The following is a 72,089-nucleotide window of genomic DNA, read 5'->3' as shown; positions in this document are numbered from 1 at the left end:
AGAAAAGCATCAAGTTAAATATGCTACAGCACTCAAACATGACAAAAAAATACATGGCAGGGATCCACTCATTATGCTTGACAAAAGATGAACACTGAGCTACGGCTAGTTTATCCACTAACAGGTTCAAACAAGTATGGCAAAAGTGCAAATGATAACAGGTTTCAGACTTAGTGAAATTAACACAAGTCTGGAATTTAACATCAGGAACCACACTTTGGAACATGAAAACTATATGCTACAGGAACTTAACATGGCAAAACAAGGCATGGCATGGAGCTACTCAAAGCACTTAACAAAAGTCCCTTAGTGACCTTGAGCCAAAAGGGATCAGGAAATACGATTGCAAGCATGCGAACATGGCAAAAACATAATCAGGTTATACACTTAGTGAAAAACTGGAGCATGCAAATCTGTTAACGAGTAGGCATGTTCACGAGCTCGATGCACTCACTACAGAGCATGGCATGACCAACTAAGCATACACCCATCCAGAATACATGGCATAGAAGCTAGACAGGGCAATAACAACAACATAGCATGCACGGATCAATAACAGCATCCTCGGCAAAATCGCTAACAAGTCAACAATCTGCCAGGATTCACGAAATAGCAAAAGTAGAGCTCGATTGACTCAAGCTAGGGTGCTTCATAAATGCAAACAAAGACATGGATGGATAAAGCACCACAATGTTAACAAAACATCCTTACTGATCATCCTCAAAAGAGGCATGGATCACTAGGAAACAACATGAACATATGGCATAATGACAAAATCAGGACAAGGACTTAGAGAAATTCTAAGTCCCTGAAATCAGCATTAACACATGCACTACTTTGCAAGCTTGTGCTAGTCAATACACATATCACAAAAATACATGGTAAGCACCTCTGTAAATATGGCATGGCACATAACAAAACACATGTAGAGCTCAGGGGCATATCATGCACGCATTAATCATGGCAAAAAAGACAAATATCTATTTGATGAAACAGATCTGGCAATTATATCACATAGCCCTCTTCCAACAGCATTTCGGGCATCAAGATGAGCTCAAATAAAAATGATGCAATGCGATGAAATGATGTACTCTCTGAGACGAACATTTTGATATGCTAGACGTGCAAATCGGAGCTACGGATGCGGATTTACGATGCGATGAACAATGCTAAAAAATAATGCAGACTTAGGAAAAAAACAAGGTCAACCCCTAGGGTTTCACTGTAGCACTGGATCCAGATCGGGCATGGACTTCGAGGCGGCGACGGGTCTCGCCGGATCTCCGCCGGAGAAGTGACCGGAGGAGGCCGGGGTGGGTGGAGCCGGCCGGCGCCGGCGAGAGGAGGCGGCGGGGCGACGAGGGGAACTCCAGGCGGCGCGCGGCAGTCGGCGGTACGGCGAGTCGGCGGCCGCCGGCGTCAAGGCGGAGCGGGGCGGCGCGGCAAACAGCGCGGCGGCAGGGCGGAGTCGGCTGGGCGGCGCGCAGGCGAGCCGGGGAAGCGGCCGGTGGCGGGCGCGAAGCGGGCTGCGGGGGCCGGCGCTGGGCCTGGCGGGCCGGCGCGGTCGGGCGGCGATGTGGGGCTCCCGCGGGACACGTGGCAAGCGGTGGTTGGATGGGGGAAGCGGGAGGACGTGTCCGGCCTGGCGGACGTGTCCGGCCTGGTCGGACGCGTCCGGCGGCTGGAGGTGGAAGGAGACTAGGTTTAGGGTTGAAATGACCCGGGATTTGGAGTGGGAGGACCTATTTATACATAAGAGGAGCTAGGAGGCTCCAAATTGAGCACGGTTTGGGGCCACACGATCGTGATCGAACGACCGAGACTATGGAGAGGGTTTAGGTGGGTTTTGGGCCACTTTGGAGAGGTGTTGGGCTGCAACACACACGAGGCCTTTTCTGTTCCTTGGTTAACCGTTGGAGTATCAAATGAAGTCCAAATGGTACGAAACTTGACAGGCGGTGTACCGGTAGTAAACCAATGCCGCATGACAAGTCTCGGTCCAATCCGGAAATGTTTAACCCCCACACACGAAACCCGAACCCGAGGAAATAAAATAACTTAGCGCCAGAAACGGCAAGAGTTGGGATACATATGAGGTAAATTACATCCGGGGTGTTACATATTCTGTTGGACAATGGAGGCTATAACCAATTACTTTTACGGGAACAATAGCACCCAGGAAATTTGAAGGGTAGGTATGAACAAAATTGGAACTGCACATGTACTGCTAAGTGATTTAATACACACATTACCAATCGAAGAGGAGAACGATGGTCGCGGTGGCCTTTGTGAGTCATGGTCGGCAACGGGAGTCAGTTCATTGTCCACGACGGTGGTACTTCTGCGCTTGGCGTCGGCTTCCGGGAAGCAGATACGAGACCATGGAAGACGATGCTGGGGAAGAGGCTCTGTGTACGACGACGACGGTGGACCAGCTCCAGTGCGGCGTACGAGGTCGTCGATTAGGCAGATGCGCTGCGGTGGATGAGTGCGCCGATGTAAAGGGGAGGAGCACGAAGGCTGCGGTGCCGTGGAGAAGTCTATTTTGTGGTGGGGATAGAAATTGGGGAGTATTCAGGTGTACTACTTTGGGTGCCGGGGTGGGGTTGGCTGGGTAGGGTGAACCTGAAGTTACGAAAACAACCCCCTACCAAGCGTCGTCCGTAGGCCTGTTCCAAAGGCTATGATGGTAACTGCCCACTGCTCGAATTAGGGTCATGGGAGATTTTCCCGTCGACCTCAAAATTTTGTGACACTCGACTCCCCGTGTGGCATGTTGAGTGATTCGGCTAAGCAACTAGCGAGTAGTAGTAGTAAACTCTGCATATTAGGTTTGACCGAAGTCAAACTTCCTAAAGTTTGACCAAGTTTACAGAAAAATATAAACATTTAGCATAACAAATATGTATGATGTGAAAGTACATTCAATAATGAATCTAATGGTATTTATTTGTTATTGTATATGTTAATATTTTTTGTTATAAGCTTTCTGAGAGTTTACAAAACTTGACTTTGACCAATGCTAATACGCGGACTTAAATAAAAACGGAGGGAGTACACATTTGTTTTCTTAGTTTGTAGTGAACTAATCATTTGTTGAAATTGTGAAATAAATATATTAGGTTATTGACTTCGAATGTAATGCTCTATACAATTCAATAGTTACAATCATTGTCGAATCCCAAGATGTATACAAGGTCTATAGTACTTCACAACATGCTCAAACTCACATAATCCCAGTCAAATGAGAATCTAAATGCATTTCATAGTTATTACTTTGTAGGATGCAACAAGAACAACCATAACTCTACATCAGCCATTATAGAAGCAACATTTTGACATATCCCAATGTGTGAATGAAACGTGCAGAGAGAGCTTTTGAAGATGGAGCAGATAGGGCGGGAAAGATTGTATGTATGTGGACGAGAGAGTAGGAGACAAACCTAACGAAACAGAGAGAGAGCGAGAGAGAGAGAGAGAAAGAGAGGAAGAAGTTAGGTCCGTGAGAAAGATGCATACATGTAATATACATGAGATGCGTGTGCATCTGGATTCTGTATACATGGAAGGAGAAGAGACAACATGTTTGATGAGAGAGCAGGAAAAACATGGACGAGAGGGGAATGATCTCGTGGGTTGAGGGATTGACAATTTTGTGCGGGGGAGAGAGGGATTGGTAATTTTGTGCTAGAGAGAGAGGGTGGGGGGAGGAGTCAGTCAGTCGTCGTCAAATCACCCTGCTTCCAAATGACCCCGCATTCTCTAGCGCGGTGTGGTCGCCGTCTTCGATTTGCTCGTTGCCCTCTTTGAAGATTGAGGTGTTGTGCATGTTGGGGTGCAAAGAAGCACAAGCGAGAGTGGTCGCCGTATAACCTTGGATGGGGATGAATTGTGTGCTCGGGGGAGTGTGTGTGTGTGTTGTGCTGCGTCTCTCTGTGTGTGTGTGTGTGCGTGCGTGTGTGTGTGTGTCAGATATTGAGAGAAAACAAACCTAAGGAGAGAAATGGGTATTCACGAAGAGATTGTGCGGGCCTTGAGGTGGGCAGGGGCCGGGTGAGGGTGTCAAAATGTGCGCGTTGATGCATGTGTTGCATGCAACCGTGCGAGGGACGGACGAATCGAGAGAGATGGTTGTTGAGTTACGGATGCTCCTCTCGCTGTCTCTCTCTCTCCCTCTCTCTCTCACACACACAAGTAAACTAGAAGACCGTTCTCTCATGTACACACAACATATCGGCATCTGTCTATGTCTCACTCATGCATGATCATTTGCACATGCACACCTCTCTATGTCTGTATCACACACACACCGTCTCCACATTGCCCTTCCGCCACAACACACATATGGACACATACACACGTTCTCTCTCAGTCACACACACAAAATCAGTATTAAAAATACTAGGGCGCACCTAAAATGTCCAAATCCAAATAAACATGAATTGGAGCTAAATTCAAATATATGGAAATATTGCAGCGTCAAGAACTTTCACAGGAAAAAAAAAGTTGAGTAATATTCGAGGATTGTTTTCACACACACAAAAAGGTTCGGTGGATGTCCTTCGAGCGCGACACGGTGACGCACCATTCGACCGACCGCGCGGCCGCGGTTCACGCGCTTGCACAGGATTCCGTATCGTGGCCGTGGTACTAAGGCTGGTCACAATGGGCAAGAACATAAGCTAGTAAGTAATAAAAGCGCTGCCTAAGTCTAATGTTTACGTGTACTAGTACGGTTTTCTTTTAAGTTTGACCAACCTTATATATAAAACTAAAGTAAGCTCCCACACGCGCACTCATCAATACGCCGCCGCCGCCGTTGCGCATGCCGGCGCCCGCCTGCTCCGGCCAACAATTTCTCGCCCATCACCGCCGTGTCGCCGCCATCCCTGTGCTATGAAGCCGAAGGCTCGCCCGCTCACGTCGTCTGCAGTCCCTCCTCGCGATGCCGCCGCACTGCCAAGCATGCGAGCAGCTGGTGGAGCCGCGTCTATGCACGCCGCGTACGAAGAGGAGGACGAACGCGTGCTCCAGCACGCCGGCGAGGAGGAACTAGCGTGTCATTGTCGTCTCCGCCCGCGCGGAGGAGGCGCGCATGGTGGCTGTCGCGGCGGAAGCCGGTCGCGCGCGTGTCGAGCCCGTAAACCGGGTGCGGACGCGGAATCTACCTTCGAGACCTTGAATGCCACGTGGATCCTGCAATTTGAAGGAGCAATTTGGGTCAGTGGACTCATGTGAGCCGTTTGATGCAACATGGATGGCTAGAAGGGCTTCTTCCACCTCTTCTGCCGTCTTCTTCCTTCACTCCGTCGAACTTCTTTCACAAATTGACTGACCCAAATTATACTACTAGTACGAACGTATTAAGTACAGTAGGAACACAAAGATACGAGCAGTAGTACCAACTGCAAGAAGAACAGTAGTAAGACATAGTACTAGTACTACTGTACGTACTAAAGAGTTCAAATAACGAGAAAGAACATAAACATAGGGGCTGTTTGGTTCCTAGCCACACATTGCCACACTTTGCCACACCTAACCTTAGACAAGTTTGACCAAGTTAGGTAGGTGTTTGGTTCTAGCCACACTTGAGACAAGGAATTTTTTATGAGCAGTGAACCCCACATGTCATAGACACAAAAAGTGTGGCAAGATTCCCTTAGGCAAGCCAAAGTATGGCTAACAATTTGAGCAACTCAAGTAAGGCAAGTGTGACAAATGTGGCAAAAATCATGTGGCAACATATGGCAAAGATAGTCACAATCCAAAAAGCCCCATAGTTCTGTTGGGGCCTCAGCACAACACACCCTTGAAAATAAACTAATAAGCAACTAGTCCGCTTGACACTGCATTAGAACCAACATGAGCGACGACACTGCCACCTACTTGGAGACCGAGTCCACGTCCTCGACTTCGTCCTCGTCCCTCTTCCTCTTCCTCTTCGTCGACGCTTCTTTGCTTGAACCGGACACTGGGCTCAGCTTCTTCATCCAACCCTTGTAGATATTTAAACAAAGATAGGCATCCATTGCTACGTACAAGATGTGATCTTCATCTAATGTCTTCGACTCCCATGCATGATGAAACTCGTGATGATGTTTCTTCAGTTTAGCGTACGAAGGATCAATCATGGGCTGCCAGGGTCAGCATTGAAGGTTGAGAGGAGGACACCAGGCTTGCCTTCTGGAGATCGAAGGGCTGGCCTACAACGAGACCTATCCGACGCAGGACGTCATTGTCGTTCTTAAAGCCTAGAGTAACGAATTTTACTCTTTTGTCCTTGAGGAAGTTCTTAAAATCCTGGCACTCAACGTCGGCATGGCATATGTGGTAGACCAAGCAAACATTATGTACGCAAACCTGGATCATGGCAGGCTTCTTCCTCTCTTCTTCCTTTCGATCCTTCTCTCGTCCCAGGACTGTGGTGTACTCAACATCTAGCCCAGCGACCCACTCATCCGTTGAACTGTTGAACAAGCGTAGGAAGCGAGCAAGCCATGCTTTCACCGTCTCGGATCCACGTGTGTAGATGATGATGAACTGATCGCCGGTGATGGCTCTAACCTGGTACTCAGCGGTGACCATGGAGATTTGGGAGGCCATGGATTTTGGAGGAGGGTTAGGAGAAGTTGAACTGTTGTACCCTGCAAAAAAAACTGGGAGCGAACTAATGTGAAAGGATGGGACGACTGGGAGCGAACTGCTGTAAGGTAGAAGACGGGGACGAGTAGGGCGTGCGAACGGCGTGGGGTTGCTGGCTTGCCCGGTGGATAAACGGATGCAAGCCCCCAAAGAGTTCTCGAGAACTATGCGGGACCCACTAGATGTCATGTCTACTAGACCCATATCGTAGGCCTGACGGTATAGCTTCTGCCTGTTCGCACGCCATGCCGGCGCGTGGATGTAACTTCACTTAATTCCGTCAAACGTCGCGCCTCCCACGACCTTCGCCTCCCTCGCGCGGTCGCGCCCTTTGAGACTTCGACCGGCTATAAATGTGACACCCCAAAAATTTGGCCTTGTTTTAATGGATTAAATTTTTTTTGCCAGGAATTAAAACTTTGAATTTCTGAGCTCCATTTTGATTTTTAAATCATTTCTTTCCCTGTTATGATGAGTTTTTCCCAAAGAGAAAACTTTTCAAATATGTTATTGGACTTATTTAACCTCTCAAGAAAAACTTTTCTTTTATCAGTATAACTAATTACCTAATTAAATTGCTTGATCTTTATTTTCTTGAAAAATGATTTTTCAAGGTTATATGGCCATATTTGAACTACAACCATTTGATAAATTCACTTAAAATTCCAACCAAAATTTGGAGATGTCATGTGATGTTTTTAAATCACTTTTATACAAATATATCTCTTTTTCATGAAATATTTTGAGCTCTACACTCAATTTTTTTCTCTGGTCCAGAGTGCAATTTGCACTACAACCCTTTTAAATAATTCTTTCTAGCCTCCACCAAAATTATGGGATATTGGTAGTAGCATATGATTCAACTTTATGCAAAAACCCAGTAATGTTATTTGCAAATTTTGAGTGAATCAACCTCATCTTCATTCTGGTACAACATGATGGTTTGTACAGCAACCATATTCTTGCTTGCTCTTTAGCTCTTGATTCTTTTTCCTACTTGTAGACAGCCCTACCAAACCCCTAAATCCAGGAGCATGCACCCATTGGCATATTTTTGGTTCATGAAATAATGTCATTTAATTCCTGTCCAGAATTGAAGTTTTGCCAAACTTGCACTAACAAGTTTCTGCTTTTTGCAAACCAACCTTACCACCCTCTTGTACATCTAAAGAGACCACCATCTGGAAGTTTTGGCCACCCCAAGAGATGCCTAGGTGCCTGTGGCATTTTGTCGAACACCTGGAGAGCATGACTAGTTTTAACATGAGTTTTGGCATTGCACTGTGGGCTTGCACCTCTGATCAAACAAGCATGTCCACTAGGCTCCCAGTTGCTTCTAACCTGGGTCTGTTAATTGCCAGCCTCGACTGCGACCTCTAGCGTGCTCTGGCATAGTGTCGAACACGTCCCGTGCACGCCCGGAGCGCGAGCAGAGCGCGCGTATTGCACGACCCACGCCCGAGCCGACACGCTGGCCCCACGGCTTTGGCCCGCTCTGCAGCACCTCGCCACGCGCTCCCCTTCTCACCGCAACGCGCCAAGCAGCCCCCGCCGCGCCCGACAGGCCAAGAGCTAGCCGCCGCCACCGCCCGACAGCTCCTGCGCTGGTTGGCGCCACCGAACCTTCCCCCGCTCGCCACCTGGCCCCTGGAGCAGTGCCCCACTCGTCCGTTAGTTCCTGCCGTCATCCCCAGCCACGCCACGTTGCCCTGCAAGCTACAGAGAGGCGGTTCGCCGGCATCCTCATCCGCCGCCGCGGAACCGACCTCGACGAGCTATAAAGGGAGGCCCCCGAGCTTCCCCGAGCACGCAGGCAACCTCAGGCCACCCCATTGGCGCTCCCCTAGCTCGCATTCGACCCGGGGAGGTCTCCTTCCTCGTCTCCGGCAACTGCTGCCGCCGCCACCGCCCCGGTCAATTCGGCACCACCAGGGCCTCCCACTCTCCGTTCTCTTCGCCAGGAACCTCCACATCCTCCCGTGAACACATTCCCCTACTCGATTTTGATCGGAATCCACCGTTGCCCCAAAACCACTCCGCTCCCGAAGCTCTCCGTCCACCGCGAAGCTCGCCGCCGGCAGCTCCCTCCGTCCCCACCGGCCTGGGAACCACCGGGAGGACCGCACTGGAGTGGCGGATCCATCCCCGCCCTCGGGGCCCCGCGAAGAGCTGCCAGTCGCCGGCGACGATCGCCTGAGCTCCGCCTCCGCTCGGAACAGGGGAAGGAGGGGGAGAAAGACTAGTCAAACCTGACTAGTGGGCCCCTTGGACCCACTGTCAGTGACCCTGCGCCTATCCCCGTGGGTTAAGTGAAGGCGTAATCCGCCCAGTATGTTTTCCCCGCTCCGAAAGCGTATTCCCCTCCGAAACGTTTTCTTTTCTGTTTTAATTTAAATAACAGATTTGACCAGAACTTTGACTGGCTATAACTTTTTAAATATAACTCCAAATGAATTGATTCTTTTTCCTACATCTCTCAAATAATGTCTAGTTTATTTTAAGATTTATTTGAAATTTTTCCAAACAACTTTTTTGTACTGTTTTTGAAATGTGTGTTAATTCAAATATATTTAAAATAGGATTTTGGAGAGAGAGAAGAAACTTTCAAAAGTTTTGGAGAGCACCTCACCCCTCCACAACTTAAAGGCAAGCATTCTGAACCCTGGCATAATGTTTTTGGTGTGTTATTTGACACGTTTATAACACCACCTTATTTCGAAGGACTTGTTATTTCATGTGACATGATCATTTGCATGGAAGCATGTTAGTAATTTCCTTGCTGTTGGGAATGAATATTATTGTGATGGTAATCATCCTCATGTGCCTTGCATGCATGCCGGAAAGGAATCCGGGAAAGCCTCGGCCTTGGGTAGGCGTGAGCTTGTCGCCGGTCCCCGTCGGGACGGTTATGTCCGGTATGGCATGGTAAGGTATATTGAGTGGTGATTTTGTTGATTGAAATATATTTGTTACAGGTCATGCAAGGAATTTATAAACCTCCTGAGTCGACCGTAGACCGAGTCTTGTTTCCAGTAACCCCCATACTTGCTATGTACTACCACTTGTCCCTGCCGCAGGTAGGGTATGGTTCAGTAAGTCGTCAACCCCTTTCAAGCACACACCGTACATAGAGGCCATGGTGGAAGATATCGGTTGTAGCCGGTAGGCATGCCACCTGGTCCGGGGGCATGGGTGTTTTCCGGTTGGGACCGAGAGGGGAGGCCACCCCTTAGAGCGCGCGATATAAATTTGATCCCATGCTACGCGAGGTTGTAGCCTCCCCACTTAGAGTTTTGCTTAACAAGTGTCGTGGGTGATTCCAGACACCGATGAGTTAAGCTGGTGTGTGCAAGCTAGGCGTGTTTTCAACTAAAAGACCGTAGACGGAATTAGTCCCGATGGACTAAAGGAATCCGTTACTCGTGGGTAAAGAGTACACCCTCTGCAGAGATTAAACCTATTCGAATAGCCGTGTCCATGAGTAAGGATTACAGTCTGGGATGGGTCAAGTGTTGGTCTTAGTGTCGGTCTTCGGAGGAGATATTGTTAAACCAAACTTGGATATCGACTGGTGACTTGTGAGAACCATGATTATTATTATTTTATGATGGACTAACCCGTTGCATTAATTGTATTATCGAGTATCCCTGGGATGGTTCTACCTCCTGGATATTCATTGTGATCATTTCTTTTAAAGCCCTTTATGTGGTGTCGCTCAGACGCCCGACTGTGGCATTTCTTTTAAAGCCCTTTATGTGGTGTCGCTCAGACGGCCGACTGTGGCATTTCTTTTAAAGCCCTTTATGTGGTGTCGCTCAGACGCCCGACTGTGGCACTTATTTTAAAGCCCTTTATGTGGTGTCGCTCAGACGCCCGACTGTGGCATTTCTTTTAAAGCCCTTTATGTGGTGTCGCTCAGACGCCCGACTGTGGCATCTCTTTTAAAGCCCTTTATGTGGTGTCGCTCAGACGCCCGACTGCGACATTTTATTTCCCACTCTATTACTGTTTATTCAGGTTGCATGATAATAACCTGCTTGCATGCATAAAAGATATTTTATTTATGACTGACGATGTGATCATAAAATTTTCTGTGCATGATTATCAATTATATTATACCCGTGTTCTTAATGTTTGCGAGTACATTCAAAGTACTCACTGGCTTGTCCCTGGCTATTGTCTTGGCCAGATTGCTTGCTTGGAGAGGAGCGTGGCGATTGACAGCCTCGAGACCTAAGCAATGGTGATAGCAGCCTCGCGAAGATAGGAGTTAACCTGGTCAGCTGTTCCTGTGGGAAATGGAGTCCCATAGACACTGATGTCTCACAAACCGCTTCCGCCATGAACCACTAGAAACCCAATTGTTGTACTCACAGGCCAGAAGGGTCTTGTACTACATATTTTGTATTTTTGCTTGAGATTTCTGTATCAAGTTTGGAGCCTCATCAGCTAACAGTAATCCTGGGGCTGATGAGCACGACGGTCTTTTCTGGAAATTTATGTCTGGAAAACCCGGTCGTGACAGACTTGGTATCAGAGCCAGGCTGACCATTGGCTAATCCTATTTTAGCCGGGCCTATAAACTTAGGCAAACCAACCCACCAGACCATAACCAAACCCCAGCCAAGCTTCTTGTACAAGATAGCCATACATTGACCCAACACCTTTTTGGCAGTCGGTGCCCAACCTATCAACCTAAGTTGTCACTCATGCGCCAGTGACCGGCCCCTAAATAGTCCTTTCTCGCAAGCGTACGAAGGAAGACTCCGTCCCCTTTTTCCTATAAAAAGGGGCACGCTAGCCCCAACACAGCACAGCACAGCCTCTACCCCAAACCGAGCCATAATGCCTGGACCCATCGTGCACAATGAGACCACAGCAACCAACCTTGGAGGCTTTGTGACCGTACTTGCAAACCTCACCTGTCGTGCCTATGCGTTAGAAGAGCCCCCAGAATATGTTGTGTACTAAGGACCCATGAGCGGTGAGAGCCGTCAATTCTGGGCCACTGTACACATCTATGGTAGGGGTCTAGAGCCCGAGCGCCCCTACAGGTTCACCGGAAGAACAACTTCCTTTGAGCTTCAAGCCATCCAACTAGCTGCTCGAGAGGCTATAGTTCATCTCCGGCACTTGTCGCCCAGAGTTAACTGTCGCTCGTTCCACTACTACCCCAGACGTGAAGGGTATGGTAGACCACCCCAAGTTGCCAACGGAGATCACGAGACGGATCCTGCATTGTTGCACCTAGTGCGCTATGTAAGTGCACTAGAGGAACTGTGTGATCAAATCACTATTGATCTAATCGCAGCTCGAGGAGAGCTGGTTCATCGAGCCCCGGCAAGAGAAGAAAACGAGCCCAGCACCGACAACCCAGTCGTGCTGTTTGGACACCCGATCGAGTCCCGGATGCCTGCCCCAGCCATCGGCCAAGGTGCTGCGATAACCCCAGAAGTGCTTCGTCGCATATTGGGAGCACACTCCAACGGGGTTGTGGCCAACAATCCCCGAGATGGTCATCATCGCTACCCCGAGCCTGCAGCCCCTCAGACCACTCCAGCTAATTCCAACGACGAGACCCGTGGAGGAGCCTCAAGGCACGCCCGCTTGGATGTAAACGAGGTAGACTAAGTCACCCGAGTTGTATCGAGTTCCAGTGTACCCTCGCCTTGTAATCGTGTGGCCTTGTAAGTAAGCGCCGCCTGTTGTCGTGCCTCTGTTTTAATGGTAGCCTTGCCTGGATACGCCAGTATGCGGTAAAAGATTCCTATCCCGGACACAGTTACCAAAGATCACCCCGTCAACCCCACAGTAACACATCACTATAGTGAAATGTGTGAATCTGTGACTTGACCCCGACCCTTGGAACAGAGCTGAAAATTTTCTTTACCATTCACCACGGTAAAAATGACCCAACTCCAGTGCTATAAAAAGGCCACCGCGTGACCTTGCCAAGCACCCCTCACCTTGTGCATCACCCTCACAACCATTTCCTAGCCATGCCGAGCCCTAGCATTTATCTGAGAACCCCAGATGCAACCCCAGGTAGTTTTGTCAAGATATTGCGGGATTTTACCTGCAGTACCATGGGCGCTACCCAGCCACCCCAGTACGAGCTGTTCAAATCGAGGATTACCCCTTCCACCTCAAGATATTGGGCAGCAGTACACATCCCTCCCGTAAACTCAAACCAAGATCCAACGGAAGTCTCCTTCGTGGGGAAATCTATGCCAACCCCACAGATGGCCGTAGAAGCTACTGCATATGAAGCGCTTGCTCGCCTTCGATTCGCAGTGCCCTATGCCAGCGAACGAGGATACTATTACTTTCTGAGCCGTGCAGAACCCAGAGGACTGACATCTTTTCCTGGTGGACGAATTGAGAGAGACCCAGTCCTGGCCAACCTTGTCCAGTACGTCATCGCTCAAGAGCATTTAACCCAACGTGTGATGGGTTATCTTCAGAGCCTCGCAGATTTAAATCCTTAGATTGCCATCGGCAGAGCACTAAGGCCCGACCAGGAGAGACACGTGCATCGACTGGTCAATCCTCTTTCTCCGATAGAAGAGGAGTGTATCCCAGTACCAGAGACGTTTTCCAGGGACCCCGTCCAATTACCGTTTCCATTTTAGACGATGCTACGGTGTTCATTATTGCCACATTTATTTATGTGTGTGACCTATGCGTGATACCCTGAGTTTGTACGACGAGTCAATTATTTGGCTTCTACTAATGTGTGTAGTTTTTGTTGTGGTTTTTGCTCTTTTAAAATTAACTGTTTTTCTCTCGCAAAATCCCGGAGTGAGATTTCTTTTCCCTGAGTTGCTACATCTACACTTTCTCGCGGCGTGGATTTATTAATTTCACACAGCACCACGGCAGCAGACTTACAACCATTGTCATTCGGACACATACACTGTTTGCAAAACTTTGCAACAGTGTTGCATCTAGCTAATCACCCCCTAACAACGGTTAGCACCCGGCACACCTCACCTACTCCTCGTGATCACCACCATCGCGGAGAGCCAACCCCCGAGCAGCAGCGTCGCGACGCTCATCGAGGATCATCGCGCACAGGAGCACGGAGAGCCCCAGCAGTGTCGCCAGCCCTACGTATATCAGGACCGCAAACCAGTCCGGCATCGCCTCCGCCATTAGAGCCTCACCCGAGCTTCTGTAAGCAGTAATGGAGAAAGAAGGAGAAGGAGAAGTGAGGCCAGGTGTGAGGAAGAAGAGGAGAACACCCCAGCCGTTTTATAGCTCGAGCTCGGTGTACGGTGGGCGAAGTCCACCAACACCGCTCGTCGCCGATCGCCAGTGTTCGGAGTCGAATCCGCGAGCAGTGCCGACAGCGCGCTGGCCCGCGAGGTGAGTGCACGCTGCACCGGCAGCTAGCACGCCGCGCACTACCGCGGTACGGCCTAGATGCCCTACGCACTAGGCGTCGCCGGCGGGGAAGCACGCGAGAGAGAGGAAGAAGAGAGAACCAGAGGGAGAAGAAGAGACTGACAGTGGACCCCGGGTCCACCTGTCAGCCAGAGAGAGCACTATGCTCTCGGGTACGACCAGCGTATATTTAAATTTAGAAATTATTCTAAATTTATATCCAGCGTAGAAATCTCGCGTTTTTGTCCCGGACCGTAGACTTTTCCACGCAACACCAGTTTTCACACTGTGGTTTTTCACCACTTATTGCCCTCTCATTGTAGCCACATTTTTATTGCGTATAGTTTTTCTTAAAACAGCTTTTGACAAATCTCGAGGACGAGATTTTTCGTAAGGGGGGTAGTGTTGTGACACCCCAAAAATTTGGCCTTGTTTTAATGGATTAAATTTTTTTTGCCAGGAATTAAAACTTTGAATTTCTGAGCTCCATTTTGATTTTTAAATCATTTCTTTCCCGGTTATGATGAGTTTTTCCCAAAGAGAAAACTTTTCAAATATGTTATTGGACTTATTTAACCTCTCAAGAAAAACTTTTCTTTTATCAGTATAACTAATTACCTAATTAAATTGCTTGATCTTTATTTTCTTGAAAAATGATTTTTCAAGGTTATATGGCCATATTTGAACTACAACCATTTGATAAATTCACTTAAAATTCCAACCAAAATTTGGAGATGTCATGTGATGTTTTTAAATCACTTTTATACAAAAATATCTCTTTTTCATGAAATATTTTGAGCTCTACACTCAATTTTTTTTCTCTGGTCCAGAGTGCAATTTGCACTACAACCCTTTTAAATAATTCTTTCTAGCCTCCACCAAAATTATGGGATATTGGTAGTAGCATATGATTCAACTTTATGCAAAAACCCAGTAATGTTATTTGCAAATTTTGAGTGAATCAACCTCATCTTCATTCTGGTCCAACATGATGGTTTGTACAGCAACCATATTCTTGCTTGCTCTTTAGCTCTTGATTCTTTTTCCTACTTGTAGACAGCCCTACCAAACCCCTAAATCCAGGAGCATGCACCCATTGGCATATTTTTGGTTCATGAAATAATGTCATTTAATTCCTGTCCAGAATTGAAGTTTTGCAAAACTTGCACTAACAAGTTTCTGCATTTTGCAAACCAACCTTACCACCCTCTTGTACATCTAAAGAGACCACCATCTGGAAGTTTTGGCCACCCCAAGAGATGCCTAGGTGCCTGTGGCATTTTGTCGAACACCTGGAGAGCATGACTAGTTTTAACATGAGTTTTGGCATTGCACTGTGGGCTTGCACCTCTGATCAAACAAGCATGTCCACTAGGCTCCCAGTTGCTCCTAACCTGGGTCTGTTAATTGCCAGCCTCGACCACGACCTCTAGCGTGCTCTGGCATAGTGTCGAACACGTCCCGTGCACGCCCGGAGCGCGAGCAGAGCGCGCGTATTGCACGACCTGCGCCCGAGCCGACACGCTGGCCCCACGGCTTTGGCCCGCTCTGCAGCACCTCGCCACGCGCTCCCCTTCTCACCGCAACGCGCCAAGCAGCCCCCGCCGCGCCCGACAGGCCAAGAGCTAGCTGCCGCCGCCGCCCGACAGCTCCTGCGCTGGTCGGCGCCGCCGAACCTTCCCCCGCTCGCCACCTGGCCCCTGGAGCAGTGCCCCACTCATCTGTTAGTTCCTGCCGTCATCCCCAGCCACGCCACGTTGCCCTGCAAGCTACAGAGAGGCGGTTCGCCGGCATCCTCATCCGCCGCCGCGGAACCGACCTCGACGAGCTATAAAGGAAGGCCCCCGAGCTTCCCCGAGCACGCAGGCAACCTCAGGCCACCCCATTGGCGCTCCCCTAGCTCGCATTCGACCCGAGGAGGTCTCCTTCCTCGTCTCGGCAACTGCTGCCGCCGCCACCGCCCCGGTCAATTCGGCACCACCAGGGCCTCCCACTCTCCGTTCTCTTCGCCAGGAACCTCCACATCCTCCCGTGAACACATTCCCCTACTCGATTTTGATCGGAATCCACCGTTGCCCCAAAACCACTCCGCTCCCGAAGCTCTCCGTCCGCCGCGAAGCTCGCCGCCGGCAGCTCCCTCCGTCCCCACCGGCCTGGCAACCACCGGGAGGACCGCACTGGAGTGGCGGATCCATCCCCGCCCTCGGGGCCCCGCGAAGAGCTGCCAGTCGCCAGCGACGATCGCCTGAGCTCCGCCTCCGCTCGGAACAGGGGAAGGAGGGGGAGAAAGACTAGTCAAACCTGACTAGTGGGCCCCTTGGACCCACTGTCAGTGACCCTGCGCCTATCCCCGTGGGTTAAGTGAAGGCGTAATCCGCCCAGTATGTTTTCCCCGCTCCGAAAGCGTATTCCCCTCCGAAACGTTTTCTTTTCTGTTTTAATTTAAATAACAGATTTGACCAGAACTTTGACTGGCTATAACTTTTTAAATATAACTCCAAATGAATTGATTCTTTTTCCTACATCTCTCAAATAATGTCTAGTTTATTTTAAGATTTATTTGAAAATTTTCCAAACAACTTTTTTGTACTGTTTTTGAAATGTGTGTTAATTCAAATATATTTAAAATAGGATTTTGGAGAGAGAGAAGAAACTTTCAAAAGTTTTGGAGAGCACCTCACCCCTCCACAACTTAAAGGCAAGCATTCTGAACCCTGGCATAATGTTTTTGGTGTGTTATTTGACACGTTTATAACACCACCTTATTTCGAAGGACTTGTTATTTCATGTGACATGATCATTTGCATGGAAGCATGTTAGTAATTTCCTTGCTGTTGGGAATGAATATTATTGTGATGGTAATCATCCTCATGTGCCTTGCATGCATGCCGGAAAGGAATCCGGGAAAGCCTCGGCCTTGGGTAGGCGTGAGCTTGTCCCCGGTCCCCGTCGGGACGGTTATGTCCGGTATGGCATGGTAAGGTATATTGAGTGGTGATTTTGTTGATTGAAATATATTTGTTACAGGTCATGCAAGGAATTTATAAACCTCCTGAGTCGACCGTAGACCGAGTCTTGTTTCCAGTAACCCCCATACTTGCTATGTACTACCACTTGTCCCTGCCGCAGGTAGGGTATGGTTCAGTAAGTCGTCAACCCCTTTCAAGCACACACTGTACAGAGAGGCCATGGTGGAAGATATCGGTTGTAGCCGGTAGGCATGCCACCTGGTCCGGGGGCATGGGTGTTTTCCGGTTGGGACCGAGAGGGGAGGCCACCCCTTAGAGCGCGCGATATAAATTTGATCCCATGCTACGCAAGGTTGTAGCCTCCCCACTTAGAGTTTTGCTTAACAAGTGTCGTGGGTGATTCCAGACACCGATGAGTTAAGCTGGTGTGTGCAAGCTAGGCGTGTTTTCAACTAAAAGACCGTAGACGGAATTAGTCCCGATGTACTAAAGGAATCCATTACTCGTGGGTTAAGAGTACACCCTCTGCAGAGATTAAACCTATTCGAATAGCCGTGTCCATGAGTAAGGATTACAGTCTGGGATGGGTCAAGTGTTGGTCTTAGTGTCAGTCTTGGGAGGAGATATTGTTAAACCAAACTTGGATATCGACTGGTGACTTGTGAGAACCATGATTATTATTATTTTATGATGGACTAACCCGTTGCATTAATTGTATTATCGAGTATCCCTGGGATGGTTCTACCTCCTGGATATTCATTGTGATCATTTATTTTAAAGCCCTTTATGTGGTGTCGCTCAGACGCCCGACTGTGGCATTTCTTTTAAAGCCCTTTATGTGGTGTCGCTCAGACGCCCGACTGTGGCATTTCTTTTAAAGCGCTTTATGTGGTGTCGCTCAGACGCCCGACTGTGGCATTTCTTTTAAAGCCCTTTATGTGGTGTCGCTCAGACGCCCGACTGTGGCATTTCTTTTAAAGCCCTTTATGTGGTGTCGCTCAGACGCCCGACTATGGCATTTCTTTTAAAGCCCTTTATGTGGTGTCGCTCAGACGCCCGACTGCGGCATTTTATTTCCCACTCTATTACTGTTTATTCAGGTTGCATGATAATAACCTGCTTGCATGCATAAAAGATATTTTATTTATGACTGACGATGTGATCATAAAATTTTCCGTGCATGATTATCAATTATATTATACCTGTGTTCTTAATGTTTGCGAGTACATTCAAAGTACTCACTGGCTTGTCCCTGGCTATTGTCTTGGCCAGATTGCTTGCTTGGAGAGGAGCGTGGCGATTGACAGCCTCGAGACCTAAGCAATGGTGATAGCAGCCTCGCGAAGATAGGAGTTAACCTGGTCAGCTGTTCCTGTGGGAAATGGAGTCCCATAGACACTGATGTCTCACAAACCGCTTCCGCCATCAACCACTAGAAACCCAATTGTTGTACTCACAGGCCAGAAGGGTCTTGTACTACATATTTTGTATTTTTGCTTGAGATTTCTGTATCAAGTTTGGAGCCTCATCAGCTAACAGTAATCCTGGGGCTGATGAGCACGACGGTCTTTTCTGGAAATTTATGTCTGGAAAACCCGGTCGTGACAATAAATGAGCAATTTTTTTTGCCTTTTTTTAGACAAGAAATTTTTTGCCTACTCCGCATGCATGATACTCCCTCTGGTCCTTTTTACTCCCGTCAACCATTTGCAAAGTGTTTGACCAAATTTATACTTTTTTTGAACACCACCTTATATTAATTAACCAGACACACCAGTACACTCATTCGATACAATATTCACCACACAAGGCGGTACGTTATTTATAAGAATACCATCTAATCTATTGTCAAAGCTATACTTAGCGATTAAGTGTGCCACCTTATTAGCCGAATGGCTAATCTTTGATAATTGAAGATTGTTGATCAACTTTGAGATGCTCAATGCTTTCATCTTCAGGTCACGCATAGCAGACCTGTCAACGCTTTGACAGGCGTCAATGAAATCCGACGACCAAATTTATACTAAAAATATCAATATCTACAATACTCCCAAAACACTTAGGCGCGGTGCATTAACTTCTAACTTGTTTCTTGTTTCTTGACATATCAACCAATAGGAGATGTGGGTGTGCATGCTTTTAATGACTTGAGACTACCAAACATGACATGCAGTGATTAGTTCATTGCATGCAATGCTATTAATTAGCAAATAAACATTAAGATCTCTCGTTTTCCCCTCCTCCTTGGTCACAGTGCACAATCTAAGATGACTTGCTCACCTAGACGGAGGGAGTACTGATTATAATGAGTACTCCCTCCTTCCATCTATATAGGGCCTAATGCGTTTTTCAAGACCGCCTTTGACTATTGATAAAATTAATACTACATGACATGCATAATTTGAAAATTATATCATTGAAAGCTCCTTTAACATACGAATTTGATGATGTGCTTTGTGTAAGTTGCATGTCATATATTATTGCTCTAACATTTGGTCAAAGTTAGCCTCGAAAAACGCATTAGGCCCTATATAGATGGAAGGAAGGAGTATAAGAACTACGCTTTATAATGAGTGTAAAAATATTGATTTGACATTGTGAATGTTGACACATTGTGGAATAGTTTTTGAAGTCTGCAAAAGTACTCAACTAGTGCTGTTGTTCTCCACAAAAAAATGTGTTTACCAATGCATGCATGAACTCTAGTTACTCTAACCCCCCTCTCTTCTTTAATTCTTTGCCACATCAGCATGTCTGCTATTCCCGTGTGCATGATACCAGCTAAGATACCACCATTATGGCCAGCCTTAATCATCACATGCAATAATTTAGTGCACCTTGAAATATGAACATGTGTGGGGCGTGTTTGTTTTTAATGACTTGAGACTATACCTAGCCCGGCATGCAAGATGACTTATTATGCACTGTTCCCCATACCTGCAGGAAGCCCTTTCGTCTCCAATTTTTTTCCTCTCCATGTGTGGAAACAATATGCCTACCAAACTCTCCTTCTCCCTCCGGTGGTCCCACCACTCCACCCCGTGTGAAAAAATCTGCATGCATGACTCTCCTCCCCCCACGCTCCCCCGTAATTTACTCCAACAAATATGCCCACATAGCTGTTACTTAACTGCAGGTGCATTCGGTCACTGACATATGGGCTCAACAGGGGTCTGGCCCACATGTCAGTGACGCAACTGGACCGCTTAAGTCAGTGTAGCTCAGTCCATATCTTACGTAGGTGTGCCATTGCTCGGTATAAATACTGCGCCTCCCACGACATCGCTATCTCCTCCCCCTCACGTTCACGTTCATCGCTATATACTCCCCCTCCCTCTCACGTCGACCACCATGGCATCGCCCCTCCCAAGCCCTAGGAGCCCCTCGCTGCATCGCACGGACGGTCACGCGTCGCCGTTCCGTTCCTCGCCGCCACTAGTCGAGGAGGACACATTAGTGTTCCGCTCCTCGCCGCTACGCGATGCGTCGCCATTCCGTTCCTCGTCGCCACTAGTCGAGGAGGACGCATCGGTGTTCCGCTCCTCGCCACGACGCGTCGAGGTGGACGCGTCGGCGTTCCCAATCTCGCCAGCACGCGTGCCGGAGGACGCGTCGGCTCCCCGCTACGAGGAGAATGCCGCGCCGCCCGCCGAGCCCCCCATCCTTGAGGAGCTTTGGAAAGAAATGGATGTCGCCTTGTGGGAGGCTTTGCCTCCAGCAGAGCGCGCCAAAATAGAGGCGGAGAAGAAGGTCGAGGAAGAGAAGCGCACCGCGGAACAAGCTCCTGGGAGGCCTATGTCGCGTCCGAGAGTCAGGCAATTGGCTCTTTGGCAGAAGGCTCGTGCGAGGGCCGTGAGGGTGGTGGAGGACGCCCGTGCCGACGCCCTGAGTGCAGTCGGGCCCAAGCGCCTCATCTACGCTTGGCGGTACGTGGACCGGGTGCACGCTTCCAGCGAGGAGGAGTACCTATTGGCGCCGGATCACCACACATGTGAGATCGCGCTCGCCCGCCGGCAAGCCGCCAATCAGCACCTCGCGAGTTGCGAGGCTGAGGAAGAGGCGTTGTGTCGGCACGCTGGGAAACGGCCGCGCACCAGGGCACTCGTGGCGCGCCGCAAGCGCTCCTGCGAGCGCCGTGGCTTTTAGGAGGAGTATAATTTTTGTTTCGTAAGGCGATCTCATTAGTTTTGGGACGCAAATGATAAATCCCGAATGTTCAGGAATTTTTAGCATCCTTAATTAAGTATGTAAAAGGGAAAGTTTGGAAACCTTGTGTATTCATACGCATTTTGCAAGTACGTGCATATAGCACAAACTTTACTATATACTATCGCAGGAAAAGAATTCTATGAGACCAGGTCTCACGCGAGACCCATCCTGATGGATGACACGTGGCATTCACAAATCACAAAGCATCCCCCACCCCCAACTTAAAAGCTACGTGTCATCCATCAGGACGGGTCTCACCTGCTAACCATGAGACCTGGTCTCATATACGAGTAATTTTTTCCACTATCGCACTACACATCTCTCTCGATATATGCTTGCAGACTGTACTACTCCCTCCGTCCAGGTCAATAAGTCATCTTCGTTTGTGCACCGTGACCAAGAAGGAGGGAAGACTTATACACCTAGACGGAGGGAGTACTACTATTACTTATGTACGTGCAAATGCACGTTTTAACATTACGATGCGGTTTTTGTAAAAGTAGAAAAACAACACTAGTCAAGCTTGTGAAACAATTCAATGCAAAACAAATGCAAAAATGCTTGTTTGTTTGTTTACTTTTAGCTTCCTTCTCTGTGGTTATTTCTCTGTCGTACTTTGTACGGAGTATCTCACTGGTTGGAAAGGCATGCAAATTCCCAAACCGCTTCCTACACCTTGTATCTCACTGGTTGCCAGCGTTGACGTTGTCGCCCATGTCGTCGAAGATGAGGTTGCCGAGGTCGGGGAAGAAGTCGTCGTTCGCAAATCATGTGGACTAGCATAGTAGTAGGACACATAGTAGAAACATGAATTTTGCCACGATTTTGAACATGAAGGACAGAAACACATACAGTGCAACGGGAGCTGCACCGTTGGCGTTGAGGTTGTCGCCCATGTCCAAACACCGCGTAGACACGGTCTTTGAGAACGGTTCGTAGTCGTTCCACGCTCGGGCATTGAAGTTTGTAACTATTTTAGATTAGAATATACTACTTGAGGGAGTCCTGGATTAGGGGGTCTCCGGACAGCCGGATTATATCCTTTGGCCGGACTGCTGGACTATGAAGATACAAGATTGAAGACTTCGTCTCGTGTCCGGATGGGACTCTACTTGGCGTGGAAGGCAAGCTAGGCAATACGGATATGTATATCTCATCCTTTGTAACCGACCTTGTGTAACCCTAGCCCCCTCCGGTGTCTATATAAACCGGAGGGTTTTAGTCCGTAGGACAACATACAATCATACCACAGGCTAGCTTCTAGGGTTTAGCCTCTCTGATCTCGTGGTAGATCTACTCTTGTACTACCCATATCATCAATATTAATCAAGCAGGACATAGGGTTTTACCTCCATCAAGAGGGCCCGAACCTGGGTAAAACTTCGTGTCCCCTGCCTCCTGTTACCATCCGCCTAGACGCCGGTTTTGACACTGACATTGGTGCTTTCACTGAGAGCTCCTCTATGCCGTCGCCAGAAGGAAGGATGTCTCGTCTTGTCTTTAAAGACGGTACTACTGTCGGGGGAGCTTTGTCTGTCGGCCAAACTCTCCGGCTAGGCAGTTTCATCATGACCACCTATTTGGCCGCCGCGCCGACGATGACTTCTCGGGTCATCGAAAATAGCCTCCACGTCAAATCGGCACTCGCCAAACAGATGGATCCAATGGAGCTCGCCTCCTTAAACGAGCTCTTAGATCGCATCGCCTCCTTGGGAGTCGCTACGGACTATGATTGGATTTGGCTTAAACCCGATCAAAGGGAGATTAACTCTCCACCGGTCACCCATCATATTGCAGTGGTGGAGGAACAATGCGGCGACCTTTCCTCCATCTTGAGGACAAACTATGTCCGGATTCCCGAGCTCTCTGAGCCGGACGCCCGTTCGCGGGAGGACAACATCCAATCCCTGAACTTAGAGTCAGGCAGCGGGCCAGGATTATCGGGTCACACCCCGGAACCGGAACTTCCAAAATTGGAAATTCCTCGGCCCCTGGATCCCAGATCAGGTGAGGGTTCGGATTCAATTCCACCCACCCACCCAAACATAAGAGATCTTTCCCACATCAGGCAAGAGCCCCAGGAAATAGTACATCACTATTGGGCCAGATTCCTCCTTGCGATGAACAAGGTTAAGGACTATCGTGAGGAAGACGCAATCCTATTTTTCTGCAATAATTACACGGACAAGGGAATCCTTAACGCCATAAATCGCCGTGAGATAACACGCTTCGCTGACTTGGCATCCATAGTATGAAAGTACTGTGTGATGGAAAGTGCCTGGAAAACCGAAATAAACTTCTGGGATCATTCGGCCCTGAATACAAACCCAGTCCGAAACAAAAGGGTGCATTATCACAATACACCGGGTCAGCTACCAAAAAGCAAAAACCCTCTACAGGGTATGGAACCGTACTGGAGGGATGGCTCAACGGACCCTGCAAAATTCATAGTACAGCGGATACAATACCAACGCACAACCTTAGAGCATGTTGGATACTCCGGCAGGTGGCCAAAAGTGGTGAGGATCTACTTCTCCCAAATACCACAGAGCACCATCCCGTGGATAACAATACGGTGTTAACGGTCTTTGAGACCTTCTCAAATAATAAACGCAAGCGAACACTCCGCAGCATGGCCGAAATCTGCCACGTAGCAGCAATAAATCCATGGAGTGACACGGCTATTATCTTCAATGCCAGTGACGAGCCTAAATTCCGAACAGCCCGAGCACCAGCCACACTGGTCCTCAGTCCAATCATGGACGGCTTTCGACTCACCAAAGTACTCATGGACGGCGGCGGCGGATTAAACCTCATCTATGAGGAAACTCTTCAAAAGATGGAAATAGACTGGAACCGCATTGAGCAAAGTAGCACAACCTTTAGAGGAATCATCCCCAGTCGGGAAGCACACTGTGCTAGGAAAATCACACTAGATGTGGTATTTGGCACGCCGGATAATTACAGGTCCGAAGAAATTACATTCCAAGTGGCCCCATTCAGCAGTGGTTATCACGCTCTTTTAGGACGGGAGGCATTCACAATCTTCCAAGTCGTACCTCATTACGGGTACATGAAGCTCAAAATGCCCGGGCCCAACGGAATCATCACTCTCGCCAGCGATCCGGACACAGCACTCCGTGCCGAAAACGAAACAGCCGCATTGGCCCTCGAGGCACTAGCCGAAGCTCTCTCGGCCGAGGAATTAACCACGCTATGCTCCATAGTGGACAGGGCCAACATGATACTCGACAAGAGATCCAAGTCCACCTCTTTTAAACCAGCGGATGAAATAGTCAAATTCCAAGTCCACCCAACAGACCCTACAAAAACAGCCTCCATCGGGGCACAGTTAAGCCCCGTTGTGGACGCCGCAGTACGAGAGTTCCTGCGCAAGAACTGGGACATATTCGCCTGGCATCCCTCAGACATGCCAGGAATCCCACGCAGGCTGGCCGAGCATAGCCTCAATATCCTAAAGGGATTCAAGCCGGTCAAGCAAGCTCTTCGGCGTTTCTCCGAACCTAAGAGACAAGCCATGGGAGAGGAACTAGCCAAGTTATTGGAGGCCAGATTCATCAAAGAAATAAAACACCCGGACTGGCTAGCAAACCTGGTGATGGTACCAAAGAAGGACAAATCCTGGCACCTTTGTGTTGATTTCAAAGACCTCAATAAAGCTTGCCCAAAGGATCCCTTTCCCCTCCCACGCATCGATCAAATCATTGATGCTACCGCAGGACACGAGTCATTGTGTTTCCTCGACGCATACTCCGGTTACCACCAAATCAAGATGGCGGAGTCCGACCAAGCCGCAATGGCATTCATCACAGCATACGGTCCCTTCTGTTTTAACACAATGCCTTTTGGGCTCAAGAACGCCGGCGCAACATATCAGCGCATGATTCAGACATGTCTGGTGAAACAAATTGGCAAACCAGTAGAGGCATACGTAGACGATGTGGTTGTTAAAACCAAACACGTCGACTCTTTGATAGACGACTTGAGGCTCACATTTGACAAGCTCCGAACATACGACATCAAGCTCAATCCAGAAAAATGCGTTATTGGCGTATCAGCCGGAAAGCTCCTGCGTTTCATTGTCTCCAGTAGAGGTATTGAAGCTAATCCGGCCAAAATCCGAGCTTTGTCACAGTTGGCTACACCAACAGACCTCAAACAAATCCAGAAGTTAACTGGATGCGTGGCGGCTCTAAGCCGCTTTATCTCCCTCTTAGGAGAAAAAGCTTTACCCCTTTATCGCCTTCTTCGGCGCACCGAACACTTCGAGTGGACGGACGCTGCCACAGCCGGATTGGAAGAAATAAAAGCCATTTTGGCAACCAACCCAATCCGGGCCGCGCCTAACATTGGCGAACCAATGCTATTGTACATTGCGGCAACTCATCAAGTTGTAAGCACAGTGCTCGTCGTCGAACAAGAAGCTGCCGGACATAAATTCCCTCTTCAAAAGCTGGTATACTATGTATCCACTATCCTCACTCCATGAAAATCACGGTACCCACATTATCAAAAGATAGCCTATGCGGTATTCATGGCGTCCCGGAAGCTACGCCACTACTTTCAAGAGTGTTCCATTACGGTAGCCTCGGAAGTGCCACTTAATGATATTATAAACAACCGCGACGCTACGTGCCGGATTGCTAAATGGGCCATTGAGCTCCCCCCGTTCGATATAACATACAAACCCCGACGAGCGATTAAATCGCAAGTATTGACCGACTTCGTCGCCGAATGGACGGAGGCCGAACTCCCTAAAGAGTACGACGCATACTCCAACTGGATCATGCACTTCGACGGTTCCAAAATGCTGGCCGGTCTAGGGGCTGGCGTCGTCCTGACATCCCCAACCGGGGATACCGTTCAGTACGTAGTGCAAATATTGTATACAGACTCCAACAATGCAGCCGAATATGAAGCTCTGTTGCATGGTCTTCGGATGGCAGTCTCCATGGGAATTCAACGCCTGGAGGTGCGTGGGGATTCAAACCTCGCAATATCCCAAATAAATGGAGACTTTGACGCCAATGATCCGAAAATGGCGGCCTATCAAAACGCCGTCCTAAAAATGTCAGCTCGGTTCGAGGGGCTCGAATTTCACCATGTGGCTCGGGAAAACAATCAGGCGGCGGATGTCCTCGCCCGCATCGGCGCAAAACGCGATACGGCCCCCCAACATATTTCTGGAAAGGCTGTTCAAGCCATCCGTAGTATGGGAAGGAGACACCGGTAACAATAGTCTGGACCCGGCCAAAATGCCCGATACCGAATACTCTGACACAATCGGAGGCTCTGCCACCGAAAGAACACCTTCAGTCCACGTAATAATGGCCATTATTGCCCCGTGGACAGAACCATTCCTGGCCTACCTAACTAGATAGGAACTTCTGGAGGACCAAAATGAGGCACGCTGCATAGTGCGGCGATCCAAGGCCTACAGGGTCCATGAGGGAGAATTGTACAAAAAAAGCACTACCGGAGTCCTTCAAAGGTGCATCTCCGAAGAGGAAGGGCGGAATCTTTTGGCAGAAATTCACGCCAGACTCGGCGGTCATCACTCTGCAGCCCGGGCCCTTGTAAGCAAGGCCTTCCGCACATGATTCTATTGGCCAACAGCCCGGGCAGACGCACAGGACTTGGTCCAACGTTGCGCCGGTTGCCAGCTCTTTGCAAATCAAAGCCACATGCCACCCACCGCCCTCCAAACAATCCCCATTACATGGCCCTTTGCGGTCTGGGGGCTTGACATGGTTGGATCCCTTAAAGGGGGAACACACAAGAAAAAATACTTACTGGTCATGGTGGATAAATTCACCAAATGGATAGAGGCCAAACTTGTTAAAACAGCCGAATCCGGACCAGTGATAGACTTCATATCCGGGGTTGTACACCGTTATGGCGTTCCCCACAGCATCATCACTGACAATGGCACGAACTTGACGGCCGACGAGGTAAAACTCTAGTGCAGCAAAATGGGCATCAAGCTCGATTATGCTTCAGTCTATCACCCACAAACCAACAGTCAAGTCGAGCGAGCAAACGGTCTTATAATGAGCGGCATTAAACCCAGATTAGTGCGTTCCTTAACGGAGTCTGACACGCACTGGGTAGAGGAGCTCGACTCCGTACTCTGGGGGCTGCGGACCACGCCGAATCATAGTACCAGATATACACTGTTCTTTATGGTGTACGGCGCAGAGGCAGTCTTGCCCTGTGATATAATTCATGACTCACCTCGAGTGCGCATGTACGAAGAAAGAGAAGCCGAGCTCGATCGACAGGACAGTCTGGACACCTTGGAGGAGGAGCACGACGTAGCCAAAGGCCGTTCCGCATTTTATCAGCAACAGGCTCGCAGATACCAAAGCAGAGAAGTACGGGCCAAAACTTATAACGTTGGCGAACTAGTTCTACGCCTGCTGGATAAGAAAAAGAACAAGCTCGACCCAAATGGGAAGGTCCCTTCATTATTGACCAAGTTCTGACCGGTGGAGCATACCGACTGCAGGATGCATCGACTAGTCGACTCGAGCCCAACCCATGGAGCGCGGCCAGGCTCCGAAGATTCTACGCCTAGCACCGGACTCTATGTTAGTCCCCTCCCTTTGTCCATTTTCTGCATATACATCATCTGTCTTGTTTCCCTTTCTTTCTTTCTCTTATTATTTCTCTAGGCCTTCAAGGGTCACCTTGTGCCTCACTTGTACATTACAGATGCGCTAGCCGCACTCTTCATACCTGGGGGCTTCTTTCACAGAAGCTTAAATTATTTATCTGAGCCTCACGCCCAACACATGCTATACTTCCGCATGTACCTTTTTTCACCATTATATGCATCGATATGACTTAAGTTTTGGCCAAGCTGGGTTGCCTGGCTCTTGTATTTATGCCCTATGTTCCCGTTAATTCTGCTAGGGCATAAGGGGAGCACCTCTACGATTGTTACTACCGGGTCAGCCGGATGTGTACCTCAGACTGGGTGAATCCGAAAGCTAGTGTTCTTAAGGGAATATTCGGTCGGTGAACAAAAGATGAATTTTATTATCCATATCTGCCCCCAGATGCTTTTTCTGCGTTTCTTATCGCAGTCCGGACATGCACTTTAGGGCATGCTTACCGAGGGAAAGGAACCCCTAACAGAACTATTCTCCCTGGAAGATGTTTCTTACTACCCATGTAATATAACATAACTAGTTGGGCACTTGTCTGATAAAGCACTAATGACCCCTACGCCTGGTCTCCACGCATACCCCGGTTTTATATAACTGAACGGGTATTCGGATTCACTCCGGACTATCGGGCCTGGAGGTTGAAGCGAAAAGCTCCGCAACGACAAATGATCTACAATCCGGCTAGAAGGCATTATACATGTCACTTTAATTACATAGTCATGCGGACTGACTAAATTCCTCCTCTATACCATCCAACATGCGGTCCAGCTTACAATCCTGTTGAGAATACTTTGCGGCTAATTCTACTTGCCCATAAACTAAGCTAACGGGGATCTCTTTTCCGTCGGGCCCCACAGGTCCGACCTCGGCCATGTGATTTGGGTCTGCCTTGGTATACCGCGTCTTCACCATGGCCCAGTCTTCTCTGGCACCCTGTCGGCAGGCTGATATCTTCCATAAACGGAAGCGCCGCCGTGCTCCCTTCAGCTTCTCCGCAAGCTCTGCAACGCCTTCTGGCAGGGAGACGGATGGCCACAAGGCCTGGGCAACACCCTGCATCTCCTGCCGAACTTGTTCGTGCAGATGTGACAGCTCGGACGGAAGATCACCCGCAGACCCGGGAATTTCCTCGGTGGGACGACCCGTCAGCATACCTTTAGACATAACGCTGTTAGACAGCTTCTTCGCCGAACTCCTTTAAAAAGGATTCGTTCAAACACTTACTGAAAATGCCGCGCCGAAGCCGCTTATTCTCCTTCTCGGAGTCCGCAAGCTGGCCCCGAACGTCTTTTAGTTCCATGTTCAGCTTAATGTTGGTGTCTTGGAGATTGTTTTTCTCCAGCATAACCTTAGTCAGCACACGTTTGCCAGCCTCTAGCTGTCGCATAACATGCTGGTCCCCCGAACTTTCTCCGGATTCATCTATAAAATCAATTGTTAGATCTGCAGATACACCGCACACTATATGGTAACCACCATTCTTTAAAGTAAATGTTACCAGCGGGAGGCTTTTTCTGTTCCTGCAATGCGGCAAGAGCGGCCCCCCAGTTGGATCTTGCATTCCTCCAGCTCCTGGGACAGCCTAGTATTCTTCTCTGTAAGAACCTGCACATTAAAGATGATCCTTAAATCAGTTCTGCTAACTGTTTCAAGTCTCACGGCCTACTGATACATATAAATCGTCAGATTTACTCACCCGTACATCCTTTACATACTGATCCGTGGCTCTGGCTAGACCATCTTGAGCAGCACGGAGGTACGCCTCTCCAGAATTGAAGGCGTCGAACGCCTCTGGTGAGAAACAAGCGTCGCGAAGTACGGCCCGGCGGCGCCTATGATTCATGGCGCTTTCCACTTCTGAGTTTGTAGCGGATAATATATCCGCATCCTCTGTAGGGGGATTATCCTGTGCCTGCCCCATATCGCCTTCCGCCTCCATGTCCGATCCTGGCGCCCGACTAGTGGAAGCTTGATTGGCAGCATCACCGGACATATTCCGGCGAGCGTTCTTTCTGTTAAAGAAACGCGGGCGCAATTGCATTTTGAGAAAGACGACAACCACAGAGCGGGGTTTTTTCTATACCTTTGCGCCGGCATCTCCGTCCTGACCGCCTTCCTTTTTGGCCTACCCGGCCTCGGTACCTCTTGTTGGCGAGTTGCTGCGGGTTCGACAGGGCGTCCCGAATGCCTCCCCTGTAAAAGATGCCATTTATATATGGTGGGTGAAGTGCCTAAAAGGGGATCCTAGTTTTGGAGTTGGGACTTTTTGATTTTTCTTACCTGCAATGCAAGGAGCAATCCAGGATAGTCGGCCGTAATGGCCACCAGGGCATCGTCGCAGCCTAATTGATAGAACTGCCGGTCTATCAGTTCCACGGAGATAACCGGATCTTCTTCAAGTCCGGAGTCGAGGGCCCGGTCAGGGTCCTCTGGTTGTGGAGAAGGGCTGCTGACCTCCTTTATGGCTTTTCACAATTCCTACCGCAAAGTGGCAAGGTGAATACTTACGACTGGGAATGCGAGAAAAATGGGAGCAGGGAGATATAACTTACCCAGCTTGGAGGATTGTACATGGAGAATCCATCCCGTGGCTTGATACGAGTGAACTCCTCTTCCTCACCCTTGAACAGTTCGGACAGAATCTTCGCTAGAGCGGCAACATTGTCCGGACCCTTACGCCCGCAGTGGGTGGCGTCAACCGCCCCGTTATAACACCACAAGGGGTGCCCACGATATTGAAGTGGCTGCACTCCCCGCATTATGCAAATCGACATAACATCAATTATTGTCAAGCCTGATCGAGCCAGTGCTTTAATCCGGTTCATCAGATAGAGGACTTCTCCGTTGTCTTCCGCCTGGGGGCTCCGTGGGCGCCAACTTCGGCACTTCTTCAGAGGAGCATTGTTGAACTCAGGAAGACCCCGCCGAACAGGGTCCAGAAGGGGGACGTCCTCCATATAAAACCATTCTAAAGGCCAGTCTTCGGACGGCTTCTTCGGGGTATCGAACAGGTATCCGGTATCGGCGATGCGCCATATTTCGGCTCCGCCCACTTGATAAAGTGATTCCCTCTATGTGCGAGGGACAAGGCAGAATAGCCTTTTCCATAGCTCGAAGTGAGCCTCGCAGCCCAGGAACAACTCGCAGAGAGCAACATAGACGGCGATATGTAGAATGGAGGCAGGGGTGAGATTGTGTAATTAGAGGCCGTAGAACTCCAGGAGCCCGCGGAGGAACAGATGAATTGGAAATCCAAGTCCCCTTAGTAAATAAGGAACAAGGCAGACCCGTTCCCCCATGGAGGGACAAGGAAGGCTCTCCGCTTGCGCCCCGCCATTGTTGGTGGCGAGCCCGGCTCGAACGGGCACCATATACGCCGGAGGGAGAAATCCCTTAGTCTGCAGCTCGACTAATCGACTGTGCGGGACTAAACACCTCTCCCAATCGCCGGGCTTAGGGCTATGGGGCGGGAGGAGGAGCTGCGGAGGTCGGCCATGCTGGAATGGATCTTTCCGAAGCACGCTCTGATGAATTCTCGCTGCGGAAGATGATATGGATCGGATCAAAGAATCCCCATCCCTTTAATAGACAATTTATTTATATGGCTAGGGGGGCGAATGTAAAGACGCCCTGGCGCCTCGTATTCATTCGACGCGTGGGAGAAAGCCCTTATTGGGCACAGAAGCGAAGAGGTTCAACATTTATGGAGCCGAACACTGCTTACGAACACTTGAAAGTTGGAGGAGAACCCGCCTTGCAATGCCGAAGACAACACTGCGCGCCGGACTCATCATCATTGAAACCTGGTTCGAGGGCTACTGAGGGAGTCCTGGATTAGGGGGTCTCCGGACAACCGGATTATATCCTTTGGCCGGACTGCTGGACTACGAAGATACAAGATTGAAGACTTCGTCTCGTGTCCGGATGGGACTCTACTTGGCATGGAAGGCAAGCTAGGCAATATGGATATGTATATCTCCTCCTTTGTAACCGACCTTGTGTAACCCTAGCCCCCTCCGGTGTCTATATAAACCGGAGGGTTTTAGTCCGTAGGACAACATACAATCATACCATAGGCTAGCTTCTAGGGTTTAGCCTCTCTGATCTCGTGGTAGATCTACTCTTGTACTACCCATATCATCAATATTAATCAAGCAGGACGTAGGGTTTCACCTCCATCAAGAGGGCCCGAACCTGGGTAAAACTTTGTGTCCCCTGCCTCCTGTTACCATCCGCCTAGACGCACAGCTCGGGACCCCCTACCCGAGATCCGCCGGTTTTGACACCGACATTGGTGCTTTCATTGAGAGCTCCTCTGTGCCGTCGCCAGAAGGAAGGATGTCTCATCTCGTCTTTAAAGATGGTACTACTGTCGGGGGAGCTTTGGCTGTCGGCCAAACTCTCCGGCTAGGCGGTTTCACATGACCGCCTGTTCGGCCGCCGCGCCGAGGATGACTTCTCGGGTCATCGAAAACAGCCTCCATGTCAAATCGGCACTCGCTGAACAGATGGATCCAATGGATCTCGCCTCCTTAAACGAGCTCTTAGATCGCATCGCCGCCTTGGGAGTCGCTACAGACTATGATCGGATTGGGCTTAAACCTGATCAAAGGGAGATTAACTCTCCACCGGTCTTCCATCGTATTGTAGTGGTGGAGGAACAATGCGGCGACCTTTCCTCCATCTTGAGGACAAACTATGTCCGGATTCCCGAGCTCTCTGAGCCGGACGCCCGTTCATGGGAGGACAACATCCAATCCCCGAACTTAGAGTCAGGCAGCGGGCCAGGATTATCGAGCCACACCCCGGAACCGGAACTTCCAAAATTGGAAATTCTTCGGCCCCTGGATCCCAGATCAGGTGAGGGTTCGGATTCAATTCCACCCACCCACCCGAACATAAGCAATCTTTCCCACATCAGGCAAGAGCCCCAGGAAACAATACATCACTATTGGGCCAGATTCCTCCTTGCGATGAACAAGGTTAAGGACTGTCGCGAGGAAGACGCAATCCTATTTTTCTGCAATAATTGCACGGACAAGGGAATCCTTAACACCATAAATCACCGTGAGATAACACGCTTCGCTGACTTGGCGTCCATAGTACGAAAGTACTATGCGACGGAAAGTGCCTGGACAACATACAATCATACCATAGGCTAGCTTCTAGGGTTTAGCCTCTCTGATCTCGTGATAGATCTACTCTTGTACTACCCATATCATCAATATTAATCAAAGAGGACGTAGGGTTTTACCTCCATCAAGAGGGCCCGAACCTGGGTAAAACTTCGTGTCCCCTGCCTCCTGTTACCATCCGCCTAGACGCCGGTTTTGACACTGACATTGGTGCACCGGTTGCCAGCTCTTTGCAAACCAAAGCCATATGCCACCCACCGCCCTCCAAACTATCCCCATCACTTGGCCCTTTGCGGTCTGGGGGCTTGATATGGTTGGACCCCTTAAAGGCGGAACCCACAAGCACAAATACTTACTGGTCATGGTGGATAAGTTCACCAAATGGATAGAAGCCAAGCCTATTAAGACGGCCGAATCCGGACCTGTGATAGACCTCATATCCGGGGTTGTACACCATTACGGCGTCCCCCACAGCATCATCACTGATAATGGCACGAACTTTACAGCCGACGAGGTAAAACTCTGGTGCAAAAACATGGGCATAAAGCTCGATTATGCTTCCGTCTATCACCCACAAACTAACGGCCAGGTCGAACGCGCAAATGGTCTTATCATGAGCGGCATCAAACCCAGACTAGTGCGGTCCCTCAAGGAATCTAACACGCACTGGGTAGAGGAGCTCGACTCCGTACTCCGGGGGCTGCGGACCACGCCGAATCGCACCACCGGATACATACCATTCTTCATGGTGTACGGTGCAGAGGCAGTTCTGCCTTGCGACATAATTCATGACTCACCTCGAGTGCGCATGTACGAGGAAAGAGTAGCCAAGCTCGATCGGCAGGAAAATTTGGACGCATTAGAGGAGGAGCGTGACGTGGCGAAAGCCCGTTCCACATTCTATCAACAGCAAGCTCGAAGATGCCAAAGCAGAGAAGTACGGGCCAAAAATTACAACGTTGGCGAATTAGTTCTACGCCTGCCGGACAAGAAAAAGGACAAACTCAAGCCCAAGTGGGAAGGTCCCTTCATAATTGACCAAGTCCTGACTGGTGGAGCGTACCGCCTGCGAAACGCATTGGATAACCGACTCGAGCCGAACCCATGGAACGCAGCCCGTCTTCGAAGATTCTATGCCTAGCGCCGGATCCTGTGTTTGTCTCCTTACTCTGTCCATTTTTTATATACTGTCCGTCTTACATTTCTCTCCTTCTCCCTTTTTCTATCTCTTATAACCTTTAAAGGCTCACAAATTGACGCGCTATCCGCGCTTAGTAAACCTGGGGGCTTCTTTAAACACAAGCTTATTTATACGGTCTTCATGCCCAACACATGTGTCAAACTTCCGCATGTACCTTTTATTCACCATTATATGCATCGATATGACTTAAGTTTTGGCCAAGCTGGGTTGCCTGGCTCCTGTGCTTAACCCTACGTTCCCGATTATTCGGCTTGGTGGTAAAGGGAGCACCTCTGCGATTGTTATTGCCGGATAAGCCGGACGTGTACCTCAGACTGGATGAAGCCGAAAGCTAGCGTTCTTAAGAGAATATTCGGTCGGTGAACTAAAGATGATCTTTTTCTTTATCTATGTGCCCCCAGGCGTTTTTCCTGCATTTCTTTTCGCAGCATGGACATGCACTTTAGGGCATGCCCCCCAGGGAAAGGAACCCCTAACGGAACTAATCTCCCTGGAAGATGTTTCTTACTAACCATGTAATATAACATAACTAGTCAGGCACTTGTCTGTTCACGCACTAATGACCCCTACGCCTGGTCTCCACGCATTCCCCGGTTCCTATATAACCGCATGCGAATTCGGACACACTCCGGACCGTCCGGCCCCGAGGTTGAAGCGAAAAGGTCGGCCATGAGAAATGATCTACAATCCGGCTAGAAGGCATTATAAATGTCAATTTGATTACATAGTCATTTTGACTGATTGTATTCCTCTTCAATACCATCTAACATGCTGTCTAATTTATAGTCCTGTTGGGAGTACTTTGCGGCCAACTCTACTTGGCCGTACACTAAGCTTACAGGGACCTCCTTCCCATCGGGCCCTATAGGACCGACCTCGGCCATGTGGTTGGGGTCAGCCTTTGAGTACCGCGTCTTCACCATGGCCCAGGCCTCCCTAGCGCCTTGACGGCTGGCTGATATCTTCCACAATTGGAAGTGCCGCCGTGCTTCCTTTAGCTTCTCCGCAAGCTCTCCAATACCTTCGGGCATGGAGACGGATGGCCACAGGGCCTGGGCGACGCCTCGCATCGCCTGCCGAACTCGATCGAGCAGTTGCGAGAGCTCGGGAAGAGGGTCACCCGTAGAACCGGGCATCTCCTCCGCCGGACGACCTGTTAACATACCTACAAACATTGCTCTGTCAGTCGACTTCCCTGCCGAACTTTCTTTCAAAAGGTTCGTTCAAGCACTTACTAAATATGCCGCACCGAAGCCGCTGATTCTCCTTCACGGAGTCTGATAGCTGGGCACGAACGTCTTTCAGCTCGACGCCCAGCCGGGTGTTGGCATCTTGGAGAACGTTCTTCTCCCCCATCACCTTTAATAGCACCCTCTCACCAGCCTTTAGCTGGCGTAGGAGATGTTGCTTTTCCGGATTCAATCCGGTGCCATCTGCAATTTTATTTGTCAGATTCGCACCAAAGCCGTGCTTCGCAAAATACTTATCTTTCGAAATGTATATTACCAGAGGGGGCCTCCTTAGGCTCCCCTGCCGCGGCTAGTGCGGCCTCCAGTTGGGCTTTGCACTCTTCCAGCTCCTGGGACAGTAGGGAATTCTTTTCTGTAAGAACCTGCATATCAAATGATCCTTAAACCAGTTATTCTAACTGTTTCAAGTCTCGGGGGCTACTGCTACATATATATTTACCAAAATTTTCTTACCCGTATGTCTTTTACATATTGCTCCATGGCTCTGGCCAGACCATTTTGAGCGGCACGGAGGTGCGCATCTCCCGAATTGAAGGCATCTAACTCCTCTTGGGAGAAGCAAGCGTCGTGAAGAATTGTCCGGCGACGCCTGTGGTTCATGGCACTTTCCACCTTAGAGTTGGTGGCAGACAATCCGTCCGCATCCTCCGTCGGGGGAACGTCCGGCACACGCCTTGCGTTCGCCTCCGCCCCCGGACCAGGCTTTGGAGCCTGGCTGGTGGAGGCGCGATTGGCAGCCTCTCCGGATATAGTCCGGCGAGGTCTCTTTGTCCTGAAGAGGGCATGAGTGTCAAATGTGCCTCGAAGGTATAACAACTGGGATAGAGGGGCGCGCCATACCTTTGCGCTGATGCCTCGGTCCGGACTGCACCTCTTTTCTGCCCACGGGGCCCTGCGGCCCCTCGTTGGCTTGTCGCCACAGGTTCGGCCTTCCGCCTCAACAACCTCCCCTGCAAAGTTTGGTTGCAATCAGGAAATTGAACACGCATGGACGGACCCCTATCCGTGGTACTGGGACTTCGATCTCAAGTACCTGGGGCGTCGGGATTAGCCCTGGGTAATCGGCCGTAATGGCCACCAAAGCGTTGTCCTCGCTCAATTGATGGAACACTCCATCAATCAGCTCCACAGATATGTCTGGATCCTCTTGAGAGGCCGGGTCGAGAGACCGTCCTGGGTCCTCGGGTTGTGGAGGAGGGCTGCTTATTTCCTTAACAGCCCGGCGCAGTTCCTGTGTTGAAGTCATCAGACTAAGTATTTAACAATGGGAACACTAAACGAATGAGCAAGTAAATGCGACCACTTACCCAGCTTGGGGGATTGTGCACAAAGAATCCACCCCGTGGGTTGATGCAGAGAAATTCCTCCTCTTCTCCCTTGTACAAAGTGGACAAGATCTTTAATAGAGCGGCAATTGAATCTGGCCCTTTACGGCCGTAGCGGGTGGCGTCATCCTCCCCGTTGAAATCCCACATGGGGTGACTTCTATACTGAAGCGGCTGCACCCCCTGCATGATGCATTCGGCCATAACTCCGATCATGGTTAGTCCGGAATGGGCCAACAATCTTATTCGGCCCATTAGGTAAACGATGTTCCTGTCACTTTCCCTTTGAGGGCTCCGTGGACGCCAGCTTAGGCGCTTCTTTAAGGGAGCACTATCGAATTCTGGGAGGCCGATCTGGACAGGATCCGGCAGCGGGACGTCTTCTATATAGAACCATTCCGAGGGCCAATCTTCGGATGCCTTCTTTGGGGTTCCGGACAGATATCCGGTCCCGGCGATGCGCCATACTTCGGCTCCGCCCACTTGATACATTGACCCTTTCTTGGAACGGGGCACGAGGCAAAATAGCTCCTTCCACAGTCCGAAATGAGCTTCAATACCCAAGAGCAGCTCGCAGAGGGCTACAAAGCCCGCGATATGCAATACTGAGGCAGGCGTGAGATGATGTAGCTGGAGGCCGTAGAACTCCAGCAGCCCCCGGAGAAATGGGTGGATGGGAAATCCGAGCCCCTTATTAAGTAAGGGACAAGGCACACCCGCTCTCCTTTGGATGGATTAGGGGCATTCTTTGCTTGCTCTCCGCCGCTGTAGACGGCAAGACCGGCTCGAACCGGGACCATATAGTCCGGGGGGAGAAATCCCTTGGTCTGGAGCGTCACTAGCTCGCTATGCGGAGTGGAACATCTCTCCCAATATCCAGGCTTAGGGCTGGAAGGGCGAGCGGAGGAGTTGCGGCGGCTGGCTATGGTGGAATGGACCTTTGTCGGATGCGCTCTGATGAACACTCGTGGAGGGGAGAAGGTGTGGATTGGATCTAAATCCTTGTCCCCTTAAATAGGGCAGCTCATTTACGCGGCTAGGGGTGTGAACGAAAAAACACACAGACTTTTCATATTCGTTTGACACGTGAGAGACGGCCATTATTGGGCGTAGAAGCCAAGGAGCGCAACATCTACAAGAAACCGGACTTTATTCAAACAGGTACACGGAATTTGGAGGAGAACCCGCCTTGCAATGCCGAAGACAATCTGCGCGCCAGACTCATCGTCATTGAAGCCTGGTTCGGGGGCTACTGAGGGAGTCCTGGATTAGGGGGTGTTCGGATAGCCGAACTATACCTTCAGCCGGACTCCTGGACTATGAAGATACAAGATTGAAGGCTCCGTCCCGTATCCGGAAGGGACTTTCCTTGGCGTGGAAGGCAAGATTGGCGATACGAATGTTCAGATCTCCTACCATTGTAACCGACTCTATGTAACCCTAATCCTCTCCGGTGTCTATATAAACCGGAGGGTTTTAGTCCGTAGGACAACATACACATCAACAATCATACCATAGGATAGCTTCTAGGGTTTAGCCTCTCTGATCTCGTGGTAGATCTACTCTTGTACTACCCATATCATCAATATTAATCAAGCAGGACGTAGGGTTTTACCTCCATCGAGAGGGCCCGAACCTGGGTAAAACTTCGTGTCCCTTGCCTCCTATTACCATCCGGCCTAGACGCACAGTTCGGGACCCCCTACCCGAGATCCGCCGGTTTTGACACCGACACTACTCCTCCGGTGCTAGTAGTAGAGCAGAGTCCTACTCTACTACTCTACTCAAGCAAGTTAGGGCATAGCATTGTAGGGAGTACCAGTACTGTGAACACTCAAGCAAGTTGTCTGGCATCGACATGACCCTACGCTGCTGGTATGTGTCTCGTAAGTCAAGCGGCATGCTGTAGTCATCATCACCTGTCCACTTCCTGCAGCACATATTCGCTTCTCCATCTTTGTCCGCACATAATCTCATCCAATCTTCCATCCCCGCTAAGGCGCCCCCCCCCCCTCGTCCGAAACCCAGGCACTAACAATGGCAGAACCGAGCAGCGTCCGCCAAAAGAGTGGCTGGAATTCGCTCCCCACAGAGGTAATCAACCTCATTGTTTCACGTGTGGACAATCTCAGTACCATGCCGCTCGCCGCATGCTCGTCGGAGCTGTACCTTTTACTCAAAGCCCTCAGGCCGGAGCTTTTTAAGCCAGCTCCTTGATTGCTGATGCCACCTGATCTTGAAAAACGGCGTGTCACGCAGCATAACGATCATAGGGTGGCGAGCATCAACCCCCTTGACTGTGATCCGATCCCCGTCAGCCTCAACTACATTAACGGTATGTACTGGGTCGACATGAACACGTCTTGGATGGTGCTCGTCGACGGTCGCGGCAGCTGGATGCTCGTGGAGGTCTACACCCGGCGATTGATCCCCCTTCCTTCGATTAACACTACACTACTTTGGCACCGCGACCCAGAATACTCGGAATCTTACAGTAGCCAACATGATACCAAGTTTGATTTGCTCAAGGTTTTAATCTGCCAAGTGCCCACAAGATCTGCGAATTATGAAGACTTCAGGCTAATTGCGTTCTTCAACTGCGGTCTCGCCTATCTGACAGGTCACTGCGGTAAGTGGATAAATATGCACGTCCATCGCAGGATCATACATCCTCCATGGTTCTCTGATGCCATTGAACACAAGGGCTTCATTTACGTTGTCGACTCCTTCTATGGCTGGACGTATTGCTGGCCTACTCCAGTGATCGCTACAAATGGCTGTTACAGCAGTATGTTACTTTCCTATGATATCATGATGGCTTGCTTATATTACTGTCAACATTTGCTGAAAAAACATTCATGCTCATAACATGCTGTTCTTAAGATTGACTAAACCAAGAGCTCTTTTTTATTTGACTCCAACTTGATATGATGTTATAGGCTGCCTGGTGTCCCTACCCTTCCTAATCCCATAACCTTTCAAAGAAAAGCGACATGGAAGTTGTAGGTGGTTCCTGGCTTGATCAGACAATGACGAAAGATTGATGATCGTTCGCACGTACCGGACGTGTTGTTTCGCGGAATACAATCACAGTCACTGCAAGTTCTTTGAGCAGGATCCCAGCTTCTCTGGGCCTTCAGGAATTTTTGACCGGAGGCTGGTAAGTAGCCTTGGTACACGCTCTCTGTTTGTCAGACTAAATTATTCGATTAACCAGGAGATAACCGACGGCAAGGATCATGATGGCAGCGCGGTTTCGTTCATCAGGCAAAACTGTGTGTACACAGCGTACCATGCGTCTCTGCATGCACCATACCCTGATATGTGCCACCACGCTCTGGACCCCAAAGTAGGAGAGAGGGTCGCAAGTATCAGACTTCGACCTGCTGGCTGGAGTTTCCCCCGTCAGGCACCCATCTGGTTCAAGCTGTCAGCCAATCTCCACAGCTTAATAAATAGTAACGTCTAACTGAGCCAGTTAGTTAGATGCGTACCCTTGGTGTAGTAGGATCTTTATTTAGTTTGATGCATACACTTGTTCTTTTTTGGTAGCCCTTTTGTAATGATGGCTGATGTTTGGTTTGGAAGAGAGAGATGCGTCTTCACTCTTCTGGCCTGCTTACTGCTTCTGTTGCAACCCCAACCCTGGTTGCTGCTGCTGCTGTTTTCAATGTACACAATGTAGTAGTATATTTCGTCTGTTGGTTGAATAAATGTGTTGTTAGAACGACAAACACAATGTTTTGGAAGTCGTTGCACAGTTCGATCCTTTAGTGCCCCGTACCATACATAGCGCATACTATTTATCGTACGGAACACATTTTTTTGAAACTCGGAACACATTTTCCACTTGTTGATAACATGCAGCCCACTGATGAAGGCCCAATAGAGAAGCCCATAATTAATTGGAAGGGAGGCTCTCACATGAATCCGGCCCAGGTACATGCTCATGGTCCCCTAAACATAAATAATTAAATAAATAAATAAAGCTAAATGCTCATGCACCAGTTCTTTGGGAAAATAGGTAGCCCAATATTTCTTTTTGAAGAATACCCAAGCTAGGCCTATTTGTTTTCTCCGAATTACTGGGCTGCAAATCTTTCAAGACGAGGAGGGATGCATTCCGGCCTGGCTTAAGAGTATGGTCAATGTCTGTTAAAAGTAATATCAAAAGGGGTTGAAAAATCCAAAAAAATTATAGCAAATGGGATATAAGTTTCTTTTTTGTTTTTTTCTTCACTGATATCTTATACGTATTTCATTGGATTTAACATGACATAGTACTAATTTATTTTTAAATTTGTTTTAGTATGGCTATTAATATTTGGATTACGAATATTTCGTTCCCCGGCAAAAATTTGCGAATTTTCAAAGTTTCCCACATATTTGGTTAATTTTTCAACTCTGGTACTGACCAGAAAATGGCCAACAATTCTAAAAATGGAAAACGGGTTGCAATAAATTCCATATGAACTAGAAAAATGAGTAAAAATTATAAAAATAATAGCAAATGGGCTGTGCACGCCACAAATTTCGAGGCTGACTTGTTTACGCAAGGCTTTGTCAGTGAACACACGATTCTAGCAGCAGTTAGTGTTGGATGTCCATCCAACAGCCGACGTGCTTCTTCAATCTCTGATCTTCCTCCTCCAGCCGCCTAAACTAGCGCCGGCGGGACTGCCTCCTTCCTCCTCTTGTGGCCTGCTGAGATGCTGCGCAGGCTTCCCCAGCCCACCCTACTCCCTCCGCTGGCCTGGCCGCACGCAATCAACTGCCTCCTTATTACGTGAAAAAATGATTCCTCCCACTGACATCTGGGGCGCACCGATACGTCTCCAACGTATCTATAATTTTTGATTGCTCCATGCTATATTCTCCATTGTTTTGGACTATATTGGGCTTTATTTTCCACTTTTATATTATTTTTCGGACTAGCCTATTAACCGAAGGCCCAGCCCAGAATTGCTGTTTTTTGCCTATTTCAGTGTTTCGGAGAAACAGAATATCAAACGGAGTTCAAACGGAATAAAATCTTCGGGAACGTGATTTTCTCACCGAACGTGATCTAGGAGACTTGGACCCTACTCCAGGGGGTCAAAGAGGAGGTCCCGAGGGTGGGGGGCGCCCCCCTAGGGCGCTCCCCCTGCCTCGTGGGCCCCTCGGTGCTCCACCGACGTACGCCTTCCTCCTATATATACACACGTACCCCCAAACGATCAGAACAGGAGAAAAAAACCTAATTCCACCGCCGCAACTTTCTGTATCCACGAGATCCCATCTTGGGGCCTGTTTCGGAGCTCCGCCGGAAGAGGGCCGTCATCACGGAGGGCTTCTACATCATCCTAGCCTCTCCGATGAAGTGTGAGTAGTTTACCTCAGACCTTCGGGTCCATAGTTAGTAGCTAGATGGCTTCTTCTCTCTTTTTGGATCTCAATACAAAGTTCTCCCCCTCTATTGTGGAGATCTATTCGATGTAATCTTCTTTTTGCGGTGTGTTTGTTGAGACTGATGAATTGTGGGTTTATGATCAAGTCTATCTATGAATAATATTTGAATCTTCTCTGAGTTCTTTTATGTATGATTGGTTATCTTTGCAAGTCTCTTCGAATTATCCGTTTGGTTTGGCCAACTAGATTGGTAGTTCTTGCCATGGGAGAAGTGCTTAGCTTTGGGTTCGATCTTGCGGTGTCCTTACCCAGTGACAGAAGGGGCAGCAAGGCACGTATTGTATCATTGCCATCGAGGATAACAAGATGGGGTTTATTTCATATTGCATGAATTTATCTCTCTACATCATGTCATCTTGCTTAAGGCGTTACTCTATTTTTAACTTAATACTCTAGATGCATGCTGGATAGCGGTCGATGAGTGGAGTAATAGTAGTAGATGCAGAATCATTTCGATCTACTTGTCACGGACGTGATGCCTATATACATGATCATGTCTAGATATTCTCATAACTATGCTCAGTTCTGTCAATTGCTCAACAGTAATTTGTTCACCCACTGTAGAATACTTATGCTCTTGAGAGAAGCCACTAGTGAAAACTATGGCCCCCGGGTCTATTCTCATCATATCAATATCCATCACTTTAATCTTGCTTTGCTTTTTTACTTTGCTTTTACCTTTTACTTTGCATCTTTATACCAAAAATACCAATAATATTATATCTATCAGATCTCACTCTCGTAAGTGACCGTGAAGGGATTGACAACCCCCAATCGCGTTGGTTGCGAGTAGCTATCGCTTTGTGCAGGTACGAGGGACTTGAGCGTGGCCTCCTACTGGATTGATACCTTGGTTCTCAAAAACTGAGGAAAATACTTACGCTACTCTGCTGCATCATCCCTTCCTCTTCGGGGAAAACCAATGCAAGCTCATGACGTAGCAAGAAGGATTTCTGGCGCCGTTGCCGGGGAGTCTACGCAAAAAGTCAACATACCAAGTACCCATCACAATCCCTATCTCTCGCATTACATTATTTGCCATTTGCCTCTCGTTTTCCTCTCCCCCCAATTCACCCTTGCCGTTTTATTCACCCTCTCTCTCTCTATCCTCCCTCTCTATTTGCCTCTTGTTTGCTCATGTGCTAGTTTGCTTGCTTGTCGTTATGTTTGAAATTGGGGAAGTTATCGCCAATATGGGCGATAACAATATCATGGAAAATTCTGATGCTCCTGCTGAAGAACCCCCTACCTACCATACAAAAAGATTTCGAATCGGTAGTGGTAATATTATTGGAAAAGGAGTTATTCAAGATTTCTTTACTTGTGTCGATTCTTTGCCCTCTATGGGAGGTTCTATTCTCCATAGAACTAGTAGTCTTGCGGACGCTACTGCCATGCTTATCGTTGAACTTGAAAGGCAATTTATGCATATGCACCCATCTACACAAAGAGTTTTCCTAGAATTTTCTAATATCGAGCATTCCTCTGTTAAGCATGCCGCTACTATCTTTTTGGCTCATGAATTCAGATTTATAATAAAAGAAGCCAAAGAAATCTTTGCGCACTATAGGGTGGACGCTAGTCGTCCTCCCATAGAGTCTATCCTCTTCGATCAAGAAGAAATTATGCGCTTTCAATCTCCTGACTATGTTGCTTTTAATGAAAACCTTAGAAAAAAGGTGCCAACCAATATTTTAATTGATAGAATCTCTGAACTTAATGATGATTTGGCTATTCAAAATAATGAGCTAGGATACTCTCTAGAGTCTAGGCTCACAAAGTTCTGTCAAAAGAATGCTTATAATGATGAATTGGTTGTACATTACGAAGGACCGAAAGAGGAACCTATACCTCCTAAAATTGATCTTGGGGACTTCTGTCCTATTAAATTTAGACCTTTTGATTACTTTTGCTTGCCTCAAAGAAAACTTGCTGCTGAACGTAGAGAATATGAAATGAGCTTCACCGATCTATCTTATTACTACGGCAATACTTAGATCTATCCTCGCTTTTATGCCTAGCTAGGGGCGTTAAACGATAGCGCTTGTTGGGAGACAACCCAATTTTATTTTTATTCCTTGCTTTTTGCTCCTGTTTAGTAATAAATAAATTATTTAGCCTCTGTTTTGGTTGTGTTTTTTGTGTTTAATTAGTGTTTTCGCCAAGTAGAACCGTTGGGAAGACTTGGGGAAAGTCTTGTTGAACTTGCTGTAAAAAACAGAAACTTTAGCGCTCACGAGAACTGCTTTCATTTTTATTTGAAGAGTGATATTTAGTTAATTATTTTTGAATATGATTAATAGATAAATTCCTCACGTCCATCAATTTATTTTAGAATTTTTGGGGTTCCAGATCTTGCGCTAGCTACAGATTACTACAGACTGTTCTGTTTTTGACAGATTCTGTTTTTCATGTGTTGTTTGCTTATTTTGATGAATCTATGGTTAGTAAAATAGTTTATAATCCATAGAGAAGTTGGAATACAGTAGGTTTAACACCAATATAAATAAATAATGAGTTCATTACATTACCTTGAAGTGGTCTTTTGTTTTTTTTCACTAACGGAGCTCACGGGTTTTCTATTTTGAGTTTTGTGTTGTGAAGTTTTCAAGTTTTGGGTGAATTCTTTTGATGGATCATGGAACAAGGAGTGGCAAGATCCTATGCTTGGGGATGTCCATGGCACCCCCAAGATAATCCAAGGACACCAAAAAGTCAAAGCTTGGGGATGCCCCGGAAGGCATCCCCTCTTTCGTCCACTTCCATCGGTAATTTACTTGGAGCTATATTTTTATTCACCAACATGATATGTGTTTTGCTTGGAGCGTCTTGTATTATTTGTGTCTTTGTGTCTTAGTATGCCACAATCATACTTGCTGTACACACCTTTTGAGAGAGCCATACATGAATTAAAATTTGATAGAATACTCTATGTGCTTCACTTCTATCTTTTGAGCTAAGTAGTTTTGCTCTATGTGCTTCACTTATATCTTTTGAGCTAAGTAGTTTTTCTCTATGTGCTTCACTTATATCTTTTGAGCTACATAATTTTGCTCTATGTGCTTCACTTATATCTTTTGAGTGTTATAATTTTTCTCCATGTGCTTCACTTAGATCTTTTATAGCACGGTGGTGGATTTCTTTTAAAGAAACCATTGATCTCTCATGCTTCACTTAAATTATTTTGATAGACTCTTAATAGCATGGTAATTTGCTTAATAATAATATGCTTGGTATTCAAGATTTGTGCAACTTTATTTTGAGTGTGTTGAATACAAAGAAAAGATTGAAGCATGATAATTGTTTTGAGATATGGAGGTGATAATATTAAAGTCATGCTAGTTGAGTAGTTGTGAATTTAAAGAATACTTGTGTTAAAGTTTGTGATTCCCGTAGCATGCACGTATGGTGAACCGTTATGTGACGAAGTCGGAGCATGATTTATTTATTGATTGTCTTCCTTATGAGTGGCGGTCGGGGACGAGCGATGGTCTTTTCCTACCAATCTATCCCCTAGGAGCATGCGCGTAATACTTTGCTTTGATACCTTCTAGATTTTTGCAATAAGTATATGAGTTCTTTATGACTAATGTTGAGTCCATGGATTATACGCACTCTCACCCTTCCACCTTTGCTAGCCTCTCTAATACCGTGCACCTTTCGCCGGTATCATACACCTACCATACAACTTCCTCAAAACAGCCACCATATCTACCTATTATGGCATTTCCATAGCCATTCCGAGATATATTGCCATGCAACTTTCCACCATCTAGTTCATCATGACACATTCATCATTGTCATATTGCTTAGCATGATCATGTAGTTGACATAGTATTTGTGGCAAAGCCACCATTCATAATTTCTTCATACTTGTCACTCTTGATTCATTGTATATCCCGGTACACCGCCGGAGGCATCCATATAGAGTCATACTTTGTTTTAGAATCGAGTTGTAATCATTGAGTTCTAAATAAATAGAAGTGTGATGATCATCATTCGATAGAGCATTGTCCCAATAAAAAAAGAGAAGGCCAAAGAAAAAAAAGAAGGCCAAAAAAATAAAAATAAAATAAAAAGGGGCAATGCTACTATCCTTTTTTCCACACTTGTGCTTCAAAGTAGCACCATGTTCTTCATATAGAGAGTCTCATATGTTGTCACTTTCATATACTAGTGGGAATTTTACATTATATTACTTGGCTTGTATATTCCAATGATGGGCTTCCTCAAATTTCCCTAGGTCTTCGTGAGCAAGCAAGTTGGATGCACACCCACTAGTTTCTTTTGTTGAGCTTTCATACATATATATCTCTAGTGCATCCGTTGCATGGCAATCCCTACTCACTCACATTGATATCTATTGATGGCATCTCCATAGCCCGTTGATATGCCTAGTTGATGTGAGACTATCTTCCCCTCCTTTTTGTCTTCTGCACAACCGCCATTCTATTCCACCTATAGTGCTATATCCATGGCTCACGCTCATGTATTGCGTGAAGATTTAAAACGTTTTGAAAAAGTTAGAGTATGAAACAATTGCTTGGCTTGTCATCGGGGTTGTGCATTATTTAAATACTTTGTGTGGTGAAGATGGAGCATAGCCAGACTATATGACTTTGTAGGGATAACTTTCTTTGGCCATGTTATTTTGAGAAGACATAATTGCTTTGTTAGTATGCTTGAAGTATTATTATTTTTTATGTCAATATAAACTTTTGTCTTGAATCTTTCTAATCTGAATATTCATACCACAATTAAGAAGATTTGCATTGAAATTATGCCAAGTAGCACTCCGCATAAAAAATTCTCTTTTTATCATTTACCTACTCAAGGACGAGCAGGAATTAAGCTTGGGGATGCCTGATACGTCTCCAACATATCTATAATTTTTGATTGCTCCATGCTATATTATCTATTGTTTTGGACTATATTGGGCTTTATTTTCCACTTTTATATTGTTTTTGGGACTAACCTATTAACTGGAGGCCCAGCCCAGAATTGCTGTTTTTTTGCCTATTTCAGTGTTTCGGAGAAACAGAATATCAAACGGAGTCCAAACGGAATAAAATCTTCGGGAACGTGATTTCCTCACCGAACGTGGTCCAGGAGACTTGGACCCTACTCCAGGGGGTCAATGAGGAGGTCACGAGGGTGGGGGTGCGCCCCCCCTAGGGCGCCCCCCTGCCTCGTGGGCCCCTCGGTGCTCCACCGACGTACTCCTTCCTCCTATATATACACACGTACCCCCAAACGATCAGAACAGGAGCAAAAAACCTAATTCCACCGCTGCAACTTTCTGTATCCACGAGATCCCATCTTGGGGCCTGTTCTGGAGCTCCACCGGAAGAGGGCCGTCATCACGGAGGGCTTCTACATCATCCTAGCCTCTCCGATGAAGTGTGAGTAGTTTACCTCAGACCTTTGGGTCCATAGTTAGTAGCTAGATGGCTTCTTCTCTCTTTTTGGATCTCAATACAAAGTTCTCCCCCTCTATTGTGGAGATCTATTTGATGTAATCTTCTTTTTGCGGTGTGTTTGTTGAGACCGATGAATTGTGGGTTTATGATCAAGTCTATCTATGAATAATATTTGAATCTTCTCTGGATTCTTTTATGTATGATTGGTTATCTTTGCAAGTCTCTTCGAATTATCCATTTGGTTTGGCCAACTAGATTGGTAGTTCTTGCCATGGGAGAAGTGCTTAGCTTTGGGTTCGATCTTGCGGTGTCCTTACCCAGTGACAGAAGGGGCAGCAAGGCACGTATTGTATCATTGCCATCGAGGATAATAAGATGGGGTTTATTTCATATTGCATGAATTTATCTCTCTACATCATGTCATCTTGCTTAAGGCGTTACTCTGTTTTTAACTTAATACTCTAGATGCATGCTGGATAGCGGTCGATGAGTGGAGTAATAGTAGTAGATGCAGAATCGTTTCGATCTACTTGTCACGGATGTGATGCCTATATACATGATCATGCCTAGATATTCTCGTAACTATGCTCAATTCTGTCAATTGCTCAACAGTAATTTGTTCACCCACCGTAGAATACTTATGCTCTTGAGAGAAGCCGCTAGTGAAACCTATGGCCCCCGGGTCTATTCTCATCATATCAATCTCCATCACTTTAATCTTGCTTTGCTTTTTACTTTGCTTTTACTTTTTACTTTGCATCTTTATACCAAAAATATTATATCTATCAGATCTCACTCTTGTAAGTGACCGTGAAGGGACTGACAACCCCTAATCGCATTGGTTGCGAGTAGCTATCGCTTTGTGCAGGTACGAGGGACTTGAGAGTGGCCTCCTACTGGACTGATACCTTGGTTCTCAAAAACTGAGGGAAATACTTACGCTACTCTGCTGCATCATCCCTTCCTCTTCGGGGAAACCAACGCAAGCTCAAGACGTAGCACACACCGGTTGGGAGGCTGACCTGTGGGCCTACTAAGTTGACACGTACGCATGGCTTGTCAACTTAGTCAACAAACGATTCTAGCAGTAGTAACCGTTGGATTTGAATCGAACAGTCCTGCTGCTTCTTCAATCGCTGATCTTCTTGCACCAGCCGCCCAAACCAGCACCGGGGAGACCGCCTGCTCCTGCCTCCAGTGGCCGGCTGTGCTGCCGATGAGGCCTCATCGCCCCCTACTACTCCCACCGCTAGCCAGGCCCTGCGGCGACGGCAGCCTCACACCGCAGCCGAACCAGTGAACCCTCGTACTCCTCTCCGCGTGGGCATCCACTGCCGCGTCTTCCCCGGCTCCGCGTCATCCCTTTCCTAGGCCCGGCCATCGTCCACCGCCTTGGTGCTCTTGGCGCGGCGTGGTCAACGACATTCCATCGGAAGATTACTGTACGTGGAGAGGCTGACAGCTGGGTCCACGGCCACAGCCCAGTTTTTTGTGATTTGCCAAGTAAGTCGCTTTGTCAGGCTTGTTGGGATGCAAATCTTTCAAGACGAGGAGAGCTTTCATTCGGCTGGCCGAGAAAATGGCCCATCAGTAATGAGAAATGGGTTGTACATTTTTAAAACAGATCAAACCGGCAATTAGTTTCAAATATCTTTTCTTCATTTTGAGATTTGAAATTACATTAATTTTTATGCATCGAGAATTTGTTGGATTTTATATTGATATACATTTATTTTTAAAGTCAGTTTGAATGTGAGTCGAAATTTCGGGATTAAAAACAGTTCGGACCGCACCGAAATATGCAAAATTTCATATAGTTCTTTAACCGTGGCCACAATATGGGCTGTAATTCTAACAAAAAGAATATGGGCTCCAAAAAAACCTTAATAATTAGCAAATGGGATGTAAATTATTAGAAATAATGGCAGATGGGCTGTATGCTGTATTCCACAGATTTGAGGCTTTCCTAAAAAAAGGTTGACACACAAGCAGTGACTGTTGGATGGCCATCCAACGGCCGTCGTGCTTCTTCAATCTCTGCTCTTCCTGCTCCAGACGCCCAAACAGGCGCCGGCGGGACTGCCTGCTCCCTCCTCCCCGCGGCCGGCTCTGCTGCCGCGCAGGCCTCACCACCCCACCATACTCCCATCGCTGGCCTAGCCATCCCTCTACTCACCCACACCTGCTGTTATTCTCCGGCGACGGCAGACGAACCAGTAAACCCTCGTACAATCGTACTCCTCTCCGCGTGGGAAACAACTGCCGAGTCTTCATTGCCTCCGTGTCGTTCCCTTCCTAGGCCTCGCCGTCGTCCACCGCCCTGGTGCTCTCGGCACGGCCTGGTCAACGTGGTCAACGACCGACATGCATCTGAAGTGGACTGTACATGGAGAGGCCGACAGCTGGTTCCACGGCCGCATGCAAAGAAATGCCTCCTTATTACGCGCAAAATAATGATTCCTCCACCTGACATCAGGGACCCACCGAAAGGGCCTCTGTATTTCACGAAAAAAACGTTACTGCCGCTGACAGCTAGGACCCACCAGCTATATCTTCGCATGCAAGGAAGTGTCTCCTTATTACGCTCAAAAAAATGAATACCCCCCTGCTAGCTGGGACCCACCTTGGTGGGAGGCTAACTTGTGGGCCTACTAAGTTGACGAGGATGGAGGGCTTTGTCAACTTAGTCAATATGCACGATTCTAGCTCCAGTGACCGTACGATGTCCATCCAACGGCCGTAGTGCTTCTTCAACCTCTGGTCTTCTTGCTCCAGCCGCCCAAACCAGCGCTGGCCGTGCCTCGTGCTCCTGCCTCCCTTGGCCGACTGCGATGCGGCGGAGGCCTCACCGCCCCCTACTACTCCCACCGCTGGCCAGGCCATCCCTCTACTCACCCACACCCCCTGTTATTCTGCGGCGACGGCAGCCTCACACCGTAGCGAACCAGTGAACCCTCGTACTCCTCTACGCGTGGGCATCCACTGCCGCGTCTTCCCCGGCTCCGCGTCGTCCACTTCCTAGGCCTCGTCATCGTCCAGCGCCCTGGTGCTCTCGGTGCGGCGTGGTCAACGTGGTCAAGGAATGGCTTCCATCGGATGTGGACTGTACGTGGAGAGGCTGACAGCTGGGCCCACGGCCGCAACAAGGAAGTGCCTCCTTATTACGTGCAAAATAATTATTCCTCCACCTGACAGCAGGACCCACCGGACGGGCCACCGTATTTCATGAAAAAAAACGTTTCCCCCTGACTGCTGGGACCTACCAGCTACATCTTCGCATGCAAGGAAGTGCGTCCGGGAAAAAAAAGATTCGCCCCCTGACTGCTGGGACCCACCAGCTACATATTCGCAGGCAAGGAAGTGCCTGACAGTCGGGACCCACCTGGTCGAAGTGTACGTAGCGTTGTCATTCTGGTCGCGAACGTGTACGTACATACTGGTCGATGTAGAGGCGCGCACGTGTCGTAGTAGAGGCGCGCACGTGTCGTAGTAGAGGTGCGCACGCAGATTTTACACGTACATACAACGGCCAGGGTGCAAGGAAGAAAATTCGGCCACGTATGTGTACATATGGGCGGGGTCTCGAACGCCTACTCGCGCATACGTACAGCCAGGGCTCATGTACATGGCTGGGTCGGAACAGAGAAACAACGTCGTCGTCGTGTTCATGGGGAGGCAACGGAATGCGTCGTGTTCATGGGGAGGCAATGGAATGCGTAGTGTTCATGGGGAGGCAACGGAATGCGTCGTGTTCATTGGGAGGGCTTGGACGGAACAGGCGATGGAAACGAGGCCTGGCGTACCGCAGAACGGAGGAAACGGCCTTGTGTTCGACCGGCCATGTACGAAATGGGATCCTGTTCATCGGGAGGGGTTTGGCATACCGCAAAACGGAGGAAACGGACCTCCTACGGTCGAAACGGGGGTCCTGTTGATCGGGAGGGGTGTGGCGTACCACAAAACAGAGGAAACGGACTTGTGTTGGAGCGCTACGGTCGAAACGGGGGTCCTGTTCATCGGGAGGGGTGTGGCGTACCGCAAAACGGGACTCCACGGGATACTGTTCATCTCCACCATCGACCTCCTCCAGCCACCATGGGCTCCTGTTCATCCAGCCTCCATGGGCTCCTGTTCATCCAGCCTCCACCGCGCGCTACTCCACCGGCTACTGTTCAACCACCCCTCCACCGTCTACTGTTCATCCAGCCCTCCACACCACGGAGTCCTATTCAACCACCCCTCCACGGGCACCCCTCCACCGTCTACTGTTCATCCAGCCCTCCACCACACCACGGGGTCCTGTTCATCCAGAGGCAACGCCACCGCTCACTGTTCATCCCAGAGGCAGCATCGATTGGCTTCAGTTAGCAGCAGTAGCGAAGGAATCGCTCGATCGGGTTCAGTTAACAGCCATCGATCGATCGCTCGAGTTCAGTAACGCGTAGCCTGCAGTGCAATCGCTCGGGTTCAGTTAGAGCCCAACGCCTCGCTCGGGTTCAGTTAGAGCCAACGCCTCGCACACACGCGCGTACGTGTACGAGAGAAACGCGCATCTCTCGGCCCCCGACCTCCCACCGTAACCGGGAACTCCCCGAAATTTTCCTCCCCCTCGCTTCTACCACGGTTTTTTCCGTCATGGACGGCCCGAAGAATGTCATGCAGCTGCATCTCCGGCCTGCCCATGACGAAAAGCCCATTTTCTGTCATGATTTTTTGTCATAGAAGTAGGAGCCCACCACATATATGATGATACCGGGTTTTGTCACAATTATCGTCATAGAAGTGTCATATGTATGACAGAAAAAAATTTCATTTGGCCCAAAATGTCATGGATGTGTCTTTTTTTTGTAGTGCTGGGTGATTATAAAGGTGATCTATAGGAGTCTCCAATGGTGTTTGTTGAGTTGGCATAGATCGAGACTAGGATTTGTCACTCCGAGTATCAGAGAGGTATCTCTAGGCCCTCTCGGTGATGCACAATGCTATAAGCCTGGCAAGCATTGTGACTTATGAGTTATTTGCGGGATGATGCATTACAGAATGAGTAAAGAGACTTGGCGGTAACGAGATTGAGCTAGGTATTGAGATACCGATGATTGAATCTCGGGCAAGTAACATACCGATGACAAAGGGAACAACGCATGTTGTTATGCGGTTTGACCGATAAAGATCTTCGTAGAATATGTAGGAACCAATATGAGCATCCAGGTTTTGCTATTGGTTATTGACCGGAAGTGAGTTTCGGTCATGTCTACATAGTTCTCGAACCCGTAGGGTCCGGATGCTTAACATTCGGTGATGATCAGTATTACGAGTTTATGTGTTTTGATATACCGAAGGTAGTTCGGAGTCCCGGATTTGTTCATGGACATGACGAGGAGTCTCTAAATGGTCGAGACGTAAAGAACGATATATTGGAAGCCTATGTTTGGACATCGAAATGGTTCTGGGTGAAATCGGGAGTATACCGGAGCACCGGGAGGTTACCGGAACCCTGCGGGAGGTATATGGGCCTTATTGGGTCTTAGTGAAAGAGAGGGAAAAGAAGCAAAGGAGGGGGCGCGCCCCCCAAGCCCAATACGAATCGGGAAGGGGGCGGCCCCCTTTCCTTCCTTCTTCCTCCTCCTTCCTTCTCTCCTAGAACCAACATAGGGACGGGGGGAGTCCTACTCCCGGTGGGAGTAGGACTCCCTTGGGTTGCGCCTAGAGAGGCCGGCCCCCTCCCCCTCCTCCACTCCTTTATATACGGGGGAGGGGGCACCCCATGTGCACACAAGTTGATCATTGATCTTTAGCCATGTGCGGTGTCCCCCTCCACCATAATGGACCTCGTTAATATCGTAGCGGTGCTTAGGCGACGCCCTGTTCCGATAGCATCATCATCACCGTCATCACGCCGTCATGCTGATGAAGCTAGCTCTCCCTCGAAGCTCTACTAGATTGTGAGTTCGCGGGACGTCACCGAGCCGAACGTGTGTAGATCGCGGAGGTGCCGTATCTTCAGTACTAGATCCATCGATCATGAAGATGTACGACTACATCAACCGCATTGTCATAATGCTTCCGCTTACGGTCTACGAGGGTAATTAGATGATACCCTCCCCTCTTGTTGCTGTGCATCACCATGATCTTGCATGTGCGTAGGATTTTTTTTTGAAATTACTGCATTCCCCAACAGGTTGCCGACGAGCAGCTTGGCGGCAATTTGGTCGGGCGTTTGGGGGCTTTTGCAGCGGGGTCAACGGCTATTTAAAGGACAAGGGCACAGGGCATGGGTGTGGTAGGAGCGTGGCGAACTTGGAGGGTGTGCGCTCGGTCGTGGACGAGAACATGGGTGTGTGCGCGTCGGAAGGTTGACAATGACTTAGCTGGTGGTGGGTCCCATTATCAGTGTGTAGGATCCTAAGTATGTCTAGAGGGGGGGTGATTAGACTACTTGGCCAAATAAAAATCTATCCTTTTCCCAATTTTAGTTGTGGGCAGATTTTAGCAATTATGACATGTCAAGCAATCAATCTGTACATGCAATTCTAAGAGTATAGCAGCAGAAAGTAAAACATTGCATATGAAGGTAAAGGGAAGGGTTTGGAGAAGACAAATTCAAAGGAGACACGGAGATTTTTGGTGTGGTTCCAGTAGGTGGTGCTATTGTACGTCCACGTTGATGGAGACTTCAACCCATGAAGGGTAATGGCTGTGCGAGTCCACGGAGGGCTCCACCCATGAAGGGTCCACGAAGAAGCAACCTTGTCTATCCCACCATGGCCATCGTCCATGAAGGACTTGCCTCACTCGGGTAGATCTTCAGGAAGTAGGTAACTTCCTTACCCTTACAAACTTCTTGGTTCAACTCCACATCACGACAGAGGCTCCCAAGCGACACCAAACCAATCTAGGAGACACCACTCTCCAAAAGGTAATAGTTGGTGTGTAGATGATGAACTCCTTGCTCTTGTGCTTGAAATGATAGTCTCCCCAACATTCAACTCTCTCTCACAGATTTGGCTATGGTGGAAGAAGGATTTGAGTTGAAAGCAACTTGGGGAAGGCTAGAAATCAAGGTTCAAATGGTTGGAATGGAATCTCTTGATCTCAACACATGAGTAGGCAGTTCTCTCTTAGAAAATGAATGGTGGAAGTTTTGGCACGTTCTGATGGCTCTCCTCTATGAGGAAGAAGGGGTGGAGTGGTATATATAGCATCCACACAAAATCCAACCGTTACACACTTTTGACTCATCTCGGTGGCACCGATTAGGAAACTCGGTCGCACCGATTTGTTCAAAAATATGAACGTCAGGAATCTTGGTAGGACCGACTGGAACAACTCCGTGAGACCGATGTGCTAGGGCTTAGGGCAAACATCATCTCGGTGGCACCGATTGCATCAACTCGGTGAGACCGAAGTGAAGCAATAAGCAATAGAGAATCTGTCAAGCCAACTCGATGAGACCGATGATACATCTCCAACATATCTATAAATTTTTTATTGTTCCATGCTATTATATTATCTATTTTGAATGTTTTATATGCATTAAGATGCTATTTTATATTATTTTTGGCACTAACCTATTAACCTAGATCCCAGTGCCAGTTCCTGTCTTTTCCCTGTTTTTGAGTTTCGCAGAAAAGGAATACCAAACGGAGTCCAAACGGAATAAAACCTTTGCGATGATTTTTATTGGACCAGAAGGCAACCAGGATACTTGGAGATGAAGTTGGAGGAGCCATGAGGCGGCTGTCGTGGTTCTAAGTCTGACAGTAGAAAGGGGGGTACGTAGGAGGAGGCAAGATCCTAGCTACGATGAGGTTATGCACGCAAGATTTACGAGTTCAGGCCCTTCTCGGAGGAAGTAAAAGCCCTACGTCTCGGTGCCCGAAGGCGGTCGACTGGATTATGCGTGAAGTTACAAGGGGTGTGAACCCTTGTCTTAGTGGAGGGGTGGCTTATATAGAGTGCGCCAGGACCCCAGCCAGCCCACGTTACAAGGAGTTCAATGTAAATTAAGGTGAGACATTACTGGTAACGCAAACAATAAAGACATATAAATGATCATTAACGATACGGAGTGAATGCCTGACCATTGCCATCCTGAGTGACTTTAGATCTTCTGTACTCCGAGTGGTTTCTAGTACGGTCGAATGATGATATACTGGTCAAATGGAATTGGGTTATTCGAGTGGAATTGTTGGCTGAGTGGGTTGTACTCTGTGGTGATTCCAGTCGGTGGATGTTGCTATGCTTTGAATGCCGTTGATCTTAGGGCAGTGTCCTTGGGAAGGGCGTCTAGGTCAGGCCTATTACCCTACCCTAGGTACATGTCATCGTCATTAGCCCCCGAGTGGGTCGAGGTACGAGGGGAGAAGAGGTTGAAGATGGTCCCGACCCGATTCTTATGCTTCGGGGGCATTTTACTTGGGTCGGCGAAGCATGCTGGAACTTCAACTTTATTTTCAGTCGCCTTGATCCAGTCAGAGTTTGTCGAGTGAACTTATTCTGATATGCTTCGAATGTTGGAGTGCTATGAAATCTTGGGTGTGATTGGTTGCACTGCGATTCCCGGACCTCACGAGATTCAAAATTTGGGGAAGCGCTCGGGATGGAGAGCACCACAGTAAACGGGACGGATTAGGCAGGGGCGCCTCAATCTCGCGCAACCTTTTTCGCCATGTACCGAGCGCTCGGCTGTTGCAGGATTTGACATGATCTCTCGGGCCCGCATGTCAGCCACTCAAAAGCGGGATAATAAAAGGCGCCGTGGCTGGTGTGTCTACACAGCGCATCCCATTCTTCTTCTTATTCCTCTGCTTCCCCACTTAGCCCTCCGCCGCTCTCGACGCCATTGCCCCACCCGTGAGCAGTCCGCGGTGATGGGGAAGGACAATACGGCAGCCCTGGAGCGTGCTAAGAAGGCAACGGCGACGGCGAAGCCGAAGGGAAAGAAAACGAGTCGGGAGGATCGTCTTCGAGTTTCGGCTTGCCGCCTGGCTGGATCTAGGGCCACTGGATTTGGTCCACGATATAGCAGGAGGATCTGGAGGATCTGGTCGAAGGGGGCTTGATTGCCCATGGATATTGGAGGCTGCCGGGCAACGAGACCGAGCAGTAGCCGCAGGAGGGTGAGTGCGTCCTCCTCGGGACTCATGTCAACCGCGGTTTCTCTCTGCCCCCATCATTTCTTCCGGGGTTTTATGAAATTTTTTGGAGCCCAACTTCATAACTTTTCCCCCAACACCATCACGTACCTCGCTGCATTTATTTCCATGTGTGAGAATTTCCTGGGCTGTCGACCGCATTGGGGTCTCTTCAAACACATCTTTACCTGTCTCTCTCAGTTTGTGATAAAGGCTAATCCGAGGGATGAGAGGACGCATGTGATCCAGATGTGTGGAGGTCGAGGGATTCAGATGAGAGGCAAAAATACTTGTCCAACTCTGATTCTTCCCGATTCAGTTAGAGGGTGGCAATCTACCTGGTTTTATTGCAAGGACCAACTGACTCCTGGCCAGTCTACCGGTCTTCCTCCCTTCTCCATGGAGCGAGTCCAGCATCCCACTTCTTTGAAAGTAACTCCGACAAAGAAAGCAAAGGTGAACATGCTGGTGGAACAAGTAGTCCAATTAGTCTGCGACGGCATGACTGGTATGGACTTGCTGGAGGTGTTTCTCAGTCGATGCATCCAGCCACTCCAGGCCCACGATCATCCTATGTGGATGTACTCGGGTATTGACGACACCCTTCAGATCCACCCGGAGGAGGTCACCGAGGAAAAGGTGGAGCAGTGGTTGCAGGGCATCACTGGAAACAAAGACAACCCAGGGGGTCCAGGAGAGTTCTACCATTCGACGCTGACAATGAACCTGAAAAGGTCTGTCCTTTACTGCCGAGTGTTTCTTCATTCTGATTTATTACTGTCCTTGTGCTCGAGTGATGTCTGTGCTATTCTTTGCCTTGCAAGTTTACACTGAGATGTACTCGATGCCCAATGGAGAGCAGGATCAGGAAGGAGAGGCGAGCGGCGGTGAAAGCAGTGACTGGAAATCCAATGAAGAAGATGGGGAGGAAAGTGAGGACTCAAGCGACGGTGAGGAGGTCGATTCCCTGCACCACACTGAAAGGCGCTCCAAGCAGACCCATGATCCAGCAAGTATCTGTGGCAAAGTGGTCGCGCAGACCTTGGAGCGCTCGGACTTCCTCCCCCATTCCGATTGGAAAGGCCCTGAAGCAACCCAAGGTTGCGGCTTCCAAACCTCGGAAGACCCTGCCTAAGATCAAGGTTGACGTTCCTATCGCCTCCGGGTAAGCATTTTGTTTTCTCTCTTTATTCAAGAGCCTCTTAAGTAGTTGTCAACTCATTTTCTTGCTCGACCGAGTGAGTTCGGAAACTTGAAGTGTTGCTACATCTGCGACTTCCATGGATATTTACAGAGATGAAGACGATGCGGAAATTCAAGATGCGACCACCTAAAAACTAGGTATGATTCTGCCATCTTGCCTCCATTTTGTCAATTAATTTGTAGGTCGACTGATATCCTACGATCGTATCTTTTGCAGCACCACAACATGTGATTGAACTCCCAGACGATGATGAAGATATGCCCTAGAGGCCTACGGGAAGGAGAGGCAGGAGCTCTGGCAGGAGGGTGCCAGCTGTCAAAACAGCTCATACGACATCTGTTGGGGATATGACTATCAGATATGACCCACCCAGGAGGGGCCGGGTCATCCATTATGGCGGTTCATCTAAATGAAGCCCAAGAGTGTACTAAAGATGGCGGTTCATAGATAGGCTTGTTAAAAGGCGCAAGTATGGAGGCGGCTTAAGGCTCGTAAGTGTAAACCGCCATGTATAGGTAAACTTGTATTGTAAGGCATGTAAGATAAGTCACCGAGTCGGACACGTTTGTATGAGCCAGCCGGGACTATAGGCCGCAGGGCATCAACCCATGTATATAAGGGGACGACCCGGCAACAACTTAGGAAAAGAAACAACAAATCGAAAGCCAGGCAAAGCGTGTTTGTTCCCTGGTAATCGAAACCCTAGCAATACCACCTTAAACTGGAGTAGGCCTTTACCTTCACCGCAAGGGGCCGAACCAGTATAAACTCTCCGTATCCTTTTTCCCATTTAACCCCTTTAAGCTAACCTCATCGCAATGGCTCCACGACTAAGTCCTTCTACGAGGACATCTGCCGTGAAACTTCCATGATAGTTGGCGCCCACCATGGGGCCCGCACACAGTGGTTTTGAGTTCTTAAAGGGCTGTTTCAAAGGGCTCAAGGGATATGCTGTGGGCCATATGACCAAGAGTTGCTGCGGCAAGCTCTACATCGACGATGCAGGCTGGGGCCCCGAGGCCGGCTCAATTAAGTACGGGTAGCGGGTCCCCTTCGGCGGAATCCATGTCTTCATCAACAAGATCGGCGAGCCAGGCCCTGAGCCGGACATCTACACCGACATCGTCGAGACTGCACAACATGCATGACCCGCCCGGGCTCAACCCACCGTAAGACATGTCTTTGTTGGATTTACCCATGGGGCTGAGTTGGAAGGCTCTGTATCTGGCGGTGAGACGGCCATCTGCTCTGATGATGAGTCGTCCACAGGCGAGACCAACTCAATGTATCAACTACAAGACAGGCGGCTTGGGGGCTGTTCCGATGGTGACAGTATTCCGGATCCCCGTGAGCCGCCGAACAGGGTGGCGATCTTCATGGCTGGCACCCATCCGGTTCTTGGTTCGACAGCCGCCACGGCTATGACTTCTAGTGCAGCAGCGGTAACGGTAGCCGAGGCTAGCGGTTCAGCGCGCCCGCCGGCTCATGTCTTAACAGATCTGTTGGATGCTCTGGCGACTTTGATGGAGGTTGAGGTAATCCTAGACAACCAGGAGCAGCACAAGGCAGAGAGAGCTAAGTTGCGTGATGAGATAGCGCAAGATAAGGTGGAATTAGAAGCAGAAAACGCCAGGATGGCTGCAGAGCGGGCCATTTCAAGTGCCCAAGCACAGCAGATTCAAGCAGATTCATACCAGCTCACGGTGGATCAGAACGCGTCGAACAAAGTTTTGAGGAGAAAATACCGGAGTCGTCTGCCCTTAGTTTATGAGTCAAGGGACCTCTTCAACTGGTAAATCCACCAACCGCGTTGCCGCAGCTATCATGTTGTCCAAAAGGGTGGAATAGTAACCTGCGGTGGTAAATCGGATGACTGAAGCGCCAGGCGGTGGGGTGCCGGGGTAGCCACACATGACAAGTTCTCCGTATATGAACAATACCCCGCCGTCAAACAGCTTTAGTCCAGCAACAGGCTTACTCTTATAGCCATGACCGGATCCATTCAACCCCTCGTCCAAGCCGGAGCTACAGTAGGCACATTGACTCACCGGCAGTCTCGAGTACGGAGCAGCACTGTAACCGACCTCATTGGCATGACCCGGCGTGCGATGGTGCCAATGCACATGATTTGGTGGACCAGGGCAGAGCACGTCGGGAGGCCGAGCTGGCGGCTCATCAACACGCGCCGGTTTACCCGACAGCTTCAATTGAGGCTAGTGTAACTTCCAAGGCTTTTGGTGTGCCGTGTCTAAAGGCGGCTCTACGAAACGAGTGTCTACCCAAGGACTTCAAAGGCCCTCGTAAGGTGCCTAATTACACAGCCGATCAACCCCCTGAGGCGTGGGTGGAGAGTTATGAGATGGCTATGGAGATGCTAGATGTTAGTGAGGCTGCGTACGCTAAGTACTTCACCATGATGCTGGAGGGGATGACTCGTACCTAGTTGAAGGGGTTGCCGGCTAACTCCATCGGGTCATGGGCGGAGCTAATGGCCCGGCTTATCCAGAATTTCAAAGACACATGTAAGCAACCTATGTTGATCGTGGATTTGGTTTCTTGTGTTCAGGCCGAGGGCGAGTCAGCAACCAGCTGGGTGTGCCGGGTCTCGACCATCATACATTCTTTAGATAATATCAACGTCGGTTCAGCGGTTCTGATGTTGGAGAAAAATTGCTGGTTCATTCCACTCAAGCAGAAGCTTGGGCGGCTCAAGCGTCATTGCAACGACATGGGGGAGCTAATGGCGGCTCTTGTAAGGTATGCGACTCTGATGGTACCAAGGACCCCGACTGTGAGGATGAAAGATCGTGAAAGGGAAAGAAGAGTAACGGCATGAAGGGACAACAGTATAACCCTACCAATCAGGACAACAACGGTAAGTGCAAAGCTGATGATTTTTTGGCTAACACCGGTGCGCGCAAATATAACCAGTGTCGTAAGGGACCGCCGGCTCAAGGGACAAGATTTGACCTTGACGCAGTATTAAATCAGCCATGTCCAAAACACAGAACGGATCAGAAGCCGGCTACTCATTCATGGAAAGATTGCAGCATAATGAGAAGCTTTAGGGAGTCAATCTAGCACAACCGTGGCCTGAACGGTGGGCCAGGATCTGGCTCTCATGGTCCGGGTCACGGTGGCGGCAGCTCAAATTCCGGGTTTCATAGCCAAGGCAATCAAGGTGGTTACAATCAGCAGAATAGTCAGGGGAATCAACAGCAACCGCAGTCTGGTTATGAGAGCAATCCAAAGTAGTTGAATAGTGGGCAGTACCACGTTTTCACCACCAGTTTGTGTAAATAGGATCAGAAGCTTCACAAGAGAGTTGTGAATGCTATTGAACCGGCGGTGCCGCGCTATTTACGGTGGTTAGAGCAGCCTATTGTGTGGAGTCGTGAGGATCATCCTCCCTGGGTTGATGATCCAGGTCACCTTGTTCTGGTGGTGGCACCTCAGGTTGGGGGCTATAAATTTACTAAGGTACTCATGGATGGAGGTAGCAGCATTAACATACTTTATTATGAGACCTTCCGTCGCATGGGACTGACTGATAAGAATCTTAAACCGTCAAACACTATTTTCCATGGTGTGGTACCGGGTAAGTCGGCCTACCCGGTGGGTAAGATATCTTTAGAAGTTGCCTTTGGAGATGAGCATGATTCCAGGTCTGAGACTTTAACCTTCGAAGTGGTCAAGATCAAGAGCCCTTATCATGCTCTGTTTGGGCGGCCGACTTATGCTAAGTTCATGGCAAGGCCTTGTTATGTTTACTTGCAGCTTAAAATGCCGGGTCATAAGGGCACCATCACAGTGCATGGGAGTTGCAAGGTGGCCTTGGAGAGCGAGGAAGGTGATGCGGCTTATGCTGAATCAGTTTGTGCAACAGAGGGGCTGAAATTTTACAAGGATAATGTTGACCCAGTAGATATGACGTCCTTGAAAAATCCAACCACAGAGCATGATCCTTCGTTAAAGTTTAAATCAGCAGATGATACTAAATTGGTTGACTTCGTCCCTGGCGACTCATCTAAGCAGTTCAACATCAGTGCTAATCTGGATCCGAAATAGGAAACCGCGCTCATCGAGTTCATCCGTGAGAACCAGGACATCTTTGCATGGAAGTCTTCAGACATGCCGGGTGTACCGAGGGAACTCGCTGAGCACACTCTTAATATTGATCCGAAGTTTAAGCCGGTCAAACAATTTCTTCGCCGATTTAATGAAGAGAGGTGGAAGGCCATTGGTGAGGAGGTGGCCCGGCTCGTACCGGCCGGGTTTATCGTTGAAGTCTTCCATCCTGAGTGGTTGGCTAACCCGGTGCTGGTGCTTAAGAAGAATGGCACTTGGCGAATTTGTGTGGATTACACGGACTTAAACAAGGCTTGTCCGGCTGATCCGTTTGCTCTTTGTCGTATTGATCAAATCATTGATACTACGACAGGCTGTGAGCATTTGAGTTTTTTGGATGCTTATTCAGGTTATCATCAGATCAAGATGGCAGTTAAGGACTAGGAGAAAACATCTTTATCACTCCGTTTGGAGCCTTCTGCTATGTTTCTATGCCTTTTGGGCTCAAGAGTGCCCAGGCGACTTATCAGTGGTGTGTACAGAATTGCCTTCATAATCAGATCAGGCGTAATTGTAGCGACCAGACCTCAAACAGTCTGATCTCTGTGCTCCGGTGTCATCCCTGGATCAGTAATGCTGACACCACATAGTACTCGGAGGATTTATAGCAGAGTAGCAATCACACACTTATTACATCGAGTGTCTCAAAAGAGAACTTATTACAATAAGTATGGCTTAAGGCCATCTAATAACAATAACAGCGGAAGGCTTGGAAGATAAGTGAGTCCATCAACTCCAACTGCATCACTGAGTATAGAACAACGACCTAAAAACTCCTTAATCGTCGTCTGAAAAGTCTGCAACATTAACGTTGCAGCCCGAAAACGGGTCAGCACATGGAATATGCTGGCAAGGTAACACATAGAGAGTAATGGAATGAAACAGCTATACTATATGCATATTTGGCTGGTGGAAAGCTCTATGGTTACAGTTTTGCGTAAAGCCAATTTTTCCCTACTTCGAAGGAATAAAATTTAATTACTATCATGGTGGTTGTCAAACATTGAGAATGGTTGACAGCATTCTCAATCCCAATTAAGCATCATCATTAAACATAACCCAACAAAATTAATTTAGAGTAACATGTTGAGATTCACATGAAAATCCAAGTACTAGATACTCAAGATGTCCATAACCGGGGACACGGCTAACCATGATTAGTTTATACACTCTGCAGAGGTTTGCGCACTTTTCCCCACAAGACTCGATCGCCTCCGTTTGGTTTCTCGCACTACATGGTGTTTGATAAGACGGATGACCGAGACATAGTCTTTCAGAAGCGCTAGCACCTTACGATCGGGTAGACCGTACCACCTACATCCCCTACATCTGCTAGTCTACCACTGTAAGAGTTCGCACGACTTAGTCAACTATGCTAGAGCCCATAATAGCTTGTGGTTGCACACAGAAGTTTCTAGTATGAATAGTCTCATGATCCCTTTGAGCCTGGGTGGCGGTCCAAAAGAAAATAGGCAAGTCCTGGAATACCCAGGTGCCTCAATCCACCCAGATGTGTGTTTAAGTTGCCACCTTAGATAAACCATTAATTAACAATCTCACATCTGTCATGGATTTCACTCACCCAATCCACGTCTACTAGCATAGCATGGCATAATAAGCAAACGCAGAAGTAACTCCCAAAGGTTTGATAATAAACAGGTAATAGGTACTACCTCATCTACTTCCCATCCCACAATTTAATTAGATCCTAATCATGCCATGTGTGAGGATTGATCTAATGCAATAAAACTGGGTAGTAGAAAAGGTATGATCAAAGTGTTACTTGCCTTGCTGATGATCCGAGAAACCTAACGATTCGAAGTAACAGGCGGCGCACTCCGGGTACTCTATCGTAGACAACCAAACAAGCATACAATAAGTACTCATCTAATGCACAGGTAAAACTAAAATAAGAGATCTAACCAGAAGGTTCAACTTAAGAACTCCGGTTGGCAAAAAGAATCAAATCGAACGAAGCAACGAAAGACAAACGACGAAAGAAAACAACTTCGTTCTACTAATCTGGATCTAGGGAAAATTTTACAGTAACAAAAACTTGTTTAAGTTGGTTAAACGGATAGAGGGTTTCGAGACGAAACTCTAGGCACTTGAATCGCCTGATTCCGATAAACGAGCGAAAAGTTAAACTAAAACGAAAATCGGATCAGGAATCGCGATCAGAAAAATCTCGGATTTAATCCGAGAAAAAGAAAAACGACGAACGCCGAATTTTTTTCCTCTTTTTTTCGGCACGGAAAACGAGGCGCGACGAACCTCGGGCGGCGGGATCGTCGGCGGCGGCGGCTCCGGTGGCGCGCGCGGATCGAGTCGGGGCTGATGGGCTGGGGCGGCTTGGGACGGCGCTATTTAAAGGCTGCCCCCGGGCGGTGTCCCGCTCGGGTACGGCCCGAAGTTGGTTCTTTTTTTATTATTCCGCTCGAAATAAAAATAAAAAGAAATACTAAACGGACTCCAAAAATTCCGAAATAAATTTTCACGGGCTTCTAAAATCAAGCCGCACAAGGTGAACATTTATTTGGGCCCTAAATGCAATTTTGAAAAAACGCACATTTTTCCTAAATTAAAATAAAACACCGAAAAACTCCAAAATAAAATCTTATTTGATTTTTTTATTAAATCCTCAATATTTCTTTATTTTGGGAAAGTCATTTTATTCCCTCTCTCATATTTTTGTAATAGAAATAATTGATGATAAAATAAATAAAATCAAATGATCCTATTCTCAAAATTTGAGAAAACTCAAATATGAAAATAACGAAATTCCCAACTCTCTCCGTGGGTCATTGAGTTGCGTAGAATTTCTAGGATCAACCAAAATGCAAAATAAAATATGATATGCATGATGCTCTAATGTATAACATTCCAAATTGAAAATTTGGGATGTTACAAACCTACCCCCCTTAAGATGAATCTCGCCCTCGAGATTCGGGTTGGCTAGAAAATAGGTGAGGGTGGTCTTTGAGCAAATCTTCCTCTCGCTCCCAGGTGGCTTCATCCTCCGTGTGGTGGCTCCACTGAACTTTGCAAAACTTGATAACCTTGCTGCGGGTTAGTCGGCTGGCATACTCAAGAATCTTAATTGGTTTCTCCTCGTAGGTCAAATCGTTATCCAACTGAATAGTTTCCAAAGGCACTGTATCTCTCAATGGTATGTTAGCCATCTCCGCGTGACATTTCTTTAACTGAGAAACGTGGAACACATCATGTACTTCTGACAATCCTTCGGGCAATTCCAACTTGTAGGCCACTTCTCCCATACGCTCCAAAACTAGATATGGTCCTACAAATCGTGGTGCTAACTTCCCTTTAACTCCAAAATGCTTTGTTCCCCGAAGTGGAGATACTCGAAGATAAGCTCTATCTCCGACTTCGTAAACTGTCTCCTTGCGTTTAGAATCTGCATAACTTTTCTGTCTGGACTGGGCTACCTTGAGCCTATCGCGAATCAGCTTCACCTTCTGTTCAGACTCTTTAATCAAGTCAGGACCAAACAACTAGCGGTCTCCAACTTCGTCCCATGACAACGGTGTCCTGCACCTCCTTCCGTACAAAGCTTCGAAAGGGGCCATCTTTAAACTGGTTTGATAACTGTTGTTGTAAGAGAACTCTGCATATGGCAAATTATCGTCCCAACTAGATCTGTAATCTAGCGCACAAGCTCTCAGCATATCCTCCAAAATCTGATTGATTCTCTCGGTCTGTCCATCTGTCTGTGGATGAAAAGCTGTACTGAATTCTAGCCTGGTACCCAAAGTTTCCTGCAACTGCTTCCAGAACTTTGAGGTAAACTGGGTTCCTCTATCTGATACGATACTCCTTGGAACTCCATGCAAACATACGATCCTGGTCATGTATATCTTTGCCAACTTAGCACTGGTGTAAGTGGTCTTTACTGGGATGAAATGAGCTACTTTCGTCAATCGATCAACTACAACCCAAATCGAGTCATAGCCTGAACGAGTCCTGGGCAATCCCTTGATAAAATCCATGCCTAGCTTATCCCACTTCCATTCGGGTATTGGCAATGGTTGTAACAATCCTGCTGGCTTCTGATGCTCTGCCTTTACTCTCTGGCATACATCACAAACTGCTACATACTCCGCTATATCCTTCTTCATTCCGGTCCACCAGAAAATATCCTTAAAACCCAGATACATCTTGGTATTTCCTGGGTGAATTGAATACGATCAGTCGTGTGCCTCTTGCAAAATCAACTTCCTGATCCCCGGGTCATTGGGCACGTAAATGCGGTCTTCAAACCATAGGGTGGCGTGCTCATGCTCACGAAATCCTTTAGCTTTTCCCTTGCTCAGTTTCTCCTTTATAGTGGCAATCTCTTTGTCAGCTTTCTGAGCTTATCTGATTCTATCCATCAAAGTTGACTGAATCTCCAATGCTACTACACAGCCTCTCGGAACTATTTCCAAACATAGTTCATGAAGATTTTCTGCTAACTCCCTTGGTATTCCTCCCGTCATTAATGTATTGACATGTCTCTTGCGGCTTAATGCGTCTGCTACTACATTAGCCTTTCCGGGGTGATAATGCAATTTCATATCATAATCCTTGATAAGCTCCAACCATCTCCTTTGTCTGAGATTTAACTCCTTCTGGGTGAAAATGTACTTCAAACTCTTATGATCCGTGTACACCTCACAATGATTTCCAATGAGAAAATGTCTCCATGTTTTCAAAGCATGCACTACGGCTGCTAACTCCAAATCATGCGTGGCATAATTCAACTCATGAGGCTTTAGTTGTCTTGAGGCATATGAAACAACTCTCCCTTCCTGCATAAGCACTGCTCCAAGTCCTCGACGTGAAGCATCGCAATACACCTAATAATCCTTGGTCTGGTCTGGCAAGATCAATACTGGTGAGGTAACTAAACGTTTTTTCAACTCCTGGAAACTAGCCTCACATTCCTCCGTCCATATGAACTTGGTATCCTTCTTCAACAACTCAGTCATAGGCTTCGCAATCTTTGAGAAATTCTCAATAAATCTCCGGTAGTATCCTGCGAGTCCAAGAAAACTCTGGATCTCTCCAACTGTTGTTGGGGCTTCCCACTTGGTCACGGTTTCAACTTTAGCGGGATCTACTGCTATACCTTCTCCAGATATAACATGTCCGAGGAATCCTACTTCCTTCAACCAAAACTCACATTTGTTGAACTTGGCATATAATTGATGTTCTCTGAGCTTTCCAAGTACCAATCGCAAATGCTCCTTATGTTCCTCTTCATTCTTCGAATAAACCAGGATATCATCAATGAACACTACGACGAACTTATCCAAAAACTCCATAAACACTTTGTTCATCATGTTCATAAAATAGGCAGGTGCGTTAGTCAGACCAAATGACATAACGGTATACTCGTACAACCCATACCTGGTGGTAAAAGCTGTCTTCGGAATATCCTGTTCTCGAATCCTCAACTGGTGGTATCCTGATCGCAGATCGATCTTGGAAAATACCTTAGCTCCTTGCAATCGATCAAACAGATCGTTGATCATTGGTAGTGGGTACTTGTTCTTGATCGTTACTTCATTCAATCCTCGATAATCAACAACCATCCTTAACGATCCATCCTTCTTCTCCACTAGAAGTACTGGCGATCCCCAAGGCGAAGAACTTGGGCGAATATATCCCTTATCCAATAACTCTTTAATCTGCTTCTTAATTTCCACCAAATCCTTTGCTGGCATCCTATATGGTCTCTTTGATATTGGACATGTGCCTGGCAATAGCTCAATCAAAAACTCAATATCTCTATCCAGTGGCATGCCTAGCAACTCCTTTGGAAATACTTCAGGGAAATCCCTTACCACTGGTACTTCCTCCTGTACAACTCCTGCTAGGCAATTTACTTGAGTCCTCTTTGGCACATGCCGGGATACATACTTGATCCTTCTCCCTTCTGGGGTGGTAAGCAAAATTGACTTACTAGCACATTCTATATTCCCTTCATACTTTGATAACCAATCCATGCCTAATATCACATCCAATCCTTGAGATTCCAATACTATTAGGTTTGAGGGAAAAACGTAGTTACCAATCCTTAATGGTAACCGATCACACCATAGACTAGCCACATACTCTGCTTCGGGCGAGGTTACTAACATGGGTGACCTAAGGTCTTGGGTTGGTAGGTTATACTTATCCACAAATCCCCTTGAGATGTATGAATGCGATGCGCCAGTATCAAAAAGAACGAGTGCAGTAACTGACTTAACCAAAAACTTACCTATTACTGCATCGGGCTAAGCTTCAACCTCCTCCACGCCAACGTGGTTCACCTGTCCCCTGTTGAAAGGGTTCGGCTTCTTCCCAGAACTTCCATTGCCATTTTGGCCTTCAGGACATTCATTGGCATAATGTCCGGTCTTCAAACACTTAAAGCAAGTGACTTGGCTCAAGTCCTTCTTGGCTGGGGTTGAGGGGTTGGTGCGATTCTGGCCGTTGCTTCCTCCATTGCCATTACCATTCTTGGTGCCATTGTGATTGTGCGAGCTACCTCCTCCATGGGTATGCTGAAAATGTCCTCCCATTCTAGGGGTAAAACGTGGCTTCTGCTGAGCTCTGAATTATACTTTCCTTGTCCATACATCCTCTTGCGATTCTCAATCTGCTGCTGCTTCCCTTCAATCATAAGAGCACGATCTACCAACTCCTGGTAGTTGTTGAAGGTTGCTACCATCAACTGCATGCTCAACTCATCATTCAGTCCTTCCAGAAACTTCTCCTGCTTAGCTGCATCTCTAGCGACGTCATCTGGGGCATAACGTGCTAGCTTACTAAATTCCTCCACATACTGGCCAACTGTCCTTCCTCCTTGGCACAAGTTGTGAAACTCACGCTTCTTCATGGCCATAGCTCCTGCTGAAACATGTGCAGTACAAAAAGCCTGCTGAAACTGGTCCCATGTGACAGTGTCTACAGGGAAAGTGGCTGTGAAATTCTCCCACCATGATGCTGTGGGTCCTTCTAACTGATGTGCGGAAAACTTCACCTTCTCCGCATCTGTGCATCCTGCCGTGGTCAACTCCCTAGCTGTCTTGCGGAGCCAATCATCTGCTACTATTGGCTCGGTGCTACTGGAAAACACCGGCGGATTCAGCCTAAGAAAACGGGCTAAGTGGTCAACAGGTGGTGGTGGTGGGTTGTTGTTGTTCCCCTGATTCTGATTCTGGACTAGAAACTGCATCAATGTGTTCTGCTGCTGGATCAACTGGGTGAGCTCCGGTGGAAAGGCAAATCCGGGGTCACGTCTCGGAGGCATCTGAGGGTTTAGAAAAGATGAGATATAAGAATAGAGGGGGTCTTAAGAGAAAACACTACCCATATGCACATGAGGCAAAAGCAAACAATTCACTTCAATCAATCAAACAAAGGCATACAATCGATCTAACTATCGCAAAAGTGCTCGGGCTACTATATTTACATGATGGACTACTACTACTAATGAGGTGGTCTACTAGAAATATTCTACGGTCGTTGACTCCATGATATCTGCTCCAGCTTCATCAACATAGTCATCATCGCTACTATCTGCTTCCGAGTCGGTGCCGTCGATGATGATGTAGTCTTCCAAGCTAATTTCCTGGGGTTCTTCGTCTTCATCTACTGGCGTAGGGTCTCCCATAAATATTCCAATCTTCTTGATCAGGTCGTCATTCTTCTCCACCAATACTTCAATTTCCTCTTCATAATCTTCACGTGTAGCCTTGAGTTCTTCCTCCAGTTCCTTGATTCTAGTCTTAGCCTTCTTCAGATCTATCATGTCGGCGCACATCTGGTTCTCCTGTCGTCGAATGTGCTGGTTTAGCTCCTGGATAAAAGCTGCAATTGATCTATCCTTCCTGGTGCTGATCATCTCCTAGTGTTCATCTCGGCACCCACAAATCTGGTAGATAGTATCCTTGAGATCCTTTCGGTAGACTTCTCCAATGCGTCCCATGGCGATGTGAGCTGCCATGCTCTTTCCTAGACTCCAAGTTGGTGCATCAAAAGAAAACTCTATGGGCTCAGTGACTGGCATGAATGTCCTTCCTGGAACTTGAACTTGAATCATCCAGCGCTCTTCTTCAGGTAAAGTGGCGTTGTAGGTTCCTGTGAAACTTGGTACTCCTATGTTCAGGTATCTAGTGACTTCCTTCAAGTGTCGTCCAAAGGGTGTATCTTCATCCGGTTGCGTGAACTTGTTCCTTGCATCCGCCATCCTAAAGAGTAGAATATATGAGAGGTCAGAAGAGAAGAGAGTGAATAGTGATCTAGGTCTTTAGCTTAGTGGTTGTGTCCTACAGTCAGCGTGTGCTCTGATACCATCTCTGTAGCGACCAGACCTCAAACAGTCTGATCTCTGTGCTCCGGTGTCATCCCTGGATCAGTAATGCTGACACCACACAGTACTCGGAGGATTTATAGCAGAGTAGCAATCACACACTTATTACATCGAGTGTCTCAAAAGAGAACTTATTACAGTAAGTATCGCTTAAGGCCATCTAATAATGATAACAGCGGAAGGCTTGGAAGATAAGTGAGTCCATCAACTCCAACGGCATCACTGAGTATAGAACCACGACCTAAAAACTCCTTAATCGTCGTCTGAAAAGTCTGCAACATTAAAGTTGCAGCCCGAAAACGGGTCAGCACATGGAATATGCTGGCAAGGTAACACATAGAGAGTAATGGAATGAAACAGCTATACTATATGCATATTTGGCTGGTGGAAAGCTCTATGGTTACAGTTTTGCGTAAAGCCAAATTTTCCCTACTTCAAAGGAATAAAATTTAATTACTATCATGGTGGTTGTTAAACATTGAGAATGGTTGACAGCATTCTCAATCCCAATTAAGCATCATCATTAGACATAACCGAACAAAATTAATTTAGAGTAACATGTTGAGATTGACATGAAAATCCAAGTACTAGATACTCAAGATGTCCATAACCGGGGACATGGCTAACCATGATTAGTTTATACACTCTGCAGAGGTTTGCGCACTTTTCCCCACAAGACTCGATCGCCTCCGTTTGGTTTCTCGCACTACATGGTGTTTGGGAAGACGGATGACCGAGACATAGTCTTTCAGAAGTGCTAGCACCTTACGATCGGGTAGACCGTACCACCTACATCCCCTACATCTGCTAGTCTACCACTTTAAGAGTTCGCACGACTTAGTCAACTATGCTAGAGCCCATAATAGCTTGTGGCTGCACACGGAAGTTTCTAGTATGAATAGTCTCATGATCCCTTTGAGCCTAGGTGGCGGTCCAAAAGAAAACAGGCAAGTCCTGGAATACCCAGGTGCTTCAATCCACCCAGATGTGTGTTTAAGTTACCACCTTAGATAAACCATTAATTAACAATATCACATCTGTCATGGATTTCACTCACCCAATCCACGTCTACTAGCATAGCATGGCATAATAAGCAAACGCAGAAGTAACTCCCAAAGGTTTGATAATAAACAGGTAATAGGTACTACCTCATCTACTTCCCATCCCACAATTTAATTAGATCCTAATCATGCAATGTGTGAGGATTGATCTAATGCAATAAAACTGGGTAGTAGAAAAGGTATGATCAAAGTGTTACTTGCCTTGCTGATGATCCGCGAAACCTAATGATTCGAAGTAACATGCGGCGCACTCCGGGTACTCTATCGTAGACAAACAAACGAGCATACAATAAGTACTCATCTAATGCACAGGTAAAACTCAAATAAGAGATCTAACCAGAAGGTTCAACTTAAGAACTCCGGTTGGCAAAAAGAATCAAATCGAACGAAGCAACGAAAGACAAACGGCGAAAGAAAACAACTTCGTTCTACTAATCTGGATCTAGGGCAAATTTTACAGTAACAAAAACTTGTTTAAGTTGGTTAAACGGATAGAGGGTTTCGAGACGAAACTCTAGGC

The sequence above is a fragment of the Triticum urartu genome, chromosome 2A, assembly GCF_056163025.1.
Source record: "Triticum urartu cultivar PI428250 chromosome 2A, HENAU_Tu73, whole genome shotgun sequence".
NCBI classification, from domain to species: Eukaryota; Viridiplantae; Streptophyta; class Magnoliopsida; order Poales; family Poaceae; genus Triticum; species Triticum urartu.
Note: the sequence above shows the minus strand (reverse complement) of the source record.